This window comes from Coffea arabica, chromosome 4c (assembly GCF_036785885.1).
Source record: "Coffea arabica cultivar ET-39 chromosome 4c, Coffea Arabica ET-39 HiFi, whole genome shotgun sequence".
Lineage (NCBI taxonomy): Eukaryota > Viridiplantae > Streptophyta > Magnoliopsida > Gentianales > Rubiaceae > Coffea > Coffea arabica.
This window is the reverse complement of record NC_092316.1, coordinates 9,019,554-9,091,642: the sequence shown is the minus strand read 5'-3', so window position 1 is coordinate 9,091,642 and position 72,089 is coordinate 9,019,554. Positions and strand designations below refer to the sequence as shown.

At 35.7% G+C, this 72,089-nt stretch overlaps 3 protein-coding genes and 3 long non-coding RNA genes across 6 annotated transcripts in view; 4 read left to right on the top strand and 2 right to left on the bottom strand.

Moving 5' to 3' along the window:
• LOC113740371 (protein PLASTID TRANSCRIPTIONALLY ACTIVE 10) overlaps window positions 1-8,379 on the top strand; it is a 10,010-nt gene extending 1,631 nt beyond the window's left edge. The window contains exons 3-12 of the mRNA XM_027267981.2: window positions 97-126; window positions 1,389-1,462; window positions 1,931-2,012; window positions 3,069-3,142; window positions 3,317-3,383; window positions 3,902-3,994; window positions 5,014-5,190; window positions 5,267-5,317; window positions 5,990-6,141; window positions 7,535-8,379. Of these exons, the coding sequence (XP_027123782.1) occupies window positions 97-126; window positions 1,389-1,462; window positions 1,931-2,012; window positions 3,069-3,142; window positions 3,317-3,383; window positions 3,902-3,994; window positions 5,014-5,190; window positions 5,267-5,317; window positions 5,990-6,141; window positions 7,535-7,982 (1,248 nt within the window). The 3' untranslated portion in view covers window positions 7,983-8,379. The remainder of the gene's footprint in view (window positions 1-96; window positions 127-1,388; window positions 1,463-1,930; window positions 2,013-3,068; window positions 3,143-3,316; window positions 3,384-3,901; window positions 3,995-5,013; window positions 5,191-5,266; window positions 5,318-5,989; window positions 6,142-7,534) is intronic.
• A 15,137-nt stretch (window positions 8,380-23,516) lies between these two features.
• On the top strand, window positions 23,517-30,626 carry LOC113738358 (ABC transporter B family member 5-like). The gene is made up of 12 exons (XM_072044792.1): window positions 23,517-23,885; window positions 24,672-24,726; window positions 25,103-25,278; window positions 25,777-25,998; window positions 26,084-26,325; window positions 26,449-26,974; window positions 27,317-27,590; window positions 27,788-28,545; window positions 28,855-29,121; window positions 29,391-29,654; window positions 29,829-30,122; window positions 30,249-30,626. Exons 1-12 carry the CDS (start codon window positions 23,517-23,519, stop codon window positions 30,585-30,587), a joined length of 3,786 nt encoding a protein of 1,261 aa, XP_071900893.1. The 3' UTR covers window positions 30,588-30,626.
• A 10,809-nt stretch (window positions 30,627-41,435) lies between these two features.
• LOC140005237 (uncharacterized protein At1g03900-like) lies at window positions 41,436-43,682 on the top strand. The gene is made up of 2 exons (XM_072045914.1): window positions 41,436-41,720; window positions 43,351-43,682. Exons 1-2 carry the CDS (start codon window positions 41,487-41,489, stop codon window positions 43,441-43,443), a joined length of 327 nt encoding a protein of 108 aa, XP_071902015.1. The 5' UTR covers window positions 41,436-41,486; the 3' UTR covers window positions 43,444-43,682.
• LOC140005238 (uncharacterized) lies at window positions 42,360-44,245 on the bottom strand. The gene is made up of 3 exons (XR_011813004.1): window positions 44,107-44,245; window positions 43,811-43,884; window positions 42,360-43,692 (listed from the first exon to the last, which is right to left on the bottom strand). It is a non-coding gene; the product is annotated as an uncharacterized lncRNA (long non-coding RNA).
• A 7,909-nt stretch (window positions 44,246-52,154) lies between these two features.
• On the top strand, window positions 52,155-57,968 carry LOC140005239 (uncharacterized). The gene is made up of 3 exons (XR_011813005.1): window positions 52,155-53,306; window positions 53,972-54,146; window positions 57,773-57,968. It is a non-coding gene; the product is annotated as an uncharacterized lncRNA (long non-coding RNA).
• Window positions 57,969-59,611: 1,643 nt separating this feature from the next.
• LOC140004905 (uncharacterized) lies at window positions 59,612-61,433 on the bottom strand. The gene is made up of 3 exons (XR_011812719.1): window positions 61,294-61,433; window positions 60,245-60,398; window positions 59,612-60,065 (listed from the first exon to the last, which is right to left on the bottom strand). It is a non-coding gene; the product is annotated as an uncharacterized lncRNA (long non-coding RNA).
• Between the last annotated feature and the right edge of the window lie 10,656 nt (window positions 61,434-72,089).

Below are 72,089 nucleotides of genomic sequence, written 5' to 3'. Positions count from 1 at the left end.
GTTAATCTTTTTGTTTTTTGAGTTTTCTTATTTTACTTTTTGACTTTATCCTGGTGCCATGTATGGATGATACTTATAATTCTTTTGTTTTTGCAGTACGAGCTACCATTTTACTATCCAGGACAAGTAAGTTGCTTTTACGTCATGCATATTTGTCTTTTTCTTCGTTTATGAAACCAATACTTCTACTAACCTTAAGACTAAAATATTGGTCTATTTCTTTCTAATGGATACTTGGTGACTAAGAATAGTTAGTTGTAATTTGATATACAATTACTGATTGTATAAGTGGTGTTCACAATCTACAATCTTAGTGATTTTCTACAATTTCATACCTTAAGTCCTCATCTTATGAGCACCATTGGACTAAGCCATCTCATCAATTTTTCCAGTATGGACTAGTAGTACATTCTCTTGATCTCTTAGATTCAAAAGGATAAAATTAGTGATCCTTTTGACACAGACTGGGGCTTCTTGTGTGGTGAGCAGTAGGTAATCCTGCATTTTTGGGTCAAGAGCTTATTTACAGCTCAGAAACTGTTTAGGATTTCTGGTTGTAGTATCTCCAGACTCTTCCAAGTCTCTTCTGTTTTCCTTCCACAGCTGTGTTGGAAGAATGCCAATTACTGAACCAATGCTTCAATTTCTATCTTGAAGTTAATAGTCAAAAAAGCCAAGCTAGTAGTAATATTTGAAATTTGTGACAACATCTTAACTGAAGAGGAAGCTGATGCAGATAAGTTGGGGAGGTATATATCAAAGCTCTGCTGAAAAAATTTGGACTAGTATTGGCAATCTATTTTGTCATCAGAAATGATTAGATTAGAAGTCCAAATTCTGAAATCGTATGGTATTTTTCATTTTAAAGTATCTTTTTAATTAAATTAAAAGGTTAAATGGAGCACTTTTTTCTTGCATCTATCAAACTTGATATATATGAGTAAACATCTGATATGCGTAATGTTCATGCAACTAAAGTGTCAGCTAAATGACACTTCCATATAATCTTGTCGTACTTAGTTTCACATGTTAAATATGCAAGCCCTAAGCCAAGAAACTTTTTTGTGCCAACAACATTAGGTTTTTGTCCTCCAACATTTCGTACTCTGCAAGGCAATGTTCTAGCTTTTGTCATATTGAGCAAAGGAGGGAAATCAAACTTAACAAAAAAGAGAAATCTGTGCAAGTACTTTTCCTTGAATAATCCCATGCTTTTCTCAGATGCAAGTTGTCTATGAGCCAAAATAGCTTAGCAGGCTAGATGCACTTGCATTGCTGGCATACATGTTATAATCTCTTATTTACAGATGCCAAGAAGTTAGAGTCAGGGCACTTAAAAGAGCCCTGTTTTCTTTAGCTGCGATAGTTATTGGGAGTGTTTTTTGCAGATTTGTGCTGGAAAAGTGACTGGTGTGCATCTTTATCAAGGAGCGTTTGTTGACATTGGAGGTGTCCATGACGGGTGAGTGTTGTTTTTGGGCCATTGGCCAATTTATTGTGTTTGATGTGCATATTGTTTCATAATAAAATTCAACTGTCTATAGTTCTGCATTGATTATCTTGTGGGAAAAGAAGTACTTCTCCGGTGATGTACACTGTGCCTTGTGATTAAACCCATTAATTAGAAGATACCACCAACTGGAAATTGGAATTTTATGTTGACTAAGATTCTGGTCGCTAATAATGAAATGCTGCTTGATATTAGAAGACACATGCTCACAACTCTAATGGCATTTATGAGTTATGACCCCATAGGACATTCTGGGATTATGATATGTCATCATACAGCTAAGAGCAGTTGCAACTGAATACTTCCTGAAAGTTCAATGAAATTGAGAGATATATGGAGTTCTCATGGCAGACTTGTAAAAAATTGGTGTGCTAATGGTGGGAAATGCTTGCCAGATTTACATCTCCAAATGTGTTGCAGGTGGGTTCCTATCAAACGTAATGATTGGTTTTGGATCCGCCACCATATAAAAGTTGGTATGCATGTGACTGTTGAAATTCTGGTGAGTGATACTTGGTGCTCCTATTTATATCACTAGGTTTAAGGGCATTTACATTTTTGTGAGTGTTTTCCCCTTTCAGAGTCCTAGCATATGAAATTATTCATGGTGGTTCTTTATGGGTTCCATCAATAATGTATGATCAGATCTGGCTTCATAATTTTGTTTTCTACTAGAGTTTATTGTTTCCTTTCCTTTTCCCCTGCTGTTTAGATTATCATCTATTTTCATAGATATGTGCTTCACTTCCATATATGTACATAGGCTTATTTGGTTTGCCTCATAAGTTGGGAGTGGATTAGTGATATTTTCCCACTATTATTGTGTAAATTGGTTTCTGTTAATTTAATATAACCTAATGTTCATGCTGCATATTCTTGGATGAGAACTTTTGATGCCACACAGTAGGGGCCTTTGCTTAGCTGAGTACATGTTATGGGCCTTTATTCCATGCTTTATGGGTATCACATCACATCACTCACTTCAACTCATCCTACATCATAATTAGCTCTTCCTTTATGTGTTTTAAGCAAACTTTGTTGTGTGCCGGACCACTATTTTTGTCAATCACGCATCATCATCATGACCATCCTGGAGTGTCAAGAGCCTGCCTACAGAACATTGTACCTTTCATGGCCTTATAACGTCCTGTGGTTGAGGTTAGGAGTAACGACCTTGTCAGCACGTTTGTCTTTCTCGGGGACTAGTGTCCTCAAAATTCTCAAAGATATGCATATTCCTTGAGGACTCTTTTATTGATCATATTATCCTTGTGGTGTTTACAGCTTTGGTATTAAGGTCCTGGGACCACTATAAGGTCACCATGTAAGCTCCTTGCACATGACTCACTGATCATTTTCCTTAAATATCAATTTTACCTTATCTGGACAGAAGAACACAGAAATGAAAATTTTGGTTCTTTGTATTCTACTTGAAATGTCTTACAAGAACTCTTACTTCATGGATTTTACTTTCCCTTTCAAGTGATATCCTAGTAATATCTGAGCCATTTTAAATGACGGTGATCTCACTTTGAATAAAATTTTGCTTGTTTTGCAGGCAAAGAGAGATCCTTACCGATTCAGGTTCCCTATTGAGATGCGGTTTGTTGACCCTAATATAGACCATCTGATGTATGTTGGGGTGTATTTTTCTTTTTATATTTCATTCTTAGATTGCTTGATTTATTCTACTTAATTACGTTGCCTAGTTATTTTATTAATCTTCCCATGCCTGCTGGTAATCTTTGGTTGGTTATCCTAGTGCTCTGGCTGATTGATTTCATTCATTTGTCCTCTTGTTTTCAGCTTCAATATGTTTGATTTTCCACCAATATTTCACCGTGATGATGATACTAATCCAGATGAGTTGCGTGTGAGTACCATTTTAATTTCAGAAAAGTTGCATCTGATACCTCACGTGTATTTTATGATTAGCCTATCTCTATTTGCATAGATGCTTTAGCATATTTATCTCTAAATGCTAATTCAAGAAAGAAGACAATGAAAAAGACTTGAACCTGCCTTTGTGGCTCCTTTAAATAGCACCTTAATGTACATGGTTGACAGGAGGAGATGCTGAGCTTATTGTCAATAAAATTGTAGATGAACCTTGATATATTGATAATTTGTTGGCATTTATGGCCACATTTTTTTCCTTTGGTAGTTAAAAAATCAAATGAGCATGCACTTTTTGTGACATTCTTATAACAGCCTGGTTAGTAGTTTGATTTGGAAGATAGAAGTTATTTGTCATCTTGAAGCTTATTATCCCTTCTTCACAAATAAGCTTTGAGTTGTGTAGGTTGGGCCTGAAATATTTTAACTGTAGTGCAAACACTGGATATGGGTTTAATCTGATGCTTTTTAGTTGGTTGTCCATCCATTTTACAGCGGGATTGTGGAAGAGCTCCAATTCCTAGAAAAGATCCAGGCATCAAGGTGGAAGAGGAACCATTAATATCAAATCACCCTTATGTTGATCGAGTAAGTTTCAATTATCTCCAAAGCAGGCTTGTATTTTTCTTGCAGAGTATATGAAAGTTTTCATCTAGATTCTGGATTCCAATCTGCAAAGTTAAAAATAGCCTTTCATACAACATGTCTTACTTATGGGATCTGGGGGCATGTTGAGCTGAATGCATCGTGAATTTGTTTGACTTGTGCCATGCATCTGTAGATTAACTTGTAACTGAAACAAGATTAATTATCAGAAAAGGACAATATAGAAGAAATCAAAAAACTTTCTCTTGTAGGTGTTGAATTACCTTTGCTGTTGATTTCTATCTCAGAATTTTATTTAATTGGCGCAACATTTCCTCTGTTAATTTAACTGAGGTATACCATACAGGGTACATTAATTCAGATTTTTATGGTTACCAGATTTATAGTAGCATTTTATTTTGTTTCCTAGTGAATGAAGGTGCACAAAAGTTTCCAGCCTAGCTGAACAACTCCGCTTCACCATCTACTGCTATGCTAAAATAGTAATCCTGCTATTTTCTTGAACATTTATGCATTAGTCATTTATTAGCCGAGTCTTGAGTAACTCGTCTAAGTGATAAGCGTTGCTTCAGCATAAGTGCCTGAGCAGTGATGAGAATACAGTGGATAAAAAGTGGTCAAATGCTAAAAATATTACCTTCTTCAATTATGATCACATTTTTAACAAGTTCTGCATTTTCACTGTTTCTTTTTCCCTTTTTTATTTTGCTTTTTTCGTTTTTATTTTTATTTTTTCACATGGCTTTCAGGATCGATTGCTAAAGAAAGTTGGACTTGCATATAGTTTCTGACAAAAATCTCTTTTGCTCCATTTTTGCTTCCTGTTGTTCCACAAGGATGTTCACTGCAGACATTACTGATGAGTTAATCTTTTTCTCATTATCAGTGGAAATTAATCTTTTTCTTGCAGTCTTCACTTAGCATAAAATGCTGTTTGAACTTGTGCAAATGTGATATTTTTAACTTCTGCTCGAGTTGGTAATGCAATCATTTTGGTGCAGCTGTGGCAGATCCATAATGCGGAACAGATGATTTTGGATGATTTGGAGGCTAATCCTGAAAAGTATGAGGGCAAAAAGTTGGCAGAGTTAAGTGATGATGAAGATTATGATGAAGAACATAATGTTCAGTATGCCAAAGGTGTTTACAAGAAAAGTACACTACCATTAATGATTCTGGTAAGCCTTTATTCTGTATATTATAGCGGTCTGCTTGATTATGCATATTTTTGACCATGCTTGCACTGTGTTGCAGAAAACTAGTGTAAAAGATCTCGACTTAGAAGCAGCATTTGCTGAGCGTCAGGTTTGCCATAACATTGATTTCATGATTTATGTGCTTTGAATATCTGTATGTTGTTCTTAGGATTTTGGATGTGCTGTTTCAGTCTAAATCACTAATTGGGAAATTTGAACCATGTGCAAACATGTTCTCTCTGGACGTATATGCATTCATTGTGGATTTCTCAAAAGTCTTACTAAGGCATTGTCAACCATAATGGTTGACTGAAGATACTACTTTTTGGCCTATGGCCTCTAATACAAGACTGCTGAGACAACTTAGATATGAACTGGCTCCAGTTTGCTACTAAACAGATTTGGAGCAGGGTTTCTTTTTTCCTTTTTTCCAGGTGTACTTATGGAAACGTTACAGATCGATTTTCAGTTTGTTGTGTCCTGCTGTGTAGGTGATGCATATCATCTCTTTGATTTTCTCTCACTATGAAAAAGTAAAGGCACCTAATAGACAAACAATTTTTTATTGACCTCTTCTTATTTGCCTGCCTTCTTGTAAACAACTGATAACATCTCTTAATGTTCCTTAGTGCTTTTATCATCACCTGGTTGTTATACTAATCAATGTATAAGAACTTTGATGAGGTGGAATGTATTTCTACGAGGACTTTCTTTAATTAAATTTGTTTGATGAAGCAAAGGTTTTCCTTTCAAGATCTTTCTTATTTTTCTGTTGATGCAGCACCATAACAAATTGAGAAAGGAAGCACAAGAGAGGGGAAAAAAGTACAAAGTTACCAAGATGAGGAGAAATGCTGAAATGGATGAATATGACCTTATCCATTGGCGTCGATCATTTGAAGAAAGGGAGGCCCTGATTAGGGATATTAGCTGGTATATCCTTCTTTTCTTTTCCTTTGTAACTCCGACTCCCCAGAATCAATGATTCTGGAGTGCAAAATGTCAAACACATTAAAAGTATTAGTTTAACACTCAAAAGGGCATAGTTAGCACAAGTTATTTAACGGAGGTCAAATGAAACTCATCAGTCTGTCATTGAATTGAACTCGCAATTATGTTTTCACTTTTTATATAGCTTGTCAATTCCAACCAACCTTCCCTTTATTCAGATTTTTGGGAGATGATGATATTGTAGCGTATATACCAATTTGGAAAAGAAAATGATATTTACTTGAGTGCAGGTTGTTCTGTGAACGACTGTCTCTAGAATACATGAATATGCTGCTTGAAATATCCTTTTGTTTCTAATGTACCAAATACCCCATATTATTGTATTGCGCCCCTTAAGAGTCTAAAATATTTCAGCCTTGTCTGACTTGTTAATTCTTTAACTGCTTGCTTCTCCCAATTTGGGGATATTTTTTTAATAGTAATTACTTTTAGTTTAGCAACACATCTAACTACAATTGTCTTACTGACAATGAGGCATGACATGTAGCCATTAACCAACATTAGGTGGATTGGTAATATTTGTTGTCAATTACCTTTTCTTCTTTTTTTAATTCTTCCTGCTATTGGTTGTTAAGATCTTGGCACGTTGGAACTTGGTGCTGATAGGGAAAAAGCAATTTACTGAAAGACATACTTTTATTTCCTGTTGCTCACGAGGATTTTAACTGCTGTAGATTATGGCACTTTGGAAATTGGTGAGGATAGGAAAGAGCAATTTGCTGAGGCACATACTCTTATTTCCTGTTTTAACTTCTGGATATTTTGTCATCATCTTCTATTTGCTGACAATCATCCATTTAGTGCAATTTTTTATGATTCTCCTATAGTTCATACTTGTAGTCATCTACGACATCCTTCTTATGTTGTTTCTTATTTGTGGTCAAGATGTAAACTAAGAGTCATTTTGCATTGCTTTGAACTTGCTTATACGTGTTTGTAAAATAATTAGTAGTTAAGACATCCCCTTTTATTATCTACTGATGCTGCCCAAGAATACACATGAATACGGCCACTAACGAGCCCTGGAACACAAGTTTTTGGTTATTTATCAGTATCATCAGGATTTTCGTAGTTAAAGAGCCACTGTGCAAAATAGAATTGTTGTTTAGCTTGTTATAGCATAGATGCTACACAGACTATATTCTTTTTCCTTAACTTTGCAACATTTTCATCATCTGGAGAGGCTGGGACAAATTATTAGAAGCTATCCTCATTTCAATCTCCTATATCTTTTTTCTTTTTCATATACATCAGAATTAATGCTAGAAATACTTAACGTCTGCTGTTTTTGATACTTTGCTTTATGCTCTCACAGCCGTCAGGCCCTTGGGCTTCCGTTAGATGAGCCTGGGCGGTATGTGGACACCAGCTACTTTGGCAAGGATCAATATGATCCTGACAGCCCTCTGTATCGTTACGACTATTGGGGGGAACCAAAGAATTCAGAAAAAAGTAAGCAGGAGCGGATGAAAGATGCCCATAACAAATCTATTGTTGGCAAGGGTACAGTTTGGTATGAAATGTCTTATGAAGATGCAATTAAGCAGAAAATGCAGAGGGAAGCCGAAGGACACACACAGGAACAATTTGATGAAGAAGACATGGATGGAGATGGAGATGGTGACGATGAGGATGATGATGATGAAGATGATGATTTTGATTACAGCATCTTGTCTGGCCCCAGCGTGGAATTGTCTGAGCAGCCTCATGTTAATGGTACAGAATCATCCAGATTATCTGATGAAGGGATGTTTGAGAATTAGTGCAGCTGGTACTCCGCCCTGCCCTGTAGGAGTTCGGATTATGTTGTTTGTACAGTAATAGGAAAACAGAAGAGGAACCCCAGCAGTTCGGATGTACCTTTGTTCTCCCCAATATTGAATCAAGAAACATTCTCTACGGCATTGGGATGTATTTCTAGGTTTCTGGCAAGTCTTCTCACAAATGAAGACAGATTTTGTCCTGGATATGCTAGTGGCAATGCTGCCGGTTTGTGTCCAATACTGTCAAGATGAATAAATTCTGTTTTGTTTCTGACAGTCTCGACCTTCACAACTAGCACTCTAAAATTATTCTTTTGAAGAAGATAGGGCGATGTAATGATATTCCAGTTATACATGATGATGATCAGTCTACAAAACTTGCCTTTCATTTGCTCAATCATCAACTTAAAAATGTATATAATAGAGAAGAAAGATACAAAGAGTAGAAAAAAAAATTCAAAGGTTGCACTCGGCAGCAAGGCCTCACAAGCTCTTCTGGAAGTAATTTAGACAAGAGCGTGAAACCATTTTCTTAAAACTAATAGGGAAAATGATATGATATTTCACAAAAATATTCTTTTCATCCCTCACTTTTAAAATGAAACAAATTCGTCCTGACATTTAAAAATTAAAACTATTACATCTTTGAATCCAACTTTCAAAATTTGAATCAAAGTATCTAGTAATAAATTTCGGGAATAGAATTGATAGATCACTGGGTTAACTCCATCACATTCACATGGTATCTATTGAACCAAAAAAGGAAAAAAATTATAAAATTATAAAATAAAACGGCCGCTCTTTGTCTTAGAATAGTACGATTTTTTTTTTTGAATAAATCTTTTCATACACCGCTAATACATACACTTGCAAGTTTAGATGTATATCATACATATAAAGTTTGATATTTAAATTTAAATTGAATTAATGTGATAGGTATCTAGACCTGTTAGTGTATATAATAATAATAATATAGAAAAGATTAATTCTTCTTTTTTATGTAATAATTTTTTCTTTTTTATTTTTAGGTTCATTAAATTTCACGTAAATATCAAATTAAATTAATAAAATAATCTACCAATTATACCCTTGCAATTTGTAATTAGGTTGTTAGGTGGTTTGGTACATATTAAAAGTTGACTTCAATGATCAAATAACTTCAGTTTTTAAATGTTAATGACGAATTTGCTTCGTTTTAAAAGTGAAATAAGAAAAAAATATTTTTGTGAAATGTGAGAGATGAAACTGATCATTTTTTCATACTAGAGGAACAGGCTTAGTCTGTGCCCCTAAGTCTTCACAAGATCGCTACTAGATTTCAAGTGAAAGGGAAGAAGGAGGTAAGAGAACGGGTCAACAAGGGCAGAAAGGGAGGGAAAGGGGTGGCGGGGGAGGGGAAGGAAGAGGGAAGGGGTGGCAGCAGTGGTTATGTGTATTTGGTTTTTTCATTTTCTAAATTATATTTGAGATTACATGTATTTGGAATTGTTTTTGGAGGCAATTATTATCCTTCTTGCATTTATATATTTTCATTATTTAATCTTACCTATTCCCTCTTGTACTTATTTACTTTCCCTAATTAATCCCACCTCTTGTTACATCGGCTTGCCGGCAGAAAAATAATTTCGGATGGGAGAAATTGAAAAGGAAGCCGCACCAGCAAATGCGACGTTATCATTAGGGATGGCAACGGGGCGGGGGACCCCTCCCCCGTCCCCCGCCTCCAACTTACCCCGCCCCGCCTCGCCCCGCTTCCCCCGCGGAGCACCCGCGGGTTAATAAAATTTTTTCTTTGGGGTTAATAAAATTTTATTATAGTTAAATTTTAATAAATAATCAAGTATTAAAATATCAACATATCATCAAATTATTATTCATTGTAAATTTACAATTGAAATTCAAAAAAACAATCAAACAAAAGTTATTTGAATACAATCCAACATGATGAAATAAATACAATTAAAATAGTTAAGTTTTCACTTTTGGTACAAATACAATCACTAATTCATTATTGTGTTTGTGCTTTTTTTTGAGAAAAAATGTTATTCTATTAAGTGTAATTACAATTTTAGTATAAATGTATTAGTAAATTTAGTATAACTAATTAATAAATTCTATTAGTAGACATGTCTAATTATTCGTATAATTGATAATATTAATTATATTACATACACTAATATACATTATATAATACATTTAACTAATAATATCATTATCATAAATTTATAACTAATTAAATTACATATTATATATAATTATATATATATATTTATATATATAATTTTTTTTACAGGTGGCGGGGCGGGGGATGGGGCGGGGTATACTCCCCCGGCCCCCGCCCAGTTTCTAAACGAGGGGAAAAAATTTCCCCTCGCCCCCGCCCCACCCCCCACTCCAACCCTTGCCCCGAGAACCCCTCGAGGGCACCCGCCCCCATTGCCATCCCCAGTTATCATCGAATTCTCCCCAATAGGATCCGGTCGTTTAGAACGAAGGTGCCCGAGATCGAGCTCCACCTCTCTAAGCTTGGCAAAGGCCCCATCTGTTGGATAAATTGTAAAGGACTAGCAAATATTGTAACAAGAATTGGCTTCAAATCGTGATAGAAATCACTTTCCTTTAGACTTTATTTGTCCGGTATAACGTGCAATAACCTTGAACAAATATCCTTTAGGATAAGATGAAGTTTTGTTTGTCTTAAACTCTTGCACAAAGCAAGACAAACCCTTTGTGAACTAAGGAGTGCTTTTGAGAGAGTAAGGATAGTAGGAAAGTGATTTTCTGCAGCAAACCACTCTCTACTTGACCTCTTTATATAGGAAGATTGTTTGGAAAACAAAAGATCTCATTAAATACTTGTATGAATAAATTCAAAGTATTGTGTATGAATAGATTCAAAGTATTGTGTACACATTCATGCACTTTAATTCATGCATCTCATGATCATTTAGATCAAAACATGAATCTATCCTTTCATTCAATAATTCCCATATACATGAATACATTCATAAATGAATGTACTTTTTAGAAACATTCACTATACTATACATGTACCAAAAATTAATGAATATACATTAATTGCATGTATGTATATCATACAAATTTTGAAAAGTTTTCAACAATTCCCCGCCATTTTCAAAATTTAGAAAATGGATTTCTAAAAGGTCACCAAGTAATCTGACACTCATATGCATAAATAATGGTGTCTTTCGATTGAACCACTATCTTAGTGAAGGTTCTTCGAAATCAATCCTTCAAGATGGTAGACAAGTTTTGAACCACTTGGACATTGGACCAACCTCATAAACACATCACACACTGAGCAATGCACAACCATAAGTTCTTCAACGATACATTTTACGGCTTTGTATCACTATCCTTTCTTGAATGTTTACAAAGTAAAGTCCTTAATTTTGTGGTTTGCCGAAAACCAACATTCATATAGGCGACATCTTAGTGCCCCCGCCATAGATAGCACTTTTAAGATTCATTAAGAGTCCAATGACTCATCCTTACATTTGCACTGGCGAGAATAACATGCACTATTCAACATTGGGATGTCTAAACTTCACATAGTGCACCAACCACTAGAATGGTGTACTTTCACTCATTGAATTCAAGACTAGACGTTGTATCTAGCGTTGAATTGAGGTTCCACCATTAGTGATCAAGAATTTTGGACTTTAAACCCACCCCCTTGATGTCTTTGACACCAAATTTCTTGATAATCCTTTTGTCAAAGGATCACTTAAATTTTCATTTGATCTCACAAAGTCAATTGATATGACTCCATTTGTAATCAAATCTTTGACATAACTATGTCTCAAACCGATATGTCTTGATTTACCATTATACACTTGACTATAAGCTTTAGCAAGTGTAGCTGCACTATCACAATGGATTGAGATAGGCGACAAAGGTGTTGGCCATAATGGTATATCATAAAGTAAATTACGTAGCCATTCAGCTTCTTTACAGGCCGAAGCAAGTGCTACAAACTCTGCTGCCATTGTTGAATCGGTGATACAAGTCTGTTTCTTAGAACCCCAAGAAATTGCACTTCCACCAAGCATAAAGATCCAACCACTTGTCGACGAGTGATCATCTTTATTAGTGATCCAACTAGCATCTGAAAATCCTTCTAAAACTGAAGGATAACCAGTATAACATATACTATAGTCCTTAGTGACCTTTAAATACTTTAAAATTCTGGTTACACCTTGCCAATGTAACCTACTAGGATTGCTTGTATATCTGCTCAATATACCAACTGCATATACAATATCAGGTCTAGTACAAGTCATTGCATACATTAAACACCTTATAACCTTGGCATATTCCATTTGAGATTTTGGATCCCCCTCATTTTTCACAAAATTTATTTTGGGATCTAATGGTTTTGAGGTTGGAATACAATCACTTTGATTGAATTTGTTAAAAATCTTTTCAATATAATGTGTTTGAGACAATATTATATTGTTATCATGTTTGAAGATTCTCATACCAAAAATGACATCTGCCTCACCCATGTCTTTCATGTCAAATTTGCTTGAAAGCAAAGTTTTTGTGACTTCAACTTGTTCCAAGTCAGTCCCAAAAATCAACATGTCATCAACATATAAACAAATTATGACACCTTTGCCATCATCAAACTTGTTATAAATACATTTATCAGATTCATTTATTTTGAACCCACTAGCAAGAATAACTTGGTCAAATTTCTGATGCCATTGCTTCGGTGCTTGTTTTAGTCCATATAAAGACTTTACAAGTTTACACACCTTATGCTCTTGACTAGGTATCACAAACCTTTCGAGTTGCTCCATATATACTTCTTCATCCAAATCACCATTCAAGAATGCTGTTTTAACATTTATTTGGTGAATGACTAGATTTTGGATAGAATCTATAGCAAGTAGCACTCTAATTGTAGCAATTCTAGCTACTGGTGAATATGTGTCAAAATAGTCCACACCATACTTTTGTGTGAACCCTTTGGCAACCAACCTGGCCTTGAACTTATCAATAGTTCCGTCGATCTTCATTTTCTTCTTGAAGATCCACTTACAACCAATTGATTTTGAACCAGGTGGTAAGTCTACTAATTTCCAGGTTTTATTACCCATGATTGAGTCCATCTCATCATTAATAGCTTCCTTCCAAAAGGGAGCATCTTGTGAGTTCATTGTTTCTTCATAGGTCTTGGGATCAGCCTCAATATTGAAGCAATATGAGCTTTGGTTGCTCACTGTATCTCTAGTTCCTTCAACTAGATACATATAAAAGTCCGAATCGAAGTCTTTTGACTTTCTAGCTCTTTTGCTCCTTCTCAATTCAATGGTTTCATTTTCACCATCTTTTGTCAATTCACTTGATTTTGGAATAACATCTTTTATAGAGGTGAACCTATTCTCTTCAAAAATAGCATCTCTAGACTCAAGTATGGTATTAACCGAAATTGAATTATTAGGTTCAATTACCATGAACCTATATGTTTTGCTATTTTGTGCATATCCTAAGAATATACACTCCACACCTCTTTCTCCCAATTTTCTTTTTTGAGGTTCTGGGAGTTTTACAACAGCTCTACAACCCCAAACTTTTAAATAGTTTAGGTTGGACTTCCTTTTATTCCAAAATTTATAAGGGGTTATAGAATTCTTTTTATTAGGAACTCTATTTAGGATATGACAAGCCGTTATCAAGGCTTCACCCCAAAATCCTTGACTTAAACCAGATTTTGATAAAAGTGCATTAACCATTTCTGTCAATACACGATTTTTTCTTTCGGCTACACTATTTTGTTGTGGTGTGTAAGGAGCAGTCACCTCATGTTTTATCCCAACAGACTCAAAATAGGTAATATCATAATATTCCCCACCTCTATCTGTCCTTAGACATTTGATAAAGGATTCACAATGAAGTTCAACTTCTGATTTGTATGTCTTAAATTTTTGCAAAGCTTCACTTTTTGAGTGTAACAAGAAAACATGACAGTATCTACTATAATCATCAATAAAAGTCACAAAGTACTTTTTACCACTCAAAGTAGGAGTACCATGCAAATCACATACATCACTATGAATAAGATCCAAGATTTTATATGATCTTTCAATTTTAGAAAACGAATTTCTTGTGATTTTCGTTAGCATGCATGTTTTGCATTTTCCTTCAATCTTATCACAATATGGCAGCAAATCAAGTCTCATCATTTCATGCATTTTTTTGTAATTAACATGACCAATCCTATTATGCCACAATTCAAAAGAAGACTCAACCAAATACGCAGAAATAATATCACTCTTATTATTTCTAATAGCAAGTACATTCAATTTAAACATCCCATTGCAAAGATAACCCTTGCCTACAAACATACCACCTTTAGATAAAATAAATTTGTCAGACTCAAACACAAGTCTAAAGCCAAATTTATTTAACAGCCCAGCCGACACCAAGTTCTTCCTAACTTCCGGTACATAAAACACATTTGTCAAGGTTACAACATTTCCGGAAGTAAATTTTAATTCTACTTCTCCAATGTCTTGAACCGGAATTGTAGCAGAATTTTCCATGTAAACAACGGTGCTTTCATCCACTGGTTTCATGGACTTGAAGAACGTTCTATTGTTGCACACGTGTCGCGTAGCTCTAGAATCAACCCGCCAAGCAAAATCATTTTCAATCATATTGATTTCAGATATCATTGTTACAAGATTTTTGCTTGTGGTTTGGGAAGACTCTTGCTTCTTCTTCTTGTTTTGAAGAATCTTGCACTCGGACTTGTAGTGTCTCTCTTTCTTGCAATAGAAGCATTGTCCCTTCTTTCTTTTCTTGGATTGATTCTTGGGTTGTTGGCCCTTCTTGCTTCCTTGAGACTTTTCAGTTTGCCTCTCTTCAATCACATGCACTTTTGAAGTAGAATCTTTGTTCTCTTCAAGGATTTGACTATCCTTCTTTTCTTGCATGCGAATTTCCTTTTCTACTCGAAGAGATTTAGCAAGAATCTCAAGAGAGATATCATCTTTCTTATGTTTGAGGTCTCTTTTGAAATCTTTCCAAGAAGGTGGTAATTTATCTATTATAGAGCAAACAATAATGGTTTCATCCATGTGTAGATTGTGTTGTGTGAAGTGATTAAGAAGCCTATCAATCTCACTAAATTCCTCCATAATAGACTTATTATCTACCATTTTATAATTATTAAAAGACGAGACAAGAAACTTCTTACTTGTAGTATCTTCTTGCATGTACTTGGACTCCAATTGATCCCAAAGTTCCTTGGCGGTAGCAATTGAATGGTAGACATCGAACAGGTTGTCACTCATGGTATTGAGGATGTGACCACGGCATATTTCATCGTCGTTCTCCCATTTCTGACGGTTTCGGATGTCTTCAAGAGTTTCTTCATCGGGATTGATCAATGGTTTTGGTGTGGTCAAAACATAGACCACTTTGAGTGCAGTGAGAAGGAAACGAACACGTTTTTGCCAACGAACGAAATTCCTTCCATCAAACCTCTCGAGCTTGACAATATTGGATGCCAAATCTTTCAAGGTACCAGCCATTGTAGAGTACAAGTAAAGCCTAAAGATTGTTGGGTAAATTGTAAAGGACTAGGAAATATTGTAACAAGAATTGGCTTCAAATCGTGATAGAAATCACTTTCCTTTAGGCTTTATTTGTCCGGTATAACGTGCAATAACCTTGGACAAATATCCTTTAGAATAAGATGAAGTTTTGTTTGTCTTAAACTCTTGCACAAAGCAAGACAAACGCTTTGTGAACTAAGGAGTGCTTTTGAGAGAGTAATGATAGTAGGAAAGTGATTTTCTGCAGCAAACCACTCTCTACTTGACCTCTTTATATAGGAAGATTGTTTGGAAAACAAAAGATCTCATTAAACACTTGTATGAATAGATTCAAAGTATTGTGTATGAATAGATTCAAAGTATTGTGTACACATTCATGCACTTTAATTCATGCATCGCATGATCATTTAGATCAAAACATGAATCTATCCTTTCATTCAATAATTCCCATATACATGAATACATTCATAAATGAATGTACTTTTTAGAAACATTCACAATAATATACATGTACCAAAAATTAATGAATATACATTAATTGCATGTATGTACATCATACAAATTTTGAAAAGTTTCCAACACCATCGACGTCTTCAAGTCCAGCCTCGGTGGGTGGGACCAAGACCAGTTGGAGGTCCGCGATATTCTGGACAAATACGGGTTCAAATCCGTCCATGCTTTCACTCCTGGGTCAGGTCGCGGAGCCGCGATCCGATTTAATCCCAGAAATGGCAGATCTTTGGTCTTACAAAGATGGCTCCGTTATTTACCAGTTGCATTTATAACCGTTTTGATAGTATTTGGTATCAAGGAGGCCCCGCCAGATTGGGCAAGGAAGTTGAACCTTTCAGGTGGTCGTATTCCCCCATGGATCCTTGCTTGCGTGGTTATTGTGTTCACCCGCATGAGAAGGAGAACTGGGGATTTTCTGGAAAAAACGTGGCAGATGAATTGAAGCTTTCATGAGTTTAGGCAAATTTTATTGGCGTGAAATTTTGCAGTTCTTAAACATTTCCATGTTCCAGCTAGTACAAACCATCACATGGCGCTGTGTTTGGATTGCATTTTCCATGGAAAAATTACTGTAATAATTTGATGTATGCGAGTGAAAAAGGTAATAGAGAAATGTGATCACGGAAATCAAAGCAATTTTCCGATAAAAAATGACAATCCAAACAGAAAATACAGAGAATCTTCCCCTGTTGCACTCATATACATATAAATAACTAGTTTGGGTACTTCCAAAAATCTTATGCCTTGTTTGGATTACTGTTTTCCGCCGAAAAATGGTATTGTTTTCCGTGAACATATATTTCCAACAATATAACACTTAAATATATCATAACGGGAGTCTTATATATCTACTCATTTATATAAAGTATATTTTTGGTTTGGTGGAATAGCTGAGTCACTCCCCCTTCTTTATGATTTGTGATACCCATCCTACAAAAGCAATAAACAAACAAATCTATTCAATCTGCGAAAAAAGAGGGGGAAGGATAAAGAAACAAATCTATTCAATGAGCAAAATATCTACTCATTTATATAATCTATTTTTGGTTTGGTGGGATAGCTTATTCATTCCCCCTTTTTTTTTTATTTATGATATCCATCCTACAAAACCAATAAAGAAACAAATCTATTCAATTTGCCAAAAAAGAGAGGGAGGGATAAAGAAACAAATCTATTCAATGAGCAAAAAAAAAAAAAAAAAGAGAGGGAGGGATTCGACCCTCGATAGTTCTTTGTTCAAAACTAATATCGGTTTGCAAGACCGAAGCTAATAGACACGCAACCATCTCTCCAAGAGACAATTTTATTTTATTTATTCCTTTGAATAGAGCATGACCGTGTGGTAGATTCCCACCAAAGGTCTTTTTGCAGATAGCGGGAATCTACTATCGATTTGTATATATGAGTCAACATGCCCATTTGTGAAATCAAAAAATTTCCTTTTCCTTAGACCCCATGTACATATGAAGTGTAAAATAGATAGTAATTAGTTATATAGAATCAATGGATTCATGTCAAACGAAAATCTCTCAATGACATATTTTATTAAAACTTTTTTGCTGATAGAGGGATCAAATGGTAGATATTTCACCAAGCATTTGATACACCTCTATATTTGGATGTTTTCCCTTGTTAGTTTTGCTCTTACTCAAAAATTAACACGCCTTGAGGCATCCGTTAGCCAAATCCTTGAGAAAAATCATAGTATCTCAAATTTTAAGCTATAACACCATAGGAAAAAAAGCACTAGATATCCGATTTCTTGCCCTTTATTATCCAATTTTATTTTCATGCATTGCACATAATCAAAGAATTTGAATTTGTACCTATATAAGTCGTGATGCTGTACAACTAGAAACAAAACATTTAACAAAATTTGAATTTCTACCTATATAAGTCGCGTACTGTACAACTAGAAACAAAAAATTCAACTCTTAGAACTGGATGTTGATGAACATGAACATATGATTTGTGGGCTTTCATAGGGAAAGCCTAAAGGGATGCAGCTTCTCAATGTGAACAATCAAAAACATGTTTCTTTACAATCCGTCTATATGTTTTACATGGAAAAGATGACTAATTTATTAAATTTAAAGCAATTCAAACTCATTCTATAAAGTAAATTAGAATGAAAAGCTTTTTTAACCTGCAGTCAATGAAGAATACAGATTGTGATAATGAACTCACAGCAAATGGTCGCTTACAATTTGAAGACTTTTTCTTTTTCCCTGTTACAAAACAGATTATATTTTACACATTTCTATCTCAGTATTTGAATTTTATAAAGAGTTATAGTTTTGATTTGTTGATTTTTTTTTTAATTGTGCTGGAAAAGCTCTGCTCAGAGATAATACATACTGTGAGAGAGCATGCCACAGAACAGAATGCAAAAGTTGAATTTTAATAGATAAGGTTGAATGAGCATGAAAGACTGGGGAATACAAGTATAATCAAACTACTTGTGATGAGAACAAGAAAATCCAGAGTCACATTCAAGTCCATGAAAATTTCGTTTACTTAAGGCTGATCATGCTTTAAGTGTTGGCCTAATGCAAGTTAATTGGAGTTCATATCATCTAGCATCAGAGTTGGTTGACAAAAACCAAGTTATATCCCTTTTTCTTTTTGTGTTTTTCCGTGTCAATTTTCTATCTTTTCAAATCTGGTTCTAGGGCAACCAAAAAAAAAAAAAATCGATAATGTTCATAGTACTGTACTAGTACTGTTCATTGTCTCTATTCATCTGAATAAAAAAAAATTTCAGAATATATTTTCTTGTTTGTTCCTTCGTTTTTTTCATGTCAATCCATGGTTAATTATAGAAGAGTCGCTAGGGTTTATTTCTTGTATCGTCTTGGGCTTTGTTGTTTGTTTCTGGTCGAACCTTTTGGTGTTTTTTTTTTTTTTTGTTTCTTCACGTTTTCTGGCGTTCAAGCGTGTCAATTTGGTTATTTAATTTCTTGTTTCAGTTACAAAAGAAAAAATTCTGCCGGTATCTTGTTGTGAAGGAATTCATGAAACAAGTTAGGGTTTCTATCTAAATTTTGTTAGTTGTAACTTGTGTATTGCTATACATACCTAGTTCTTGAATTTCTTGAATCAAATTCTGACTTTTCTTGAAGTTTTTTGGACTAAACAAAGGATATTGGAATGATTCTTAGAAATTCCTGAAATTTCTTGAAAACAAATCTTGGGTTTCTTGAAACAACCTTGAAGAATCTTGAATTCTTGATCACCAATCCTGGATTCTTGAATTCTTGAAGGTTAAAACTTGTGGCTGCCAATTTTGAAACAAATAAAATTCGAACAGCCATGACCATTCTTGAACTTTGATTGAAAAAAAAAAAAAAAAAAACTGACCAGCTTGATTGACTCTTGTCCGATACAAAGCTGCAGAAAAAAATTCCATCGAAGTTAGTCCTTATTTCATCGAAGTTCTTGGCTGTTGTTATTGACCAGAATTTGATTAATAAACTTGTTGCTCCAGCCACAAGTTTTTATCATTAAAACACTTCAAAACAAGTGTTAATTGTGTTTTTGGAAGCTTAAAACTCAGCTGGACAAGAATTAAAAGCAGCCGCTACTAGTTTTCTAATCACAAACGGATTTCAATTTCAGCTTTCCAATTTCGGTTCTTGTTGACCTAAAACCTTTTGGAAACAGCTTTTGGGAGGTTTTAAATCCTTGTTTAACTAGGAAAAAAACCACTGGGCCAATGGCACAGTGGCCACGAGGGAGGGACTCAAGTCCTTCCTTGAGTTATAGGTGAGGATTCAAACTTCACCTGCAGCGAAAAAAATTTAAGAATTGTGCCATAGCATTTCCTTGGTCTAGTTGAGTCTGTATACCCACTAGCTCCTAAAACAGCCTCCTTAGGCTCTCCCTCCCCCCTAGATTAGGATAGAGTAGATTATACAAATATATCGTTGCTAACAAAAAAGAAAAAAGTTTAACTAGGAAAAAGGTGGGGAAAATTCGTCCAAAAAAAAAAAAAGCTGCTACTATTCCAAAACAGTCTTGGATTTCTTCCTTGTTTGTTAAGGTCTAGTCAACTTAGGATTCTGTCTTCTTAGCTGTTAAAACCAAATTAATTCAGCCATTAAATCAGTTCTTTGAGTCATTATTTCCAGCATTATTTCAGAGTTTTTGAGTCCAAATTTCGTGTCTTATTCAAACCTGTCCAAGCTTGAAGTTTTCATCCTTTCATTCTTGTAGCATTGAGTCTTGTCTTGTTCGTTTGGTAAACTGTCCAGCGTGCTTCCATCTTATTTCATGCTTTATTTAAGTGTCCAATTGAGTCCATTTGAGTCTATTTTGTGTCCATTTAATCGGTCACTCATCCTACCACACTCGTGAGAATTTGATTGGTAAGTTGATTGCAACACTTGAAGGAAGTCTAATTTCTTCAAGGAGCTGATCAAGGGGTCTTAAGAATAGTTGGTGAGATTAATAGAGTGCTATGTGATAAACACGAGTATTGAATGCATAGACGTGAGCTTGTGTGTGGTGAGGAATTCTTTCCTTTTGTTTTTTGCTAACCATCTTTGCAGATTTCACTCTAAGATGTCTAACCAAGATTGGAAGAGTTTAGATGCAGTTTTAGACACAATGAGGAAAGAATTTGATCAGATTTTAGATGGAGTTTTCGCGCCTCTTCATAGACGGCTTGATCGAATAGAGAAGAGGAAAGCCAAGAGAAAGGGTTCCATGTAATCTAACTGGGATAAAATGTCAAATCATGAGTTTCATACCCTCAAAGAGGAAATGAATCGTGATCGTGCACCAAGAGGTTATGAAAGATATCAATGCACGGGTGATGAGTATGAGGAAGAACAAAGGTGGTCGCAACATGTGCCTAGAAAAAGGTCATCCTCTACCAAACGAGTTTCACTTGAGGGGTCTAAGAAGTCTTGAAGTAGGTTACAGCATGGTGAGCAAAATGAAGAAAGACGACTTCCTTGGAGGGAGTAGAAGATTTAATCACATTCTTCCAAGTCTCAACCTTGGGTAGAGCCACATAAGGAGGAGTCTCTGTGGGAGACTTATCAACGTCTTCTATGGGAGACGCAAATGAAGGAGACTGTTACATGCAATGCTCAAGCATCTCTTAAAGGGGATTTTGTTGAGGCCATTACTGGTGAAGAGTCTTCATGCATCAAGCATGAACAAAAGGAGTTCAAATTCCATCTACACTAGCTACTAGTCAAGCATTAGTTGAAGAGGAAATGTGTGAGAATTGGGAGGTAAAAATTGAGGGAAGCACAAAGGAGAAAGTGAATGAAAAATCAAATGAGTTGAGCAAGAAAGAGGAAGAACAGAAGGGAGGTGAGCTGATTTTGAGTGCCAACAAAAATGAGAGTGAGGGGACTTATTGCTTTCCTAATGACCTTAACTATGCTTTGTTTAGTGTCTCTTCTTTTGTACAGGTTGAGCAAGGAGCCATCACCACGCAAATGAAGGAGACTGTTACATGCAATGCTCAAGCATCTCTTAAAGGGGATTTTGTTGAGGCCATTACTGGTGAAGAGTCTTCATGCATCAAGCATGAACAAAAGGAGTTCAAATTCCATCTACACTAGCTACTAGTCAAGCATTAGTTGAAGAGGAAATGTGTGAGAATTGGGAGGTAAAAATTGAGGGAAGCACAAAGGAGAAAGTGAATGAAAAATCAAATGAGTTGAGCAAGAAAGAGGAAGAACAGAAGGGAGGTGAGATGATTTTGAGTGCCAACAAAAATGAGAGTGAGGGGACTTATTGCTTTCCTAATGACCTTAACTATGCTTTGTTTAGTGTCTCTTCTTTTGTACAGGTTGAGCAAGGAGCCATCACCTTCATCTTTAATTGTTCAATGTCTAAATCCATTGGCAAGTTCAAGAGTTTCCATGGAGTGTGTACTTTGAGTGTTGTCACTCATTGTTATCAACTCATGATACACTTCAAGACTGGTCTACTTGTTGTGCATCATAATGAAGTGGCGACGGTAGTAGATGCACTCCAATCACGAAGTTTTAAAGCTGTTCGACTATTTCCAATTTCACCTCACGAAGTGCATTCAAATCTGATGCATACTTTAGTGCTTGTTGCTGTCAGTTTTGAGAGTTTTTTTCTAGCAGAAGATTGTGATTTTTCAAACCTATTCCAGCCTCCAAATTTTGGTGTTCAATTATTCCTTTTGTCTACTTCAAGTATTGTTAGGCCGTATGATTCATATGAAGTGGATTTCAACTTTTTGCTGCCTCATATGTTGGACAACATGGATATTTGTGTCAAGCAAGATCCGAAAGATATTCCTAACTTGCTGATTTATGCTTCTAACAATATGCAAAAAGTTTGGTTCATTGCTCCATTTGTCTCCGTGAGTCTCTTTCGATTACGAGCGCAACATGCATTGTGGCTATCTTTCCTAAGAGGGTTTCTCCTTGTTGTCTTTGAACATGGCACTTGGCTTGATTATGGCTTCGTGAAGCTAGTAGAGGTTCCTAAAGTCTTTGATCCCAGTGGAATGTATGGTGTTCATGCTGTGTTCCATCCTTTTCCATTCAAATTTGAGGACAAATCTTTCTCAAGAGAAGGGGAATGATGAGAACAAGAAGATCTAGAGTCACATTCAAGTCCACGAAAATTTCGTTTACTTAAGGCTGATGACGCTTTGAGTGTTGGCCTAATGCAAGTTAGTTGGGGTTCATATCAACTTGTTAAATATAAATGGCACCGGAAAGAATGCAAAAATTCAGGAGTTTTAGAAGATGAGGTTGAATGCGGATGATAGATTAGGGAGGTTGAATGAGGATGACAGACTAGGGAATACGAGTATAATCAAACTACTTGTTGAATATATAAATGGGCAAAAATGATTTGCTCACGAAAGTAAAGGATTTTTTCCAGCACACCTAAATTTCAACTCATCATGTAAATTATTGCACCCCTGCATTTAGATATTTTCTCCAATTAACTAAGAGCCGATGCCTCCGCATTAGCCAAACTGATAAACAATTGGCACGTAAATTTCTTTTAATAACCATGAGGAGGACTGAGGACATTGCCATTTTACGAAGAAAAGGGAAAAAAAATCTTTAACTCGAAATAGTAATTGGTGCATAAATTTATGAATAATGATGAGGAGGATACTACAATATCAAAAATGGATAACATCTTAATCATTGCCTCCACTGAAGGGATTCTGTAATTAATGTCAGAAAAAAAAGAAATTAAATAAAAAGTCTCAATATTTCCCACTGTTTAAGGTTTTAAGGGAGGCTTAAGTTCGAAGTATCATATTCCTTCAAATTCCAAAAATCCACTTCGCTTCTCTGTATGTGCATTCTCCTAAAATATTCTCGTATTTCACTTCAATTTCCATTTTTCTTCCTAGCTAGGAGATTATTAACATCAGATTATCAGAAAGACACAAGAGATACCTGCACAAACCACAATGAGCCATCATGATGATTCTGAAGCCAATCCTGAAGCATTGCCAGCGCAGGAAGGATCAAGAAAAGACGAAAAGGCCAGTGAAGAAATTACCGAGACTTCACCAAAAGTCATTCTAGATGCAAATTTTGAACCATTGTCAGCACAAAAAGGATCAGAAAAGGCCAATACTCAGCCTTCAAAAGTCATTCCTTACTATAAACTCTATTCATGTGCAGACACAATTGATATCATCCTCATCATCATTGGAACTGTTGCTGCTATTGTTGATGGCCTCCTTCTGGTATACAGAATTCGTTTCTGGGGCCAGACCATTGATTTCACAAGTGACCTCCATGCAAAGCCTGAGAAGTTTCATCAAGTCATTGAGGTTGTATATGTTTCCTTGATTTTTTTTATTCATCTTGTGCTTAACCTGATATTCATGTGGCCGAAATAGATAGTGGCTTCGTTGTTGAGTATATTATAATTTGTATAGACCTTAGAGTAATAATACATATACCATTATTATAGTTCCTGATTATTTTATACTAGACTCCACAAGAATTTCTATATGAAAAGACAACACAAATCTGTTTTGCTTGTTTGTGCTCGTGCCGTGACCAATTTTAGGAAATGAGATTATGATGATGAGAACTGAATTAATGGCAGCAGATAAAAACTATTAAGGGTTGGATTTGGATCCCAATCATTGATACTAAAACATCTTTATAGGTAGTGGAGGAGCACGTTTGAGAGTCAGAATTTTAGTTGTTCTTGATCCCTCAACATATATTTCGATAGGTAAACAGGAATTTTAACTTTTCAACTAATGTTGAATTTCTTCCTCAGACAACTCTGTCTGTTATATTCATCCTTTGGCATTTTTATTCTGAGGTAGGGAGGTGGAGACAAATACCTTTCTATCATGCACCAATGCTTGTTTTGTTTCTTCTTTCCGTTATTTGCAAAATTGGCCATATATCCATTGAGATGTATTCTCCTGTATTATCACAAAAAACGTGATCTAAAGCTCTGGTGCGAATACGAGTGAGTAATTCGGGTTTCTTAACGAAGCTAATATTTTTGTTTCAAATCATGAAAAAAGCAATGCACTAATTAAGTTCAACAGGTCTTATATGATGTTACTGATGCTCATTTTTCTGTATTTTGTTAGGTTGTAAAAAAGCTACTCTACATGGGAATTGCTGCCACAGTAGCTTCTTTCATCAGTAAGTCTTGTCCTTGTTTTCATTCTACTCTAACATTGTTCAAAGCAAAGCTTCAAAAACTTTTGCACACATTTTTATATGTGGGGTACGTTTTAATCGGCTGACTCAAAAACTTAGGGAATAAAAGTATAGCCTCCTAGGAAGATGATAGAGCCAAAATCTTTTACGTTTAAGGATCAGTTAGTAAAACTAACAAAGAATGCACTGTCAAGGCTGCTTCTCAGTTTGCCCTTGTGAAGCTATGAAGGCTGCTTCTCAGTTTATTTAATCTGTATATCATGCACAACTGGCGCTTTATCTAATTTTATGTTGATTAATTATCATTGTGTTATGAACATAATACCTAAAATAATAATCCGTTAATGGTCTTTAATAGGAGGAATCTGCTGGGCTGTCTCTGCAGAAAGACAAGTATCAAATCTGCGTTACTCCTACTTAAGAAGCCTCCTCAGACAAGATATTACATTCTTTGATGAAGAAATAAAAACAGGACAAGTTATTGGTAACATGTCAAGAGATATCGGCAGAACTGATGCAGCCATAGGTTACCGGGTTCGTTTTTAGCCTACTAGCGTTTGCCAAAAACTGGTTTTCCTGCTAAGCTGTAGCCTTTTTTCTTTTTTTTTTTTTTGGGTGTTCAATATAAAAAAGCACACTTTTCTCAACTCTAAAAGCACTGAAGCAAGAGAAAAGTTAGGCATGTGATATGTCAGTAATTGCTTGGAAGTCAGAGACTCGTATTAATCCTAGTTGTATTTATAAACACTGTAAATTGGAAATCTTGAATCTGAATGTGCTTTGGTTCTACTTTGCTCTATAGTACGTTAAGTTAGCATTGCTAAATTAAAAAAACTATCAACCACATTAATTACCAGCTAATAAAAACCTCACGGGTGGTTGAGAAGCAAAACTCTACTCAATAACTTGTAGTACTTTTTATCTTCTTGTTATTATAAGTTCCTGTTTACCACTTCTAAATCCACCTTCAGAATATAATTTTTCTAAAAATGTATCAAACTAAGTCTGGAAATGCTCCGTTGCCTTTAACAGGTGGGCTTGTTCATAAAACTCATGGCAACATTCATAGGAGGGATGATCATGGCATTCAGCCAAGCATGGCAAATGGCTGCAGTTATGTGCTGGACAATTCTGCCAATCACTTTGTTTGGCCATTTTGGCATTAAGATTTTGATTAGAGAGTGTGTAAATGAAGGGGTAGCTTATGCTAAAGGAGACTCGGTTGTTCTGGAGGCATTGGCTTCTATAAGAACGGTATCTCACACGTTTCTACTAGATTCCAGTCGAATTGTATTTGACTGTGGATATGTGGTGCCTAGATTGTTCTGTCCATTTCCAGGTTATATCACTGAATGGCGAGAGACAAACTATGAGCAAGTACGAGAAAACTCTAGAAGAGGTTCAAAGATCACTGACACGAGCTGGCATTGCTGCAGGGGGGAGTATTATCTATTTGATAGATTTCATAGAGTATTGCGGTTTCTCTTTAATTATATGGTATGGCTCACGTTTTGTCCTGGACGATCGTTACTCGAGAGGTGATCTGATCACAGTAGCAACATACATAAATTCTGGAACGACGTTAGTAATCTTTTTGTGGATCTTTGCATTATATTTGTTAACCACTAAGCAAAATTTCCTCTAAATGATGCTTCTATTTAATCAAATGAGAATATTGTTCACTAAAATTTTCTTGTGAAACAGTTGTCTGGTAAATGCAATTGGGAATTTTTCAGCATTCCCTCGAGGACGGGTTGCAGCATCAAACATCTTCCGTATAATCAATAGAGAGTCCAGGATAGATGCATTCGATTCCCACGGGAAGACTCTAGATCATGTTGAAGGAGAAATTGAATTTAGAAATGTTTCTTTTAGATATCCATCAAGAAGGAATATTGAAGTTCTTTCTAATTTCTCATTAACCATAACCCATGGCTCAAAAACTGCTTTAGTAGGAAAGAGTGGATGTGGGAAGTCAACAGTGGTTAGTCTAATACAACGGTACTATGATCCTGATTCTGGTGGCATTTTCATAGATGGCTTTGATTTGAAGGAATTAAGACTAGAACATTTAAGAAAGAAGATTGGACTTGTCAGCCAGGAACCAGTACTTTTTACTCTGTCCATCAAGGACAACATTACATTTGGAAGGGACGATGTGACAGAAGAAGAAATAAGAGCTGCCATAGCACTTGCCAATGCTGAAAAGTTTCTCAAAGAGTTGCCTCAGGTTGGTTTTACTCTTTAACATTAGAACCTTCATACAGCTTAAAAATAATAGACCTTCTCTTCTCGACTCCAGCGTAAAGTTTGTGCAAACTAAAAAGCATGGTTTTCTTTCTCAATTCTAACTTGTAAGACATTTCTGCATTTGATTGATTTTCAATGATAAGAATATAATGCTTATGCTAACACCGCTTTTCATCTCATTTTGTTGGTTAAGAAAGGATTAAGCATGCATGATCTAATTCCCTATATGTCTAGTCAACCAAATATATTGATGTCGTACTAGATGTTGAAACTACCACATCAAGAATCCATGCTTTATCTATTCACAAGCCTAAATATGCAGGGACTTGACACAATGGTTGGTGAAAATGGAGTTCAGCTTTCAGGAGGACAGAAACAAAGAATCGCCATAGCTCGAGCTGTTCTGAAGAACCCACGCATAATCCTTCTGGATGAAGCGACTAGTGCATTGGATTTAGAGTCACAACAGATAGTCGTAGATTCATTAAACAAGATTTCTGTTGGCAGAACAACCTTGCTTATAACTCATCGCATGAGTACCGTAGCAAATGCAAATAAGATTTTTGTTCTTGAACGTGGGTCCATTGTTGAAGAAGGTAAGTCCTAGAGGACAGCTGAATAGAGAAGCATAAGGTAGTAGATTAAATGTGGTTGACTAAATGTAGTTGAAAATTTTTAGTTAGTTAATTTTCACTAAAATAAGGCAAGAAACTAAGAAAATTGGTGATTTTTCATTCACGTCGTTGCGTTTTATACCAGCTCAATATGTTTTGCTTGTTGGTTTGTGCCTTAGGTACATACTCCGAACTTATGGATCAAAATGGTCCATTTTGTCAACTGATTCAGATGCAGAATATCAGAGAAGAATCCAATAAACAAAACTCAATTGGTCCTTTCTCTATGAGCAAAAGGGCATCTTTGAGAAAATCTTCGGGAGATGTTTTTCCATCATCGGAAATATCATACCCATCAAAGAAGACCATTATTAAGTTTTGGAGATTTGTAAGATTGAAACAGGTTTTTTTTCTGTTTCTTGGTCTCGTTGCAACTATAACCAAGGCCTTGATACCTATAATTTTTGGTGTTATTATTGCCTACGTGATTGGAGCATTCAATCTGGAAGCTGGAAGGCTTCAAAAGGAAATCAAATTTTGGTGCATAATCATTGCAGTGGTTGCTCTAATATCACCGGTGGCAGCAGTTAGTCAGAAATATATCCTAATTCAGGCTAGTTGTTGGTTATTGAGGGCAGTAAATCCCCTATGTTTCAACAAGATTGTGCACATGGAAGTTGATTGGTTTGATCATGTGGATAACTCAAGTGGAGCACTTAGCTCTAGATTGTCCACAATTGCGGAAACACTAACCAAATTTATTAGGGACGCAGCTCCACAGGTTGTTCAGCATGCAGTTACAGTAATTGCTGGTCTTGTTGTGGTTTTATCTGGATCGTGGCAGCTAGCTGTTCTTAGCTTAGCATTTATACCTCTAGTTCTTTTCAACGGATGGTTAGAACTTAAATTCAATGGAAACTCCAGTAAAATAATCAAGGTATGTCTCATCATTTTAATCCATTAAATCCTTAGAAATGAAGGTACCAATAGGGATGACTCATATGGACATTTTCATCACAATATAGAGTTCTTCTCTTAAAAATGTCTTGGATTATTGCTAGATTATTTGTGAAAAGAGCTTCTATTGCATATTTGAAAGATCCTGATAATTTTTCTTTACTGACATTTGATTATCTAATCTAATGATCCACTCCTCGATTTTGCTTCATTTGCTATATCATTTAGAGAAGATGTCCATTTTTAACTTTGATGTCTCACCTAATAGCTATGCTTTTCTTGGTGGCAGGTTCTCTATGAGGAAGCAGGACAAGTTACAAAAGATGCAGTTGAGCATATCAGGACTGTTGCATCATTTAGTGCTGACAAACAGGTGCTGCAATTATTCAAGATCAAATGTGAAGGCCCCTTGAAGAAGAGAATCAAATGTGCTTATGCTGGAGGAGCTTCATATGGGTTATCATCCTTCCTTTTGTATTTCATCTATGGAGCAACTTTTTATGTTGGGGCCACTCTTATAAGGGATGGAAGAGCAACTAGTACTACTTTTTATCTTGTATGTATCCCACATTTGGACATAACATATTTTTTGCGAATGTCAGAGTTTAACAACAGCGATTAGTTTCAGAATAATTTAGCTTTCTGACATAGAAAAGAAATCGACATGCAAGTGAAAGGAATGTTAGTAAGACAAAAAGAAATAATGCTATCAAACTTAACAGTAAAAGCTTACAGCTGAAGTTTTGCTTCCATGGGTTTTATTTCCCTGCTCGAAGCTTCGTCCACATTGTGCCTGTCTGACCTTTGAATTTTGTCCCTTTGCAGGCACTTTTTGCACTGACAGATGAAGTACTAAATGTCACCAACTGGCTAGGACTCTTAAGAGAGTTCAACGTTGTCAAGCCCTGTTTGAGATCTGTCTCTTCTATTCTCAATCTTGAATCAAAGCTAGATTCATCATTGGATACAGGCTTGACCATTGAGAGCCTAAAAGGAAGTTTAGAATTCCAGCATGTAAACTTCAGTTATTCATCAAGGCCACACATTCAAGTGCTTAACGATTTTTGCTTGTCTATTCCTGCAGGCAAGGTAAGAGATTAGTTAAAGTGACTGGTATTATTATAGATTCACAAACTGAAAAAAAAAAAAAAAAAAAGAAACTAGAAGGCAAGATCTTAGTGTGGTAAATAAATAAGATGCATGCAGTCCCTTTTTATGTTACTGACTTGAGATTTTTTTTTTTCACTATGTCTCATGTCTTAGACTGCAGCACTCTTGGGAGAAAGTGGTTCTGGAAAATCCACTATAATTTCTTTGCTTCAGAGATTTTACAACTTTAACGGTGGCCTAATTCTGATTGATGATATTGAGATTCAGAAGCTAAACATAAATTGGTTGAGGAAGCAAATGGCTTTGGTGTCTCAGGAACCAGCTTTATTTGATGACACAATCAAGGCCAACATCACTTTTGGATTGGACCGTGATGTATCTGAAGCTGAGATTATATCTGCAGCCAGCCTAGCAAATGCTCATCACTTCATAAGTAACCTGCCACAGGTAATTTCTTGGAGCTAGTTGTGAGTAAAAACCTGCAGGATGGACATGCTATTTTCTTAAATTTACGACTACTTTGTACTCTGATTTGATTGCTCAACTTTGTGAATTTGCACCAAATTTCTGTAGGGTTATGACACCGAAGTTGGACAACGCGGGGTGAAATTATCTGGCGGACAAAAGCAAAGGATTGCAATAGCACGCGCAATAGTGAGGAGACCAAAAATCCTGCTGCTGGATGAGCCAACCAGTGCACTTGATTTATCATCTGAACAAGTTGTTCAAGAGGCACTTAATGAGGTCATGGTGAATCGAACGACAATAGTGGCAGCTCATCGATTATCAACAATTAAGCATGCAGACATTATAGCAGTTATGAGGCATGGAGTCATTGCAGAACTTGGAACTCATGAATCTCTGCTAAAGTCACAAAATGGCATATATGCGTCTCTAGTAGCACTAAGCTAGCAAGAACACAAATTCGACCGTTATTACAGACTCTGCCGGTGCTGATTCTGAGTTTGTGAATGACGTTACTTTTATTGTAAGGTAAATAATTAAATGCAATAGAGTTTTGACTCCTCCTCCTGTTGATGAACTATAGTACTCTTTTTCCAAGTGACTGTTCTCTTATGCATCTTCAACTTGAGGCTGTTTTAACAGTCAATCCATTCATTCTTGATTATAGGATGAGTTGCTTACTGGTTCAGGATTATCCTATTCCACCTCTAAAGTAACTATTGTAATGAAAACTTGAAAGGTAACTGTTTGCTAATACAGTAAGCAAATACAAATGCACTTAGAGGTGCACTTGTACTCGATCTTTGTTGGAAGTTGCTGCAGGCACTGGAGATGGAGATGATACCAATAACAGGAAAAAGAAAGGAAGGTATTGTAGCTTTGCTGAAACCAACACACCAGCTGATCCTCTATAGGTGCCGGGTGATGCATATACATCCAGCTTTTGCTTGAAAGATTTTGCTTGGCTGTGTTTGGGATTAGCTTCTGGAACATGGTCTGCATGCTTTTAACTGCAAATTTCTGTAGCACGATTATTATAATTGTACGTTTGTTCTTCATGAATTCCTGATATTCATTCTGGATCTAGTCCATAGACCATAGACTGTTTCTCTGCAAGCCATTACTATTGCATTTTTTTACTTGAGGCAAATACAAAAACTTGAGATTCTAGTAACTTCAGGCATCGTCTGTCATGAGAACCTGTAAATGTAATTCTAATCCAGCTAGACAATGTCTGATCATTGATCCGTTCACAAAGTTAAATGATCTTCCTGAATGGGATCCTCAGAAATGCACTCAAGAAAATGCAGAGCAGCACCAAGAGTCAAAGCCAAAAATGACAACAGACAAAATTGTGTTTAGAAAAGCAACATCATTGGATAACAGACACAGATATAAGAGAAGTTCACAACAGTTCGTCGCTCACCGCAACTTCCAAACCAGGTTCATTACGCAAGTTCCACGGGAAGTTCTAGACTTTCTTTATGAAATTTCTTTGAAAACATTTGCATCATTGGGTGGACGATTTTGAAGCTCTTAAATGCTCCAACTCCAACTCGTTTTATGGCATAAAAGCTGATTCAGAGTACAAAAAATGATATTTAGCTATTACCTCAAAAGGAATTGTAGTCTTACATTTTGGGACTTCTGGCATCATCTACATTTGTGCTACAATAAATAAAAAGCTTCTACAACGCAGTTTGCATTCTTCTGAAGGAGATTGAAAGGCTTTTCCAGCAAAGAAAGCATCTCAAACATTTTTGCACTGCGCAAATGGACAATGGCGGCCCTAGCAATCACTGAGAATTAAGAAGCATCAAATACAGTAATTTTTTGAATAAAATTTCTGCTAAAAATGCAACACTGTTCAGTGCCACCTCCAGGTTCTGGCATGTTGAGTAAATTAATCATATCGAGGAACACAATATCAAAATGGCATGAAACCAGCAGGAAATTAATGAAGAGTCAAAATAGTACCGGTTACTTAGTCTCAAGAAAATAAAATAGCAATTGTTATAGAAACTAAAAGCAAAAAAAAATAGCGTGTACTTTTTTCATGTGTCCTAAGTTGTTTGCATGTCTATTAGATGGTCTTATACATGCCCGATTTTCTTTCAATGTCAGTATGCATCAAGACACAGATCCTCAACATGCCCCAATTTCAGGTCAATATTCACCACTAAAACTGACTCAAAATTGGTGCAAATGCATTACAAATTCGACTTCTTGCCCTGCTAAAGGCAACGGTATGTTCCGTTGCCTGCAATTAAATTCCTTGTAAATTGCTTTGCAACATAAACTAGCTCACCAGTCAAATGAATTTCCAGCTTAGTATTCACCCACTTCGCCAGGAAATTTGTTGTTTGTACTGTAATGGGGACAAATAACTTGAGAAAGAGATAACTGATTGCATCCCATTTTCTCTCTTGTTAGAAGGCAGTAGTATAAGCATGTTCAACTTTCTCTGTTTGGATTGTCGGCCACCAACAAAAGCTGTAATTTATTGAGAATAGAACGTCCTCTGTTAAGTACTCCGACAAAGAATTCTATGTTCCCAGTAGACATTAACTTTCTTCTTCTTCTCACGATCTTGGTAGTATATCTTAATTAATTGATTGCTTCCTCCCCAAGAGGCCTCTGCAAAAGCCAGTTGTCCCTCCAAAATCTTATCTTCAAGCCATTTCCGAGCCTCCAGCTGCATCCTTTGTCAAGTAATTTACTCCCTCTCTGCAATACTTCTCCATGTGATGCCCCTGGTTTCTTTCGGAACTCCACTTTGTCTTGTTCTTGTGCATATTTGTTCTTCAATACCTCGCCCACAGATAGTCTATTAAGCGCTAAAAACTGATGCCTCTGGATTAAGTACTTCAATATTTCATGCCTCTGGATTTTTTTTTTTTTTTGTTTTTGTTTTCGCATCATATTAAATGCTACAAGCTGAGAATATATGATAAGAAAGAAAGACAATAAAGAATTTTTTCCTATAATAATGCATGTGTTAAAGTAAATTAGAAACTTTAGGGTAATGCGGTGAAATTTGGGAAGATCCTTGGCTACCAAAATCTTATGGGTTTAAACCTTCCCTTTCTAAATTTGGGAAGAACTACCTCCAAAAGTAAAATGTTCTGCTTGGAGGTTGTGCTGGAATAGCCTCCCAACAGGGGTGAACTTAAAGAAAAGAATGGAGCCTAATTCATCGTGCCCCTGGTGTAGTGAACTGAAGGAAGATGATTGGCATATTATTTTTGCACATCAATTTGTGGATGATATTTGGGAGCTGGCAGACCTGAGTACGGATATTAGTTAGAGAGATTAAAGCCTCAGGCATGAAAGAATTGACGGGGATAATTTTAGAATTTGTTAATGGGATCGAGATTCAAATGATAATAATGAATCTATGGCATGCCAGAAACAAGTTAATGTTTGAAGGAATTATCACGAGAGCAGCGGTAGTAGTGAACTAAGTCAGAACACATTTATTAGATTTAAGGCAAGCCAAGGCATCATCAAATAGGGGTATGGCTACTCAAGTTTTGACCAGAAAATGGAAGCACTCCTGAAAGAGCCCTATTGAAGATTACTGCGGATGCTGCTTGGACTGAAGAAAAGACAGTAAGTGGAATAGTAGTCAGGAATGGAGGAGGACGGATTATGGCGGCAATTGCTGAAGGAATTGCGAATGAAGTAGGCGTAGAAGCTTTCGTGCGGGAAAGTGACAGAAGAATCGATGGCAAGGAACTGGATTGGACATTTGGTCAGGAACCTAGTTGAAGGATTCCATAAATGTAAATGTGATTCATATCCGTAGAACTGGGAATGTCCCAACTCATTTGCTCGCTAATAATTTTCCACCCGCTATTGTAAAAGCTGCTAAAAGTGATATGCATCAGTGAAAGTCTTCTTTGCTCCAAAAAACAAATAATAATAATAATAATAACAAAGAGAAAATTTTTAGTCAAACTTTTATTTTATTGATAATTAAAATTGATACTAAGTCTGCCCAAAGCCCCCAATGTACAATATACGAAGGGTTAGCACTATATGGTGTGTTGACACACATTTGTTGATTTTTTGAACTCCCTATCCTACTCTTCCTACTAAGAGTATTTACATTTCCTCACATATAAAACTAATGGGTTTAAAGGTAATTTGGGGAATTATTTACTTCCCCGCTCTCCTAATTTTAAGCAGTTCACATAAAAATATTATGTTAATAATTATCAAAAATTAAAATTAACTAGCAGATAAATAACTAAATACCAAACAAAAAATTTCACAATAGATTTTTATTTTTTTATATTCCTTTAAAAAAATTTCATTAGTGTGAAGCCTTTTTTGCTTGAAAAATGTTTATATAGATGATCATAATTACAATTACTTGCACACGCATAGAGTATGCCTTAAAACACGAGTTTCTTAACAGGTTCATGGCTTTTTTATGTGATATGTTGACTTTGTCCTTAGATAATTCTTGAGAATGTAAAATGTGTTTTTTTTTTTTAATAGTGTAAGTGGAATAGATCAAATCCGAAACCTCTCACTTACACTCTCTCCTTCCAAACCACCCATTCCATGCCTTTCCCTTGGAAAATGTGCTTAACTCAAATGTTTGCAATAATGCTTCTTAGTTTTAAAATTTTAAAATATTTAGTATCTTTGGGTTGAACACATGTTTCACATAGTATCCACCTCTCTAAGATCTTGTTATTTTGGATTGAACACAGGTTTCACACTTCTTATTCACATTATCACTAAATAAAATTAAACCATTTTTACACATATGTTGCAGCACTTTGTGATTAATATATTCTAATACACCATGCCACAAAGAATAAGAAGAATCAACAAAGTAAAGAGAAGCATTATCAATTTCATTGATATTCAACTTAAACATGCCATTGCAAGAGTAGCCTTTTCCAACAAATACACCAATCTTGCACAATATTACTTTGTTGGCCTCTAGTATAGCTCTCAACCCTTTCTTATTAAGAACATCAGCAGAGACAAGATTTTTTACAATATTCGAAACATGAAGGACATTATGAGAACTAATTTATTGCCGGAAGTGAATTGGATATTTACACAACCTTTGCCATGAACTTTGGTCCTTACACCATTTGTCATTACCACTTAATGTCCTTTAAGAATTTCATAATCTTTGAATTGACTCTTGTCATTACACACATGAATGGCTACACCAAAATCCTACTACCAATCCTTGAAAGAATTAGGTGTGGTCATGTTCACGTCAACCACTATACCAAGTGACATCATAACAATGATTTCTGAAATTTCATCAACAAAATTTGCAGTTAAAGCACCACTAGTTTTTTGTTTCTTGTCATACCTACATTCAGATTTGTAATGGTCTCTCTTGCCACAATTATAGCAATTTCTATTTTTCTTTTTATTGTTCTTAGAATTAGTATTTTCAGGTTTCTTCCTTTTAAAATTGAAAAACTTTCTTTCATTCACAAAATTCACCTTAGACTCATCTTCCACTTTCACTTTTGATTCACCATTCACATCTTTCTTTTGAAGATTTCTAGTATCTTCTTCAATCCTTAGATGTTTCAAAACACTATTTAAAGTCAAAATTTCAAAAGTATAGGGTAATTTCTTTTGGTAATCATTGCAACTTGTAGGCAAATTGGCAATAATATCCCCCACTTAAAAAACTTCGGAAATTTCAACACTTAAATCTTTGAGTTTCGAAACAATCACTTGCAAATTGTCAATTTAATCAAGAAGTGAGGAATTATCTATAAATTTAAACTCAGTATTTTTTGATAAAAAAACTTATCTGAGCCTTGCTTTTGGTTGACATAACGACGCTCAAGGGTCGCCTAAATCTTTTTTGGTGACTTGACCTTTGTGAATAAATCATAGAGATTATCTGACAAAGTATTGAGTATGTGACCTCTACACACTACTTCATCTTCTTCACGCTTTTCCCTTTGTTGCTACAAAGCCTCAAAATCGTCATCTTTTGGAGGAGGAATTTCTGGTAGGTCCGAGTTCAACACTTATGCCACCTTCAAGGCTATAAAGAATAAGATCATCTTATCCTTCCACCTATTAAAATTGGTACCGGTTCCATATAAGTGGTCCAACTTGACAAAGTCTTGATTCATCACCTTGATAATAGATTCTTGAGCAGACTTCATACTAACCTTAAATAACACCTTAAGATTGTTGGAGAAAATGGAGATTACAAGTATATGAAACCTACTACCAAGCTATTACAAGAATAATTTCAAGAATTTGACTAAACTAATTTTGAAAAATTCAAGAGTGTTTCCAAGGCGTGTGATCACTCTTCGTAAGGCGTTTTTTGCCCTTAAGTTGAGATGGCAAATTAACTCGAGGATACAATGGAAATGAAAACTAGCCTATTATAAGTTTAAACTTAGTTTTCATAAGAAAGGGATGCAAGAAGTTGATTCTGCAAATCTAAAATACCTTAAGCACAAGTTGCCACAAGAGAGGTTAGACTACCTCTATTTATAGACAAAATAAGAGAAAAAGTACATGAACCTCACTTAATTCATGAATATGGTACACCAAATTCATGAATTGAGTAGTTCCATAAATGAACTAATGAATTTAAGAAGATACATCAATGTATCTTCACTTCATATTCATTTATGAATCTAGTACACCAAGTATATGAATTGAGTGGTTCCATAAATGAACTTGAGAAGATACACCAATGTACCAATGAATCTTGTAGGAAATTCATGAATCAAACTTTTAGACATAAATTGAAAGATCATGTCACAAGTCATAATCAATTTTCATACTACAAACTAATATCCAACAAACCTTGCCTCCTATTATTTGTCACAATATGTGATTTTATCAAATTCATACGCGTGCGTAGTGCACCAATTTGATCCGATGGTGGTTCATTCACGTCGGCTCCCCTATAGACCCAATTGGGCCTCCCCTTAGATTAGGTTAGAATAGGAGTAGGAGTAGAAATACAATATATAAGATAAATGATGAATGACAAAAAAAAAAAAAAAGTAATTTTCTCTCCCATAAAATATTCTTCCAAATCTTTTTGAGTTGAAAGATGGGTGTAAATTCTGGGAAGGAAAAAAGAGGCTTAAGGATCCGAGTAAGGAATCATTGAAACATCATACAAACAAAAAAGAAAGGGAAAGGTTTTAAAAAAATTGTCATACAAAATAATTATGACGGAATTGTTTGATTGTTAGTGTATATATATATGGAGTTTGCCTTGTTAGAATATTACTTTGTTCTCAAGGTAACGACGAGATGAGAATAAGAAAACTTGATATGCAATAGGTAGTTTTTTAGCAAACAGTTTTCCCGCAAAGAAATTAATTAAATCCTCATGTACTCGTACTAATATGTGTGACTCACCTACGCCCCCTCTCCCCTTTTTAAGATACTACTAAAAATACGTGGTTGTGTTTGAATTGCATTTTCCGTCATTTTTCATGGAAAAATTACTGTAGCGATTTGATATATGTGAGGGAAAAAGGTGATAGGAAAATGTGATCACGGAAAACGATAATATTTTCCGACGAAAACCTTCAATCCAAGCAAGGCCAGATCAGTACCTTCTCCTCTATAAATTCGGATGACGATGTTATATAATTAAGTGTTTTGTATTTTATATAAAATTGAGTTTCATTTGAGGGCTAACTATCTAATCTAGAAAAATCTGTGATATAGGCAACTGAAGACAGCATTGTGGGATAATTTAGTAATACCTCATTAAATACTAAAGGTTTTTATAATTTTGATTTGTCAGCTTCATGATATATAATATTTGGATATGTTCATTTTTGTTGACTAATTCTTTCGAATGCATTAAGTCATGAACTGACATTTTTTCGAACTTTTCCTTTTTTTTTTTTTTGGAGACTTTAAACAATTTTAATCTTTAACTCTCATAAATAAATATTGATACCGTCGTGTTGTTTAACGTTATTGTACACTTATAATATCATTGCATTTAAACAATAATATCACAGTTATTGTTATACAAAACAATGTATTTAAGCAAGAAAAATGAATTAAGACGTTAAGCATGAGAGAGAATTTACAAATATTAGTAACATAAATTTCTAAAAGGGCATTAACGTAAATAATCAGTTAGTTTTTATTAAAGACAGTTTTGTTCCAATTGGACTATCTCGTATATCAACATCAGCTATTTCAAAATATTCCAGAAATTAAACATGAGCATATAAGAGAGATGAATTTTATATAATCAAATCTATAGTCAAAACTCGTCTGGTAACTTGAATAAGGTTACTTATTGAGGAAATGTATATAGTTACTTACAACACGCATGATTCATTCAGGGACCAATTGGCAATAAGGCATATCATAATTTAAAATTAACACAAATAAACATATTCAACAGATATGAACAATTGCTGATCTAGGCCACATACATGTAATGCAAAAACGGACAAATCATTGATGCAATAAGCAAGGAATCAATCTAATTAACCACATATATAGACTCAGTGCGAAGCGTCTTCAAAATAGTACAACGGTTTGTACCGCTCAATTAGTATTAGACGGACTAGACTGGCATAAGTATTGAGCTGAAGGTCCAACCAATTATTGCGGCTGAAAAGTCTGAAATTGTGGAGATAAATAAGTATAAAGTAATAATAAATTGGTAAAATAGAAATTGAAGGAAAAGTTTATTTACCGACAACCTGATTAACAAGTAGACACATCACGTAAAAGTAAAGTTAGGCTGTCATCTCTGGAGAAGAAATTGAGTGGGAAGAAACAAAAAGTAAACCTGACTTACTTTTCATGAAACGAAAAGTAAAGTTGAGTGGGAAGAACTGGCAAGTCCATCTCCGGAGAAATTACACTCCCATCGCAATAAGACACCCAAGGTCAATTACACTCTTATTTTCAATTGCAAATGAATTAAATAGGTTTAATAGCTCTATTCTACTCACAGGCCATTGGAATTGTAAGCATTAAGAGTAACTTTGGCATGAGACAATTGGTGCATGCATGACTAATTTTCTATTTCAGTTTTGTTGAATGTGCAAATGGCGTTTTGAATTAGTTGTGACTTGTAGGCTAAGAAGCCAGATTCGAGTACAGAGTGCAGTTATTACTTCACAGAAAAGTTATGTTCAGAGTATTACCTCAATAATTTTTACTTTTCTTGCCATCTACAGATTGTTTGATTATTGTTAAGAATTCAACGTGTGTTTTTATACTATCATTATGCTTTTAAAAGAATTTTGAAAGTGGGCACTAGATTGTTAACTTCCGTAGGACTAATAGTTAAGCTGGTATCTGTTCGTCTATGTTACGATTTTTTACTGCACTGTTTACTGATTTTGGGATTGGATAGGCTATTGAAACCTGTTGAGTGATAGTTAGACTTGCCACTTTTTTTCCATGGTAGAATTTGTGCTGCATTCTCATCCTATGCTTACTTGTCCAATTGAGATGAAAATGATGAAGAGGAATGGTCTTAATTAGCTCTTGAAATTGATCCACTATGTGTTACTTTAGAATTCTGACAGAGCAGTTATTGGGCATATTTTGCAGTGTTATTTTGGCCTAATTTTGGCTGGTAACGGTGCTAAGTACTGAGATTTAACTCATATCTCACATTCGTATGAATTATAGGTGATCAGCATTAAAAATGATCTCGCGGGGTAGATTTCCAGAAGACTTGTCGTCCCAGGGCGTGACCACGCCTTGGAAGGTGGACGAAACCGAAAGACGGACCGTGGTCCATGTGGACCAGGCACATGGGATCAAAACTCCAAAAGGGAAATGGCTTTTGTAGAATCAATTGCACCAGACGTTTCCTTCTTTGACTCTTCTTGGACGGCGGCTATAAAAAGAAAAGGACAAAACAAGATTGAGCATCATCTACTTTTTAGCCTTAGCCTTTAAATTCTCTCTTTCTACCTTTTTTGGGAGAGACGCTTTCTCCTATTCTTTTTCTTTTACTTTTGTTCGCCTGCGGCTAGCGGCCAGGCATTGAATATTCTCACGGATTGCATCTGGGCTCCGTAGAACGGAGACCCTTTTTACTTTTTGCTTTTGACTCTTCTAAATTTCGTGAGATTCCTCTTGTGCTTTTTCAATTTTTCGGCAATCAATTGAATGTATTCAATTAAATTACGCGGGATTGACACGATGAGGAGCGGCTAATTTCCTCCTCTACCCAAAGGGTGACGCAAGGGCGCGGTCCATAATATCTGTGAGATCTAATCGAATCTTCATTATTTCTTCCAATTTATTGCTATTCGTGTGTTTCCTGAATTAATTGTTCATGGGTATTTTATTAATTGAATATCAACGGCCGGGTATTTGATTTAATTTAATAGCCTACTGCCACGTTAATTAAATAGAATCCGTAATTGTTCATTTAGTTGACACCCCGTGGCAACCACCATAATTGGTTTTATGATGGGGAAATGCAAGATCTAATTTAAATAAACCCTCTTAGCGTGTTTATTGGTTAGGGTTGGGTTCTTCTAGCTTTAATGCAATTGGATAATTAAACTCCTATGGTCGTACCTAGGGTTGTTATCGGGTTAGGGAAGCAGTCAATGGTCGTACCTTGACTGTCGAAAAGGTAAGGAAGAACTGGTTGTCAGAGCTTATTGATAACTATAACCAACCTAGTGATGGATGGGTGAAATATCTTTGCATCGATGAGCATTTATTTGGAACGTGCCTGAGCAGTTAATCCTTTGGGTAGACCTTTATTAATTGCTATTTTTAGTGACTTGTGCTTTGTGAGTTGGTTTTGAATTTAGTTCGCTTTGTTTTTATTTTACTTTTATTTTATTTATTCCTCTCCCATTGAAAATCCCCCAATTTTGCTCTGCTGATTTGGAAAGAAATAATTTCCTACCTGCTCCCTGTGGAATCGACCCTACTTGCCATTGTACGCAAAATTAGTATTTTTATAGACAAACCCGGTATATCGGATCAAGCAAACTCTTCGGGAACAGGGTGAATCAAGTAACCCATTGCACACCTAGGGTCCCTGCTCCAGTACTTGGATTTGTTCTATAATTATTTAATTGAAGTGGTAATTAGGACTTTTTAGTAATTATTATTGCACAGGTTCGGCACCTGTCAAATTCATTGTGTTTCTTTGTTAGGTTTTTCTAGCAGCCTCGGATTTTATGTGCAAGTTTTGCATTCTGTTCGTTTATTACCTTCTGATATTACTGGGGAAATTTTAGTTATTGTGTTGACGTTTTCTTTTTTCCTATGGATAGCAGTTTTCTTTTTATTTTTCAGGAAGGTGAAACTATCCAAATTAATGTGAAAAACAAACCTTCTAGTGGAACAACGGGCATGCTTTCAGCTGCAGGATTGTCAAGTGGACATCCTGGAACTGTAAAGGCCAAAACTCTAAACCTAGCACCACCCCGCAGGGGAAGAGTGAGGATTAGGTCTCCTCTCCTACCCCCTCCCAATGATTCTGCAGCTACTAGGATGACTTCGGGAAGCCATAATACTACTCTCAAGGGGCCTAAGGAAGTTGCTAGACATTCTACTGATCCACTGGCAGATTTGTCACAACCTGAGGTACCCATTCTCCTTTCTGTTACATTTCGGAACTTCATTTATCCTTGTATGCAATTTAAACAGCAGAAGTTTGTATACCAAGAGGCTTTGTTATTAGAGGTGAGTAGAGGACTTAATTGCAACAGACTAAAATCAATTGGCTGAGATCTGCCAACTTTCGGAAACTCCCATCAAGAAGGAAAGATCATTGATCATCACGTGATTGGAATAAAGGAGGACTCATCTGAGTCCCTTTTAAAGGACAATTCTTCTTGTGTTTAAGGACGGGGTTGGTAGTTTAAACTTGAGGCTTTCATAAATTTCTACTTTGTCCAGCTTTTTGTAAGAGGTGGTCAACCTTTTTATTTAACCTTCATTTAGATCCATGAATTGGGCTGATCATGTAAAGCATCCTTTCTAAATTATCTTAACTGGATAAATTTAGTTACCCACTGTTTGTTTTCTTGTAATATTCTCTGATCTGCAGTGTAGATATGGTACTCAGGTGTAGCTTTCCAAGTTAAGAATTTTAGTGATACAACTGGTATTTACCTGATCTTGTGGTTTTGGGGAAGTGGAGGTAAGGTAGGGTCATCCTTTTCAGGGGGTCATGTAACTGACTTCTTTGCAAAATGGTTTTGATTGGGAATATAATTCATATTTGGAAGCAAAATCTGCAGCAAAAAATTTCCACCAGCCTTTTGCTAAATTACCTTTACTTCAATGGCATTTAGAAAGACAAACTCATCTCGCTTGATTAGAGATTCATAAATATAGGAATCATCAACATCTTGCTTGATAAATATGAAGCTTTCTCATGGGTGTGCTACCTTTTTGTGTGATGTATGTAGACATAAAATACTTAGCTACTGTTTTACCCAATGTCTTTTATCTGGAAGTGTTTTTGACTTTACATGGGTGGCATTCTATCTCCAACCTGTGTAAATGGGGGCTTGGTCGTTTTAAGTGGTTTGTGCGGAGATACAGTGCTTGTCTCTCTGAGTTACAAGGAATTGATATGGGTCTTTGGACTGTCGTATCCGTAAAAAGACTAGAAATAGCTCCCAACCATCTAGCTGAACTTTTGGGTTTGAGAAGAGGACTAAGGATAGCTAGCTGCAGATCATAATTGCCACAAACTGGAATTGAAAGTTGATTCTATTAATATTTTAAATCTTGTAAACCAATATGATACTGTTATTTACAACGTGCTATGGTTAAATCTAATTGTAGGTATGGAATGGAAGCATGTATTATGCTGTGAAGCAAATCGGATAGTGTACTATTTAGCTGATGCTAACAATAGGATGTCTTCATTATGACGCTTTGCGGAAAAATCACTATGTGGGGATTTTATTCTCATTTTGTATCTCGATATGATTGTATATTATTTTAAAATTCCTTTTATGCAAAAAAAAAAAAATTGATTTTGTCACTTAGTTACCAAGCTAAAAATTTAGCTTATTTTTACTACTTCATAAAATTACAAAAACATAACTGTACTGCTGCAAAAATATTGATACACATTTATATAACTACTAGTTTTTTAAGCCTCGCGCGTTGCCCCAATTTTGTGTTACTCTAATGTAATTGATAGTAGGTAGTTTGGTGTTAACGATTTGTGTTGTCAAAATGTGATGGACTGTGTCAGGTTTCCGTGTGCGGTGGCAGGATTGACGTTGTTTGTGTTGCATGGGTGCCATATATTTGCATTGAAGTTGACACTTGGCAGTTTGGGCTGTAGTTGTGTGGCAACTATTTGCCTTTTTTTGTGTATCAGAGTGGAGGTTCTTGCTGGAAATCGCGTGTAGTAGTAAGAATTTGAGAAGGTGCACTTACCGCTGCATCTGCGAAGATATATTTCTGATATGGAGTGCCAGTGTCTTTGCCATAACGGATAGGGCTCTTTTCTATAATAACAAGCTTTGCAAACCTGTTTCTGTTCGTATCTGTTAGCTCAGGAATGAGAATGCATTTGGTTTCTATGCTTGATCTGAAATTTTCATGGTTCATAAAAAGCAAAACTGATAAAATATCGCATATTGTAATTTGTAGATTTCTAGATAGGTCAAGTAAATAACTGACTTAAGGACTATAAAATCATGAGATACCTGGCAGTAGTCATTGCAAGTGTTTTCGCAATGCTTATCAATAACAGATCGTAGTAAGTTGCTTATTTTGAAGTCTGGAAGATATTAAGCAGAATTTCATATAAATGGCAGTGAGATGAAGAAAATAACGAGAAATCAAATGTTCATGGTAGATGTTTTTATATTTTATATATAAGCATTAGCTTGAAATATACTTCTGATGCAAGATAGATTGATGAAAAGTGAAATCAGATAAGAGTTGACAGAACGAAAGTTGGAGATGGAGAAGTATAAGGGAATAAGAATAAAAAACTTACCTTGCAGGTAAAAAAGAAGACTGCCGTGAACTGAAGGATATGAGGGAGGCTTCGCATGGGATAGTGGCTTTCTAATATGCTGTTAAGCGCACACACACACACATATATATATATATCGATATATCTATAGAGATAATAGCAAGGTTATTTCATGCATAAGTGCACCGCGCAGAAACAAGAAATGACATAATGCTGGAATTATAGAGATGTGTGCTCTGAGAAGAGAAGGTTACACGTAGCTTATCAATTACGTGCGTCACACGCAAGCAGCAACACAGGTGTTGGTAATACGAGCAAGTGGAACGTGTGATGTATTATGAGTATGACTAAAGCAGAGTTTTGTAGTGCTTCTAACAATTATTCGTCTATATTATATACCTGTTTTGTTTGATGGAGTTGAATTGTGTCTTGAGTGCGCTGAAGAGAAGCTTCCGAAAGCAACGAGAGTGATTGATAGCAGAGTCCGGTATTCTCTTTGTTGAAGTTAGTACTGGTTTTTGCTTGTTTCTCAGAGGGTGTATAAATTTCTGATAAGCGTGGGACTGGTTGGAAAATGGATGTCAGGTCAACAGGCATATTGGTGCTTCCGTGTTTGAATTGCGCTAAGTCTTTCATGGATATCTTTGAATACTTTGTTCCAAAGTCGTATAAAGAAATTACTTTGTACTTGATTGTTTGAATTATATTTAGCCGCATTAGTCTGTTCTGTACGTAAGCCAGGAGACAGTTTTGATTGATTAAAAATAAAATTCAATGCAGTGCAGGAAAATATTAGGAATTTAATATGCCACCAGACAGGCCTGGGAATTCGAGGGAAGAGTGAATATTTAACTTCATGGAACGTAAAAATAAAAGTTTCTTTCTTGTTGCAGTAATTAGATTCTTTAACTGAATCAAGAGATACAGTGATCAGATTTGTTAATACAAAAATTGAGAATCTGGCCTTTTCTAATGTAAAAATAAATATTTCTATGCTGTCTTGGTGATCAGATTGTGCAATATTTATACGTTTTTGCTTAACAGATGCCAAGCTGTCTTGTTTTTCTGTGAAGTCTGAATTTAAGTGAGATACCGATTGAATTTTTTTTTTCATGCCCGACAATTTTGATCTCCTCACTTAGAAGAAGGCAATCATATTGCTGGTTCAGAGCTCAAAAGGAAGCATTGATTGTTCATAATATCAGTATATCAGAAAACTGTTTGTCTGTTGCTTGATTAAAAGAAAGGTTATAGATAACATCTCGGAAATTGCTGCATTAAACTAATTGGAATCGTGACATCAGATGGAGCTGCTGGATGATATAAAGAAAAAAGAAAACGTGGGATGGGGAAAGAATCTAGAGGTCTCTCGCACTCTCAGGTGGCTATCAATAAGTTTAATTTAGGGATTGACCGTACTGGAAATTCTTTTTTAACTATTTTAGAACAATGGGTAGCTGATTAAAACACAAGAATTGTGTTCATCTTCGAAGATGGTGCTGCGAAGGATTAGCAGTAGGTCTGATCTATGACGACATACAAAGTAGTAGTTTGGACGAAGTGTTTCACAAGAATACAAGTTCTGCAATTATCCTCTTTTGAAAGCAAAGGTTCAATATAGTCATCAGAGCTGCGTTTTCGTACTTGGATAACGTGGAAGAGCTACCTATTGTCTTGCGTTTAACACGATCATTTAACAGTCTGATTTGATTCAGATATGCATTGATGCCTCTCGCATTGGAACTGTTAGGATCGGGTCAGGAAATAGACAAACTCAAGTTAGCATAAAGTAGGCGGTATAACCGACCATATAATAGATAGGCGGTAGATACCAACCATATAATAATTAGGCGGTAAAACCGACCATATAAAAACGGATAACAAAGCAAATAAAAGACACAAAAGATTTACGTGGTTCGGTCAAATTGACCTACGTCCACGGGCGAGGGAGGAGCAATATTTCTACTATGAAGAAGAAATACAAAAGCCGTAGGAAAGTGGTTCCTAGGCCAATAGACACTTACAAAAAGGTTTAGGAAAAATTCCTAAACTCAAAACAAGAGAGCCTAAAATATTTAACTGAATGGGCTAGATGACTCAAGAAACTAATAGCCCATATAACTCTCTTGAGTGGTGCAAATGTCTTCACCACCAAGGCCATATATTTATAGGCCCTGATGAGCCGTCTTCCTCTGGCTTTGTCCGATGTGGGACAAACGCCACATTCAACAAATCTCCACCTTGGCGTGGTCCCAACATCGACAAATCTTCTCCACCTTCGCTACATAAGCCCCAATGGGCCGAAATCACGAACAATGAACACCAACCAAATCCAAGCACTGCTTGAACTTGTAAAGTGAAAGAGGTTTTGTAAACATATCGGTTGGATTGTCCTTAGTATTGATTTTCTGAATAAGGACCTTTCCTTCAGCAATGATATCCCGAATGAAATGATATTTCACATCAATGTGTTTCGTCCTCTCATGATACATCTGATCTTTAGTCAATTGTATGGCACTTTGACTATCACAGTGAATATCAGTAACACCTTGATATAGACTTAACTCGCTAAATAAACTCTTCAACCACAAGACTTCTTTGATTGCCTCGGTCACAGCCATATATTCTGCTTCTGTAGTAGACAAAGCTACGACAGGTTGTAGAGTAGCTTTCCAACTAACAGCACAACCGCCAATGCAAAATACATAGCCTGAAAGTGATCTTCTCCTGTCAAGATCTTCAACGTAGTCTGAGTCTACAAAACCAACCAAAGTATTATTATTTCTTCCAAACTCCAAACATGCATTTGAAGTACCTCGCAAGTATCTGAAAATCCACTTCACAGCCTGCCAATGTGTTTTACCAGGGCAAGACATATATCTGCTAACAACACTGACTGCTTGTGCAATATCTGGACGAGTACAAACCATTGCATACATAATACTGCCGACTGCACTGGAATAAGGAACCCGTGCCATATAATCTTCCTCTTCATCTGATTTTGGTGATTGAGCAGCAGATAGCCGAAAATGGCTAGCAAGAGGAGTAGATACTGGTTTAGCATCTTTCATGCCAAAACGCTCCAAAACTTTCTCAAGGTAATTTTTCTGGGTCAAAAATAACTTCCCTACTCCTCGATCTCGATTGATATCCATGCCAAGAATTTTCTTAGCTGCTCCTAAATCTTTCATTTCAAATTCACTATTTAACTGCAGTTTCAAAGTGTGAATTTCTGACAAATTCTTGGCAGCAATGAGCATGTCATCAACATATAACAATAAGTAAATGAAAGAACCATCATTTAACTTCCGGAAGTAAACACAACTATCATACATGCTCCTCAAATAACCATGACCCAACATAAAGGAATCAAACCTTTTATACCATTGTCTTAGAGACTGCTTCAATCCATATAAGGATTTCTTCAACAAGCAAACATGGTCTTCCTTACCTTCAATTTCAAAACCCTGGGGTTGTCTCATATAAATTTGTTCTTCAAGTTCGCCATGCAAAAACGCTGTCTTAACATCAAGCTGCTCTAACTCCAAATCATACATGGCAACTAAAGCAAGCAAAACACGAATAGAGCTATGTTTAACAACAGGTGAGAATATATCATTAAAATCAACACCTTGTACCTGACTATAACCCTTTGCAACTAATCGTGCTTTATACCTTGCATCTTCAACCCCTGGAATACCTTCCTTTTTCTTGAAGACCCACTTGCAACCAACAATTTTCTTAGCTGACGGTGGCTTTACAAGAACCCAAGTTTCATTCTGATGAAGAGATTCAATTTCTTCATTCATTGCAATCAACCACTTTGCAGAATCATCACAAGAAACTGCTTCTGAATAGGTAGAAGGCTCACCAGCTGCATCAGTTTCTTCTGCAACAGATAAAGCATATGCAACTAAATTTGCATATCTTTGTGGTGGTCGAATATCTCTCCTTTGTCTATCTCTGGCTATGGAATACTCCTCTTCTTCTGAACTATCTTCAATAGTAGATTCAAGTGCATCTACTGGCACTTGCTGAATAGAAGATTTGGATTGAGAAGGACCAGAACTGCCAATATCAAGCTCTACCTGCTTCTGTGTACTATCAGTAGTACAAGGACTAGAAGACTCCTTCTTGGAAGATAACATAGACAATTCATCAAAAGTAACATCTCTACTGATTACAAATTTTGGGGATTTGGGATCAGGATACCATAATCTGTATCCTTTCACCCCAGAAGCATATCCAAGAAAGATGCACTTTTTAGCCCTAGGCTCCAATTTTCCATCATTCACGTGCATGTATGCTGGACACCCAAAAACTTTTAAATTGGAGTAATCAGCAGGAGTACCTGACCAAACTTCCTCAGGAGTTTTGAAATCAAAAGATACAGAAGGAGAACGGTTGACAATATAACAGGCCATATTGATCGCCTCTGCCCAAAAGTCGTTTGTCAACCCTGCATTTGAGATCATACATCTTGCTCTCTCCAAAAGCGTTCTGTTCATACGTTCGGCCACACCATTTTGTTGAGGCGTCATCCTGACGGTGTGATGCCGAACAATTCCTTCATTTTTGCAAAATTCATTAAATTCACCTCCACAAAATTTCATGCCATTATCTGTTCTCAATCGCTTAACATGTTTTCCTGTTTGTTTCTCAATAAAAACTTTCCATTGCTTGAAAGTTAGGAAAACATCATTTTTGTGCTTAAGAAAATAGACCCAAACTTTCCTTGAATAATCATCAATGAAAGTCAACATGTACCTGGTACCACCTTTAGAAGGAGCACGAGAAGGACCCCATAGATCTGAATGAATGTAATCAAGAGTACCTTTTGTCTTGTGAATTGCTGGTGAACTGAAGCTGACTCTTTTCTGCTTCCCAAAAATACAATGTTCACAGAATTCCAATGGACCGGTACTTTGTCCACAAAGAAGTCCTCTTTTGCTCAGTATGCCCAAGCCTTTTTCGCTCATGTGCCCCAAACGCATATGCCATAATTTGGTGATGTCAGTATCTGACAAAGATGATGTTGAAACAGCAGCAGCACCTGTCACAGTAGATCCCTGCAAAATATACAAAGTACCAGATCTGTGTGCCTTCATAACAACAAGAGCTCCTCGAGTGATTTTAAGAACTCCGTCTCCACCTGAATACCTGCACCCGATAGACTCAAGAGTGCCCAAAGAGATGAGATTTTTCTTCAAATCTGGAACATGTCTATCTAACATTTGTGAGCGTCCTCACAATACCATCGTACATTTTAATCCGGATTGTGCCTTTGCCAACAACTTTACAAACAGCGTTGTTGCCCATTAAAATAACTCCACCTTCAGTTGATTCATATGTTGAAAACCAGTCCTTATTGGGACACATATGATATGAACAACCCGAATCTAAAATCCACTCATTGTTAGACCTAAAATTATTTTCCGTTGCACAGAAAATAGTTCCATCATTCTCATCAACGGCAATACTAGCCTCAGTGGTTTCACTCCTTTTCTCCTTTAGCTTTTCTTTATTTTTCAATTTAAAGCAATCAGAAATAATATGGCCCTTCTTTTTACAATAGTTGCACACCACATTTTTATGTCTGGATTTAGATCTACTTCTATTTTCTGTGTTTCTCCTTTCAGATCTACCCCGAACAAACAAGCCATCAGCTTGACTCCCACTAGTTTCCCCAGTAATATCCCTATTTATCTGCTCTTTAGATTTTAATACAGATTTAATTTTCCGATACGAAATTGTTTCCTTTCCATATATCATAGTATCACGAAAATGTTTAAAGGACTGAGGAAGGGAACATAAAAGTAATAGGGCCTGATCTTCATCATCAATTTTCGAATCTATATTCTCCAAATCCATAATAATGGAATCAAATTTATCAAGATGGAAGAGTATAGATGTACCTTCAGACATCCGAAGCATGTACAAACTCTGCTTCAAATATAGCCGATTCTCGACTGTCTTCTTCATATACAAGGCTTTCAATTTATCCCACATTGCCTTGGCCGAAGTCTCCGTTGCTACCTCACGCAATACCTCATCGGAGAGATTTAGGATAACACTGGATCTTGCCTTCTTATCCATCTCAGCAAAATTTGCATCTGTCACATCTTCTGGCTTTTTCTCAATTCCTTGAATTGCCAAATCAACTCCGTCTTGAACAAGAATGGCCTCCATCTTGAGCTGTCACATGCCGAAGTTGACATTCCTGTCGAATTTCTCGACAACCGTCTTTGTTATCGTCATTGTTACCACAAAATCTGTAATTTGAAATTTGTCTCAAAAAACTGGCCAAACAAATATGCAAGTCTCGTGAGCGGGCCCCACAGGGTGAGTGGACCCCACGAGATAAGCGGGCCCACGGGGATGAACGGACCCCACAAGGTGAGCGGGCCCCACGGATAAACGGACCCCACAGGATGAGTGGGCCCCACAGGATGGACGGATCCCACCAGATGAACCTGTCTTGCAAAATATAACAACCAGCTCTGATACCAGTTTGTTAGGATCGGGCCAGGAAATAGACAAACTCAAGTTAGCACAAAGTAGGCGGTATAACCGACCATATAATAGATAGGCGGTAGATACCAGCCATATAATAATTAGGCGGTAAAATCGACCATATAAAGACGGATAACAAAGCAAATAAAAGACACAAAAGATTTACGTGGTTCGGTCAAATTGACCTACGTCCACGGGCGAGGGAGGAGCAATATTTCTACTATGAAAAAGAAATACAAAAGCCGTAGGAAAGTAGTTCCTAGGCCAATAGGCACTTACAAAAGGTTTAGGAAAAATTCCTAAACTCAAAACAAGAGAGCCTAAAATATTTAATTGAATGGGCTAGATGACTCAAGAAGCTAATAGCTCATATAACTCTCTTGAGTGGTGCAAATGTCTTCACCACCAAGGCCATATATTTATAGGCCCTGATGAGCCGTCTTCCTCTGGCTTTGTCCGATGTGGGACAAACGCCACATTCAACAGGAACTATCTTCACATTCTTGTAGAACAGGGGAATATGTTTTCTAAACACTGGGAGGAAAAGATTGAAACCAGTAATATATCTCATTCTAGGGATATATAATAACCTTTCAGCTGTCACAATATGGCCAGCCTGTTTTTGTTGAAATTCTAAACTTTTTTGTTTTTTCTTCACAATTACTACTAAATGCTGTGTGGGAAATAACGTGACCGGTTAAAGTTTTAAGATAAGTCTAAACATCTGGCTCACAAGATTTTTCTAGCGAAAGTTTTTCGTCCCAACCTTTCAACATCTTCATTAGGTTATCTAATATTCTCAATTTAGCATTAATCAGTAAGTCATGATAACAATTAAGTAGAATTATCAGGCATGGTTATCTAACATTTTCAATGTAGTCTTAATTACTAAATAATGCCTAAAATTATAAAATGGTTTTATCATTTTCCATTGTTTGCTATATTGGATGAGCTCTTAAACATATTTAAAAACTATTTTTAGAATAATGTAAAAATAAATTAATTTTTTTTGTATAGTCAATAGCCTTTTTTTTTCATTAATAGGTCTGGATGCGTGACATATAATTGTTATTTAAATTTATCCTACTATGAGTTTGGTTCATACATAAGAATGAAGAAAGCAAAAATGGTTTATTCGGAGAAGACATCATTAATTGAAAATAAGTCTCGGACTTTTAATATCGAATGGTTCCAGCTTGCAAGGATAAATATACATATTTTCTTATTTTTTTTCTTTCTTTCCCTTTTTTGGTTGAACTAATTCCTTGGTTAGGGAAAGCAGTTTTTTCAACTAAAACGAAAGGCATTGCCGCTTATACCACAATACCAATAACAGGATAGGGAAATGGTGCCCCAAACCTTACCCTGGCTTTTGAAGGTTCCGTCCATTAGTTCGATGATTTTTCTTCGCCTTAAATTAAAGGCTTGTTCAATCAATCTCATAGATTCTTATGGCTCGTCCTATAGGAAAGGGGATATAGCATAACCATAGAGAAGTAAAGGTGCGATAAATAAGCTTTTTCTGAGCGTATAGTCCTTAATGCGCAACAAGGGAGCAAGAAAACAGATGCGCCTTGCTAAGCCAGAAAGGGGCTGCGCTTCTTTGTTCGCTAGGCTTTCGTGCTAGTAGCTTATGAGTCAGATGCCTCTTCTATTCTTTTCCCTGGTGCAGCTGGGCCAGCCCTTAGTTCTTGTTGGCGTGTCCTGAAGATCTTTGCAACAAAAGGAAGTTCCAAAGCCAGGCCACACGGACAGCATCGAAGTTCCAAAGCCATGCAGACAGCTGATAGCAACAAACTTACATTTCCAACAAAGCCACCACCACTGAATGGCAAAAGACCAAACTGCCCCTCAAGCTCACACAAATTACGCTATAACCGGCCCATTTTCACTGTAGCAATAGAACTCCCACCTTTAGTATAGTAAAGATTCATATTTATTAACATCTGAATTTGAATAACCGGGCATTTGTCGGCAAGAATGAAAATTACACCGCGTGATGCGCGGTGCTCTCCTCCTCCTGGTATCTACAAAAAAGGAATAGATTCGACATGCAGTAAAACCGAATGGGTTCTCGACCTAGCCCAACTTGATGCCATGATTACTGGGCCGGATTGGGTTTGATAATTATGATCTAAACAACCGCGAGGATTTTGAGTGCTATGTCAGATCCCTCAACCTAAACATATAGTGTAAGCGATGGATACGGGGCAGGGACGGTCCTCTGAGGACCGTCCCTGAGCGGTCCTCTCACAAAAAAAAATGAGAGGACTGCAATGGGCCACGTATAATGGGAGCAACAGCAAAGGAAAACGACGTTGTTTTAGTGAGTGAGTAGGAAAAAAAATAAAAAAACATTTGAGGGGCTAACGGGCTCCGTTAAAATACCTCAGCTGTTCCGTTCCAAAAATTCCCGCTCAAATTAATGAGGCACGACTCTTCATCTGAAATTTTCAAATGAAATAGAATTTTGGTCTCCCTCCAAAAACATATCTTGTGAACATTCATTCACAATTCCAGAGTATCAGCAAAATAATATCCCTACCCCAAATTGGGAAGTTTCAGATGAGAGGTTTTTGGAGAAAGTGTATAGTGTTGCAGAAGTAACTGTTGCGGGACAAAAATTTTTCATGAAGGCTGCAACAAGACGGAAGTTGGTGAGATCTAAAGCAGAGATAGACTCAATCGAATTGGACTAAACCCCAAAGGTAAGAATATTGCAAACTCATTGCACTATTTGGTTTGTTTTGCGACAGAAGAGGGATGAATTTACTTGCATGATTTTGTTTGTACAACTCGTTTAAGACAGTGTGACATGAATAATGAAATTGAAATTCTGGCGAAAACTCCTAAACAAGGAAATCATATGGGTAGCATAAATTAGATACATTGAGAGCCAACTTAAAGAACGTATGCACAGGGAACTTATGCATGCCAAGTGTTTGTAAATTTGACTCAATTGATGAATTAAAGTTCTCACCTTTTAAAATCTGGTTGCATAGTATACATATATCTTGGCTAAAAGAGATTGAGTGGGGTGGCTTGCGTAGCAAAAACTATCAGGGTAGTTGATAAGTACATGTCTATCAAAATTTATAACTGCATGGCGAGAAATTTAAATAACTTAGTTGTTTCTTTGAATTTGCAATTGGGTGTTGGTTCATCGGTAATGTTGTCTACATGGCACATAATATGATATTAAAATTGCTATACAGATGGTTAGTAATTATGTTGACTTCATCGTAGTGTGTATGTGTTGAAATGGGCCAAACGTGTACATAATTAATGACTTATGTGCAATCTTTTTGTTGATGGAATGAGTAAGTGCAATGGTTCACATTGTGATGACTGATGTACACGTGGTAATTGACAGAAAATGCAGTTGTTGATAGCAACAAGTTGACAGAGGATGGGATTCCTAAAACAGGAATGGGGTTTGATGCAGAAGATGAGGCTTATAAATTTTACACATATGGTTTTGTCATGAGCTTCAACATCCAAAAAGACTACTTGAACAAGGACTAGGATGGCTTGACAACATCAAGAAGGTACACTTGTTGTAAGGTATCCCATAATACTTGTGTATGCTTACATGGTCATAAATTTATAGAAGTTAGCTTATTGTTTAAATTTGTAATTAATTATTGGCCCTTACATACTATCACGTACATAAACATAATGTGAAAATGAATTTGGGTTAATATCAGAAACCTCCCTTGAGGTTTCTTCTAATCACATCTAGCACCCCCCATATTTTTGAAATCACACTTAGCACCCCTGGAATGACAACTTTGGTTTCTTGTCAGCCCCTCTATTTGAAAATGGTAGTAAAAAATGAATTGTAGGAGAGAGACTTTATTTTTGTTCCACTTTTACCCAAAGCCCAAAATGATTAGTGAATTTTAGAAGATAAAAATAGAAATAAATAGGCATATGATATTAATTTAGAAGCTGAGGGTGTAAAAGTGTAATAAAAAGAATGTTATAACTAATTATCAGAGATTTTGGCGATATAGAGATGCATAACTAATTATGGACCTGGGGCCAGAACGGTTGCACTCCGGAAGCTTGTGTGCATTTTGCACACGGTGTAACATCATTTGTACACGTTGTAACACTAGAATAACAGCGAGTAATTATACTACCTTTAACAGCAGTAACCGTCCCTGCCCCTTCTCCACTAATTACATAGTCCATGATACTACATTGGATCAGTCTAGTAACATGATACGTAAGCCTTATATTGCAATCCAATTCTGAACAAAAAACACCATCTACAACTAGTTGTTTAGATGGTGAGGATTGCAATGCACAAAACTATACACAAGTAGTTCTAAGATTAGTCAAACAGCACCATAAGTGGCAGGAAATATAAATCAGATGCACATTGCACCACTTATCAACAAATTGTCCACAAAAGCTAACATTGCTTCAGTATTGCTGGGAGCTAAGAAGACTAGTACCTAAACTACTTCAGATACCACAAGCAAGGATTGCGGGGAACCTTTAGCACTCTCAAAACATCATAGAGAAACTGCTGGTTATAGTGTTAGAGGCCACTATTGCAGCAGTATTAATGCTAACAGAAGTTTCGGCTTGAGATCCACCATTTAGAGTAGCTTGAGCATTTGGTACAAATGGAATTATACCTTGCTTGTTTACAGCAGCATTGGTTTTCATTGAAGACCTTCCTCTCTGCATCAGAAAAGAACAAATTTAAACTTTTTTGCTGCAAAACTTTAAATTACTCCAGTAGTGCACTAGTTCTGAATTTTGCAGCAGCAATGTATGACATTATAATGCTTACCCTCTTAGTAGAAGTGCTTGTGCTAGCCTGCAAATTAACTTGCACATTGACAGCTACATCTTGTTGGCAAAAACTTGGATTACTCCCCTGACTTGAAACAACCACTGGCACATTTCCTTGTACCTGATCCTAGATCACAGAAGACATGATAAACAAGTTAATAATATGTGCAACGTATATACTTTGGTACATGATCAGATGATCAGATTGAATTTAATTACCCAAAGCACAGCCCCTGCCAATCCCGTGTTAGCTATGCCTCTACCAGGCTTTCCTCTCCTTAGAGCACCCTGCAATGTAACAACTTCAAAATTGAGCATATAATTATCTAGCTCCCACAAGTTAGCTAATATTTTGTGATTATCAGGACAAATTTGGTCCCTTTTACATGTATACATAGTCAAGTAACTAACACCTAACGTGATGTATATTTTTGTAAACTGATTATACCTCATAAATCACCCTGTGTAAAGTACTCACAGATAAGCAAGAACTACTCATACAAGTAAAATTACATATCTACTATAGGGAGATGCACAAATTGATCAAAGGGCTAAATAACCATTCGAAATTTATGCGTATACATGCACTACCTTTTATAGATATACACAGTCAAGTAACTAACATCTAACATAATGTACATTTTTGTAAACTGATCGTACATCATACATCACCCCTTGTAAAGTACTCATAAATAAGCAAGGACTACTCATACAAGCAAAATTACACATCTACTATAGGGAGATGCATAAATTGATCAAAGGGCTAAATAACCATTCCAAATTATGCGTACCATTACACTACCTTTTATAGATATACATAATCAAGTAACTAAGATCTAACATAGTGTACATATTTGTAAACTGATTGTACCTCATAAATCACCCAGTGTAAGGTGTTTATAGGCAAATTGTGCGCCAAAACAATGGCATTTTTGTTATTTTCTGGTTTCCAATAATTTTTCTTATTCATTATTTTTTTCCAGCATTTCCCCGTTTAAAACTTTGCCTGGTGTTGGTGGTTTTTGGGTAATTTCTCACCTTTTGATTAGGACAACCTGTCACATCCTATTGTCAGGGGTGCTAAGTGTGATTTCAAAAATATGGGGGGTACTAGATGTGATTAGAAGAAACCTCAGGGGAGGTTTCTGATATTAACCCAATGAATTTACTATATAGTTGTTCGCTGGTTATATAGAATCGATATAAGCGTACAAATTGGGATCTAATATGTTATACCCTGCATGCAATTGTTAATACATTATATCTTGTTCAATTTATTTTACAGCATACCAAGGATAAATACAGCTTCTTTTCACAAATTAATGGATATCAATCAAAGGTGGTAGAGCAAAGAAGTTAGATTGGATAATTAGATAGTTTTTTTTTTATTTTGCCAAACTCATAACACTCATTAGAATATATTTACACTTAGTTCTTAGTGCATTATCACATGTTCAATCTATTTTATATTGTACTAGGGGAAAGAAAGGTTAAATTGCTAATTTTAGATTTTGTTTATTGATATTGCTAATTTGCAGTTATTTGTCCACATGTATATCGCAACCACATGCATAGTGCAATGGTATGCATACATTTGGAATGATTATTGGTGCTTTAATCCACCTGTGCATCTCTTTGCAGGCTACAGTGGGTGTGTAATTATATTTGTATGACTAATACTAATTTGTCTATAAGCAAATTACATGGGATGATCTATCAGTACAATCAGTTTACAAAAATATACATCATATTAGATGTTAGTTACTTGACTGTGTATATCTATGAAAGGTAGTGCAATGGTATGCATAACTTTGGAATGGTTATTAGCCATTTGATCAACTTGTGCATCTCTCTACAATTGATGCATAATTTTACTTGTATGAGTAATACTAGCTTGTCTGTGAGTATCTTATACGGGGTGATCTATGAGGTACAATCAGTTTATAAAAATGTACATCATGTTAGGTGTTTGTTACTTGACTATGTATATCTGCAACAGTGAGATTAGATATAGTGCAATAAAAAGTAGCCACCTGAGTTGGAATGTATTTTAGAAACTTTGGTATAATGCTATTAGTATTTTTTTGTGAAGTGTACACGTTGTTAGTAGGTACGGAGTAGTGCTATATGTTATGTATGCTTACATGGTCATAAATTTATAAAAAGTTAGTCTATTATTTAAATTTGTAATTGGTTGTTAACTCTTACACATTGTCACGTACATATACATAATGTAAGAATGAATTTACCATATAATTGTTTGCTGGTTACATAGAGTTCATATAAGCATACAAATTGGGGTTTGATTAGCTATACCGTGTATGTAATTGTTAACACATTATATCTTTTTCTCCTTATTTTGTAGCATGTGAAGGGCAAAGATAGCTTCTTTGACAAATCAATGGATTTCAATCAATGCTGGTGGAGCAAAGAAATTATATTGGATAATTAGATAGTTTCATTATGCTAGACTCATAACACTCACTAGAATGTACTTACATTTAGTTCTTAATGCATTATCACATGTTCAATCTATTTTACAATGTACTAGAGGAAAAAAAGTTAAATTGCTAATTTTAGATTCTATTTATCAGTATTGTACATCTAGTTAGTATTTAAGTAGTATTTGTTGTTAATTTTTTTTATTGTTAGCTCGATTTGTTTTACAATATATCCAAAGTAGTAACTTCGATTCTATGAATTGGTAAAAAAAAATTTCTATTGCTAATTAGTAACATCCCGATGTTGTACCCCATGTTAGTATTTATTGACTTTTTGTTGCTATCATCTTACAAACGGTTTAGTCCATTTTATGATATGTTTTAGGAAATAAAAATTTTTGTTTTACAAATTGGTGAAAACTAGTTACATTTAGTTATTTATAAGTTACATACATGTTGATTAAACACAAATTTAACTAGTCATATACCACTATTATGGAAATAGTAGCTTTAGGTAAAATTTTAGTTGTCAATATATTATAATCTCAAAAAGTAGTAATTGCCCATCAGTAAATTTGTTACACTCAATCATAGTGTCACTCGTTTCTGTTTTTATCAAACCCCAAACTAAAAACCTTAAAAACGTGGTTGGAATATCAATTTTGGCATACTTCTATCATTTAATTGATCTTTGAACAAATATCCTTAAGTTTATTAACTGTGATGCATATAAAAATAAACCAAATGAATACTCTAGTTATAACATTATGGACAACAATTCTAATGGATATATACAATGCTTCAAACAAATCTACAAATTGAACAAAAATCTACGATGATTACAATGATATCTACAAGGATTCTTACCTATCACTACATAACATTTTGTATAAATCGAAATTGAAAATTACAAATATTGTGCTAACAAAAATCTATAAAAATAAATTAAAAGAGTTATACAATGCTGTTAACTGAGTTTCACTTGCTCCATTTCTTCTTCTCAAGTTGATTTCTTCTTTTTCTTTCTAATTATAAATGGTGGGATTGGTTCTGCAAGGTCAATAGTTCCCACTTTTTATATTTCTTCCTTTTCATTTGGATTCTTTTTTATCCTTTTCCGTGCCATCTTGCCACTGCTCATGCAAATTGTAAAGGCTATTTACTTTGTTCAATACATATCAGTTTGACTATTAGTGATAGATGACTAATTAAATTTTTATTCAATCAGCGTGTATGTAACTTATAAGTAACTAAGGGTCCGTTTGGTTGGATCAAAATGGAAAATATTTTCCTAGGGACAAGGGAAAATATTTTCCATTGAAGTCATTTTCCTGAAAAATCACTTCTTTCTCCATAATTTTCCAGTGTTTGGTTATTAAGTGAAAATATTTTTCAAATTCCTTTTTTCATAATTTTCCAATGTTTGGTTTATCAATGAAAATATTTTCTAATATGTTTGTTGATATGTTGCAAATATTTTTCTACTCTTAAAACTTTCATTTCGTTAGAAGTTAATTTTAGTTTCTATCCATTATAATCATATTATCATTTCTATAAAATATTTATTCATATTACACCATGAATTCTTAAATGGAATTATTAATGATACTAATGAATTGGTTGGGAAAGAAGAGTTAAAAACCAAACAAAAACCTAGCTGAACACTATTCTTTATTGGTATAGTATCATGTCATTATGTTGTTCCTTTGAAAAGGGAGAAGAACCTAAATGCAGAGAATCCTATATTGGAATATAAACCAAGATTTCAGCTCCAGAATCAAAAATCTTATTCATGGTACAGAGTTAGAACCATTGGTACATACAAGCACCCTAATCAAGCCTAGAGTGATTCAAATCCCTGCTTTAAATGTTGTTGGCCTCAGTTGGATCAAAAATCTGGAACAATTCAATACATACAAAGGCAAATATAAGCCAAAATATAAAATATTGCTCAACAAAAAGGAAAATCACATCTCCAAATGGAAAATGGTCCCAAAAATATCAGTTGCCTAGGTAGTAAATCATGGATACAAAAGGAAACATCTATACAACACGTCACCAATGTTCATGTGAACGTTTTACAGGAAAAAATTTAGTGACCAGAGCTTTGAACAAATCCAGTTGGCCTGCACCTACAAATTCCCAAGGCCAAGGCAAGTGGCAAGGTACTCAGTCAGCCCTCCTTTTTTCCACTTGTAGATCACCTCCAAGGTGATGCTGAAACACAACAGGAAAAATAAATATCTTAATACGTGATAGGATCTAGTTCTTTCTTAACTAACTGATGCTTTCTTTTTATTTTAACCTGCCACATGCGTTGATAACTTAGCAATGACACAATGGACATTGTGAATAGCCAGTAAATAAACCCTCAACAAGGATTTATAATGACTTACCTTACTATCTATGTGACATACATATGGGCATGTTGGACAAAAGAATCTGGCAGGGCGGTCCATATGCGGCAATTCATACTGCAATAACATCCCACTAGTCCGGCAAAATTCCATTGCAGTCTCTTTTAGGATAATCCACTATTTATGTATGTCTCTACAAAATTAAAACAAGGGGAAAAAAGCATCAGAGTAACATAATATTAGCACACAAACTTAATCTTCACTTGATTGTTTCATTCACAATTTAAAATAAATAAGTAATACATATGCAAGATGCGCAAAAATGAAGCACTAACACAGTGGCCATAAAGAAAGGAAAACAGAAGTATCTAGATGGTTAGAAAAGAAAACAAACTCTTTGATTTGACTCAAAATGATGAGCATTTCATTACTTTCTATTGTTTACCTTTCGACACACACGCTCTCTCCTTTCTCTTCTTTCTTCTCCCTAATCCCAGAAGAGTATATGCGCAACTGAATGAATATTTAAGATACTAGAGAACCTCACCTTGCGAACGTCTTAACAACTTAACCTTTACCCCAATCCCAAAACATAAATCCTAAAATTTAAATTCTCTAGACAAGAAATCCCAACATTCAGTATTCATATCGCTCAGAGAAATCAATAACAGCCATATACATTTAACAACAAATTTCTCAATAGAAAGACAAAATCAAACTTTAAGGACACCAATTGATTGATAATTTACAAAAAAAACTACTGAAGTTTCTTAATCTATCAATCAATTGATACAAAAACAATCATGCAAGCTCAAGCCCTTACCTCAATAAGAATCGTCAGAAAATGGGAGTGGAGCAATAAATTTTACCAGAATTCCTAGAGCTTCATATAATTATAGAAAAAGAAAACTGAAATTTAAAAAAAAATCCAAATTCCTCTGTGAAACTAGTGCCACAATTCTCAAGAATTATAGCAACAAAATTAAAAAAAAATCGATAGAATCCTAGATTGGAACAACCGATTTTATCAGATTTTTTTGGAAAAAATAAAAAGATATTCAAGACAAAGCCCTAAATAAGAATCTCACCCAAGGCACCTTGCCAGAGTTGGAGATGGCTGCCATCAGAAATGATCATATTGTTGGTGATTTCTGAGTCTCTCCAATCTTCATTGCCTACTCTCTGTATCTTTAGCGCAAAGTCTTTGTTTGTTTTTGTTAGAATGTGGGTAGGGAGCTCTATTGTGAAGTGCAAGAGCCGCTCGTTTTAATGAAGGAAAATAACTTTAGTAAGTCAAAAGATGAAGTTATTTTCCACCAAGTGAAGTAAAATATATTCCCCGCATAAATCTTTTTCCAAGATAAAATGATTACCAAACACAGGAAAATTTGGAAAACATTTTCAGGAAAACATTTTACATTCAAACAAACACACCCCAAATGTAACTAATTTTCACCAATTTGTGAAATAAAAATCTTTATTTCCTTAAACATATCGTAAAATAGGCTAAACATACCTAATGTCTTTGCTTCACCAGTATTGATTGATATCCATTAATTTGTCAAAAGACGCTATCTTTGCCCATGACATGCTGCAAAATAAGGTGAATACGATATAATGTGTTAACAATTATATACAGAGTATAGCTAATCAAACCCCAATTTGTATGCCTATATGAACTCTATGTAACCAATTAACAACTATATATTAAATTCATTCTTACATTACGTGTATGCATGTGACAGTGTGTAAGGGCTAACAACCAATTACAAATTTAAACGATGGACTAACTTCTGTAAATTTATGACCATGTAAGCGTACATAACATATAGCACTACTCCATATCCACTAACAACGTGTACCCTCAACAGAGAAATTTTAATATCAACTATACCAAAGTTTGTATAATACATTCCAACTCATGTAATTACTTTTTTCTGCATTATATCTAATCTCTCTTTTATATATATACATAGTCAAGTAACTAACACCTAACATGATGTACATTTTTGTAAACTGATTGTATCTCGTAGATCACCTTGTGTAAGATACTCACAGACAAACAAAGATTATTCATACAAGTAAAATTACACATCTACTATAGGAAGATGCACAAATTGATCAAATGGCTAAATAACTGCTTCAAATTTATGTATACAATTGCACTACCTTTTATAGATATACGCATTGAAGTAACTAACATCTAACATAATGTACATTTTTGTAAATTGATTGTACCTTATAGATCACCCTGTGTAAGGTGTTTATAAGCAAATTAGTATTATTCACCTAGATAAAATTACACGCGCACTGCAGCCTGCAAGGAGATGCACAAGTGGGTCAAAACATCAATAACCATTCCAAATGTATGCATACCATTGCACTATGCATATTGCTGTGATGACTAATTGCAATATGCATGTGAACAAATAACTGTATATTTAACAATTTCTATGCATCGTATTGATGAATAACATATTGTACATTCTGATAAATATGGTGTACATCACACACCTTATCTAGGCTAATAACCATTTCAAAGTTATAGATACCATTGCATTACCTTTCACAGATATACACAGTCAAGTAACTAATACCTAACATGATGTATATTTTTATAAACTGATTGTACCTTTTAGATTACCCAGTATAAGGTACTTATAGGCAAATTAGTATTACTCATACAAGTAATATACACATCTACTGCAGCTTGTAAGGAGATGCCTAAGTTGGTCGAAACACCAATAACATTTCCAAAGGTATGCATACCATTGTACTATCTTTTATAGATATACACATTTAAATAACTAATACCTAAGATGATGTACATTTTCGTAAACTAATTGTATTTATACATCACACTGTATAAAGTGTTTACAGACAAATCAGTACTACTCATACAAGTAAAAAAATTTACTAAAAATCAGTACAAGTTGTTGCTGCAACGGCTAATTGCAATATGCATATGGACAACTAACCGCATATTCAAAAATTTGTACACATTGTATTTGGTCGGTTAAATGGTGTACATTATTTCAATCAGATTGTACATTCACTAAGTATGCATGTACTGGCCATTCATTGAAGTAAACTATCTATCTAATTTAATGCACTCTCATAAGCACTAATTGTCAATTTCATAGACAATTGGAACAAATAACCATCTAATAAAAACATCTGATATAAATGTTATTAATGACTAACATGCTATACGTTCCAATAAACATGGTGTACATCACATACGTCGTCTAGGCAAAATCTTACAAGTTATCAAAATTTTCGCCATACTTTAAAAGCAATTACAAGTAGTAAAATTTATACCGTGCAACAAGTTACACCATACTTTAAAAGCAATTACGAGTAGGCAAATATCATTGTAATCATGTTATGGGATACCTTGCAACAAGTGTACCTTCTTGATGTTGTCAAGCCATCCTAATCCTTGTTTAGTTAGACTTTTCGGATGCTGAAATCTATGACAAAATCATATATGTGAGTGATGGTCATATAGTGTCACAATTGTGCACAATAGGTTTCCGATAATATACATGTTGTTAGATGACAGTTACGGTTTATAGTCATAAATGTACGCATTGTGAGTCAGGCATTGCAGTGTTGTACTCCCTATTTCATTAGTGTAACTCGCTTTACTTAACTTTTATCTTTGTCTACTGTGATGTAAGCGTCCATACACGGTCGGTAATACAGTTTAAACTATACGGTGTCACTGCTATTCTGTAACAAGAATAAAAAAAAAAGCAAGTAACAATTACCTTCACACTCTCCCTGTTATTTTATATACCTATAAATATTTTAAGTCATTTAATTCGTCTATTGAGTCAAATTTACAAACATTTGGCATGCATAAGTTCCCTGTGCATACGTTCTTTAAGTTGGCTCTCAATGTATCTAATTTATGCTACCTATATGATTTCCTTGTTTAGGAGTTTTCGCCAGAATTTCAATTTCATTATTCATGTCACATTGTCTTAAAACGAGTTGTACAAACAAAATCATGCAAGTAAATTCATCCCCCTTCTGTCGTAAAACAAGCCAAATAGTGCAATGAGTTTGCAATATTCTTACCTTTGGGGTTTAGTCCAATCAGATATAATGTATTAACAATTGCATGCAGGGTATAACATATTAGATCCCAATTTGTACGCTTATATCGATTCTATATAACCAGCGAACAACTGTATAGTAAATTCATTGGGTTAATATCAGAAACCTCCCTTGAGGTTTCTTCTAATCACATCTAGTACCCCCCATGTTTTTGAAATCACACTTAGCACCCCTGACAATAGGATGTGACAGGTTGTCCTAATCAAAAGGTGAGAAATTACCCAAAAACCACCAACACCAGGCAAAGTTTTAAACGGGGAAATGCTGGAAAAAAATAATGAATAAGAAAAATTATTGGAAACCAGAAAATAACAAAAATGCCATTGTTTTGGCGCACAATTTGCCTATAAACACCTTACACGGGGTGATTTATGAGGTACAATCAGTTTACAAATATGTACACTATGTTAGATCTTAGTTACTTGATTATGTATATCTATAAAAGGTAGTGTAATGGTACGCATAATTTGGAATGGTTATTTAGCCCTTTGATCAATTTATGCATCTCCCTATAGTAGATGTGTAATTTTGCTTGTATGAGTAGTCCTTGCTTATTTATGAGTACTTTACAAGGGGTGATGTATGATGTACGATCAGTTTACAAAAATGTACATTATGTTAGATGTTAGTTACTTGACTGTGTATATCTATAAAAGGTAGTGCATGTATACGCATAAATTTCGAATGGTTATTTAGCCCTTTGATCAATTTGTGCATCTCCCTATAGTAGATATGTAATTTTACTTGTATGAGTAGTTCTTGCTTATCTGTGAGTACTTTACACAGGGTGATTTATGAGGTACAATCAGTTTACAAAAATATACATCACGTTAGGTGTTAGTTACTTGACTATGTATACATGTAAAAGGGACCAAATTTGTCCTGATAATCACAAAATATTAGCTAACTTGTGGGAGCTAGATAATTATATGCTCAATTTTGAAGTTGTTACATTGCAGGGTGCTCTAAGGAGAGGAAAGCCTGGTAGAGGCATAGCTAACACGGGATTGGCAGGGGCTGTGCTTTGGGTAATTAAGTTCAATCTGATCATCTGATTATGTACCAAAGTATATACGTTGCACATATTATTAACTTGTTTATCATGTCTTCTGTGATCTAGGATCAGGTACAAGGAAATGTGCCAGTGGTTGTTTCAAGTCAGGGGAGTAATCCAAGTTTTCGCCAACAAGATGTAGCTGTCAATGTGCAAGTTAATTTGCAGGCTAGCACAAGCACTTCTACTAAGAGGGTAAGCATTATAATGTCATACATTGCTGCTGCAAAATTCAGAACTAGTGCACTACTGGAGTAATTTAAAGTTTTGCAGCAAAAAAGTTTAAATTTGTTCTTTTCTGATGCAGAGAAGAAGGTCTTCAATGAAAACCAATGCTGCTGTAAACAATCAAGGTATAATTCCCTTTGTACCAAATGCTCAAGCTACTCTAAATGGTGGATCTCAAGCCGAAACTTCTGTTAGCATTAATACTGCTGCAATAGTGGCCTCTAACACTATAACCAGCAGTTTCTCTATGATGTTTTGAGAGTGCTAAAGGTTCCCCGCAATCCTTGCTTGTGGTATCTGAAGTAGTTTAGGTACTAGTCTTCTTAGCTCCCAGCAATACTGAAGCAATGTTAGCTTTTGTGGACAATTTGTTGATAAGTGGTGCAATGTGCATCTGATTTATATTTCCTGCCACTTATGGTGCTGTTTGACTAATCTTAGAACTACTTTTGTATAGTTTTGTGCATTGCAATCCTCACCATCTAAACAACTAGTTGTAGATGGTGTTTTTGTTCAGAATTGGATTGCAATATAAGGCTTACGTATCATGTTACTAGACTGATCCAATGTAGTATCATGGACTATGTAATTAGTGGAGAAGGGGCAGGGACGGTTACTGCTGTTAAAGGTAGTATAATTACTCGCTGTTATTCTAGTGTTACAACGTGTACAAATGATGTTACACCGTGTGCAAAATGCACACAAGCTTCCGGAGTGCAACCGTTCCGGCCCCAGGTCCATAATTAGTTATGCATCTCTATATCGCCAAAATCTCTGATAATTAGTTATAACATTCTTTTTATTACACTTTTACACCCTCAGCTTCTAAATTAATATCATATGCCTATTTATTTCTATTTTTATCTTCTAAAATTCACTAATCATTTTGGGCTTTGGGTAAAAGTGGAACCAAAATAAAGTCTCTCTCCTACAATTCATTTTTTACTACCATTTTCAAATAGAGGGGCTGACAAGAAACCAAAGTTGTCATTCCAGGGATGCTAAGTGTGATTTCAAAAATATGAGGGGTGCTAAATGTGATTAGAAGAAACCTCAAGGGAGGTTTCTGATATTAACCCAAATTCATTTTCACATTATGTGTATGTACGTGATAGTATGTAAGGGCCAATAATTAATTGCAAATTTAAACAATAAGCTAACTTCTATAAATTTATGACCATGTAAGCATACACAAGTATTATGGGATACCTTACAACAAGTGTACCTTCTTGATGTTGTCAAGCCATCCTAGTCCTTGTTCAAGTAGTCTTTTTGGATGTTGAAGCTCATGACAAAACCATATGTGTAAAATTTATAAGCCTCATCTTCTGCATCAAACCCCATTCCTGTTTTAGGAATCCCATCCTCTGTCAACTTGTTGCTATCAACAACTGCATTTTCTGTCAATTACCACGTGTACATCAGTCATCACAATGTGAACCATTGCACTTACTCATTCCATCAACAAAAAGATTGCACATAAGTCATTAATTATGTACACGTTTGGCCCATTTCAACACATACACACTACGATGAAGTCAACATAATTACTAACCATCTGTATAGCAATTTTAATATCATATTATGTGCCATGTAGACAACATTACCGATGAACCAACACCCAATTGCAAATTCAAAGAAACAACTAAGTTATGTAAATTTCTCGCCATGCGGTTATAAATTTTGATAGACATGTACTTATCAACTACCCTGATAGTTTTTGCTACGCAAGCCACCCCACTCAATCTCTTTTAGCCAAGATATATGTATACTATGCAACCAGATTTTAAAAGGTGAGAACTTTAATTCATCAATTGAGTCAAATTTACAAACACTTGGCATGCATAAGTTCCCTGTGCATACGTTCTTTAAGTTGGCTCTCAATGTATCTAATTTATGCTACCCATATGATTTCCTTGTTTAGGAGTTTTCGCCAGAATTTCAATTTCATTATTCATGTCACACTGTCTTAAACGAGTTGTACAAACAAAATCATGCAAGTAAATTCATCCCTCTTCTGTCGCAAAACAAACCAAATAGTGCAATGAGTTTGCAATATTCTTACCTTTGGGGTTTAGTCCAATTCGATTGAGTCTATCTCTGCTTTAGATCTCACCAACTTCCGTCTTGTTGCAGCCTTCATGAAAAATTTTTGTCCCGCAACAGTTACTTCTGCAACACTATACACTTTCTCCAAAAACCTCTCATCTGAAACTTCCCAATTTGGGGTAGGGATATTATTTTGCTGATACTCTGGAATTGTGAATGAATGTTCACAAGATATGTTTTTGGAGGGAGACCAAAATTCTATTTCATTTGAAAATTTCAGATGAAGAGTCGTGCCTCATTAATTTGAGCGGGAATTTCTGGAACGGAACAGCTGAGGTATTTTAACGGAGCCCGTTAGCCCCTCAAATGTTTTTTTATTTTTTTTCCTACTCACTCACTAAAAAAACGTCGTTTTCCTTTGCTGTTGCTCCCATTATACGTGGCCCATTGCAGTCCTCTCATTTTTTTTTGTGAGAGGACCGCTCAGGGCCCTGCCCCGTATCCGTAAGCGATCGAAATATCAAGCAAGATGAGTAATTGTCTAATTGAGTAGTAATAATAATGGTTATTCAGAACAACCAGAGAAGCCCGTTTAGAGCAAACAAGGATAGAGAAATTTGAAGCCTAATTAAAGAGTGTTTTGGTGATTCCCATTGTCAAACTCAAAGCTAAAAGATAATAAGATCATATTATAGTTATAGACTACAGCCAAATGTATTCTGTGGATGCTAACTATTAAGTAAGATCAGATTATTAGATTGTTCAATCTTCGTTAGTTATCAGTTATTAGTACTCTAATATATGTACATACATAACATATTATTATTGTTACTATTTTGAAAAATCGAACGGTAATCAAAATTCAGAAATCTAATTTTAGAATCCGTTCACCAATCATTTTACCACTATTAGACTTTGGACATAGATTGGTTTTACCAAAAATCCAATTTACACATATCCGATTTAAATCGGTTTGGTTTTTTTTTTTCTTCCTGTTTTCAAAAATAAGAACACCCCAACTTTTAGGTACATAATATAAAAAATTAGTGTCACAAACTTATTAAATATATGCAGTAGGGATTGGTTCGCGTAGTTTTGGTCATAAAGATGGGAATCATAGGTTTGTTTTAACATTTATAAAACATTGTGCAATTGAAACGAAAGGTCCATGACAGTGACTCCGCCAAAAACTGCGCAAGGATTCACCATGAGCTCAAAAGTTCCCAAATAGGAAACGCACCCCGTCCCAACTAGGGCTACAAACGAGTCGAGTCGAGTTTTGGATTTATCGAGTCGAACTCGACTTAATAACAAGTAGGCTCGAGTTCGAGCTCGAGTTCGACAAGCCAAGAAAATTGAATTCGAGCTCGACTCGACTAAGAAAAAGCCAGGCTCAGGCTCGACTCCATAAGACTCGCGAGCTGTTGCTCGATTTCTGGCTCACGAACTGCTCGAATTGCCAGCTGGTAACATAGCTCGAATTTCTGACTCATGAGCAGCTCGTTAGTTCGAGTTTCTAGAAATTATTCTAATAAAAAATAAATAATTATTTTTTCTTAATAAATAATAAAATATTAGGGATATATATGTAATTTTACTATTAAAATAAAAAATAAAATAAAAAATACATATACTCAACGAGCTTAATATTTTGATCTCGAGTTCGAGCTCGAATTGGCCAGCTCGAGTTCGATATTAATTGATCGAGTTGAGTTTTGACTCGACCCGCTCGTAGAGCTGTTAATCGAACCGGGCAGCTCGCGAGCCGAGCTCGACCCGGCTCGATTAGAGCTCGGCTCGGCTCGTTAACAGAGAGAAACGAGCCGAGCTCGAGCTCTAATAGGTACTCGTTTAATAAACGAGCCGAGCAGGGCTCGGCTCGTTTAATCTCGGTAGGCTCGAAAAATAAGGGCATTTTCGTCATTTCCACGTGTATGTGGTAAATGGTAATCTATTCAAAGGGTCCGTCTGTCTGTAGCCCTAATTCATTCTTTCCTCAATTGGTCTTTCGTTTTCTCCTCCTATAGCCGTCACCCGACTTACCCCGCAGCCTCCATTCTCACACCACCGCACGCCGCATCCCTCAACCTCCATTCTCACGCCGGTGACGCCGCATCCCTCAGCCTCCATTCTCACCACCAGCCATCCCTAATTTTTTGATTTCCCCTTTCTGTCATCTATTTTCCCATTCCACAGCCGCAGCCGCCATTCTCACGCCGCCGCACCCCGTAGCCTCCATTCGCACGCCGCACCCCGTAGCCTCCAGTCTCACGCCGCCGCACCCCGTAGCCTCCATTTCTGTCATCTCTTTCCCGTTCCACAGCCGCAGCCACCATACGGAGCAACGCCATACGGAGCCATTTCGGTAGAGCCAGCCACCAGGGCCCTCTACCATACCCCGATTCACTGCATTCTGGTAAGTAGCCTTGATGGTTTTTTATCGTAGCCTTGATGTTTTGATAATTATTTGCTGTGGTTGAAATTAGTGACATCTTGATACTTTAAAGTACTCTTCGTGCAAAAGTTTTAGTGAATTGCAGGTACTAAGTGACTTTGTTGTGTATCAGCAAACCTTTTTATGTTATATTATGAGAGACATACTGCTTAGGCTTCTCTGGTGTTATGCTAATATACAGATGCAGCTTAATAGTGCATGAGTAATTGCAAGAGAGTCTGAAATTCTTTGAATTGGGGGAGTAACTTTGGATAGGATCTCTGAAAATACAAAAATGCTAACCCCTAACATGAGTAGGATAATTTTGAAGTCATGTAAAACAGGTACTGTTATTGTTCAGTCATGTAATAACAGATGTAGTCATGTAAGAACAGGTACTGTTATTGTTCAGTCATGTAAAAACGGATGCATGCAATCTGTTTTTGTAGTCATCAACTTACATACCACTGGTACTGGTATTTTGTGTGAATTTCATTTTATACTTGAATTTTGTGATCCTCTGGTACGTAGGTTTAGTATGCAACTTTAAAGTGCATGTAACTGAATTCTGTCATCCTTGGGAAGAAGCTGTTGGACAATCTTTGCTTATGGTCCTAACAGATATGGTGTGGCATCAAGAGGTCCAATCTAAGATCAGCAATAGTATGCGTTGCTGTTTTGGGAGATGGTTCCATGTTGGCAGGCCCTGGCACAGGTTTTTATGTTCATAGAACCATTTGTAAATGATTGACAAATTGAGAGGAATCCAAATGCCTTGTTTACGAGTATTGAAAATCATTAATTTGGTTGAAGTGCGTACACAACTTTGAGGTTGATTTCGTTGGATTTTTCATGAGAGTTCCTGTTTTCCTGGTCAACTTATCATTAGTTCTATATGGTTTGCCTGTGCAGCTTAAGCTCCTGTGATTGTATGACTGTCCCATAAGTAGGGTCTATTTGTTGGATGGTTGCAATATATAATATTTGATCTTTATTAGTCTCTAGCATTATGATTTTTTTCACAATTTTTGAAGTTTTTTATTTTATTTTATTTTTTGTATGTAAATCTGTTTTATATCCCATTCTCTTCACTGGAGCTTTCCTTAAACCTTTTCGAATTCTTTTTGGTACAATGCTATAGAAAATTAACTGTTGCATCATATTTGTTTCAGTGGTTGATTCCCCTAATTTGCAAGTTCGTAACTAATGGTGATGATTTAGTTGATTTAATGGTTAAGTCTGCAGTTGTGATAAAATTAGCTTGAAGTGCAGACTTTCTTAGCATTATTTTTTTTAGCTTGAAGTGGGCATTATTTTTTGAAATCTGTTTTATTACTTTTGTACCTTATTTCTTAGAAATGTTATTCTAAATTTCTGTTTTAACTAATCAGATTCTGTATTGGTTATTAAATGTTTTTGATTAAGGAATGTACAGCTCTCCATTCAACTCATTTCAAGGTTCATCATCAAGTCCTACGATGGAGCAAAATAATGAAGACGTGGAACAATTGAATTACAACGAAGAAAGAGCTGATGAGATGAGTGAAGAAGAAATAGAAATAATAGAAGATGATGACAATGAAGGAGGACAGCAAGTAGATGGAGATGGAGGAGCTGGTCCTTTTGAGAAAAAGCAAAGGAAGAAGAAATCCAGCATATGGGATGATATGACTGAAGTAGTGCTAGAGGTGTGGACATGTGGTAATCTGATCTGGTTTGGATTACTGGAGGCTGTTGATATCGTAATGTGGCAGTTTATATAATTTTTCATGTTGTAATGTGGACATTTTGGTGTGGACGTGGTAATCTGACATGGTTTGCTGAAGTTTTAACTTCTTGTATTGTCATTTGGTGTAGTTTTAACTTCTTGCTGCAGTTTAAACTTCTTGTAATTTGATGTGGTTTGGACATTGTAATCCCCCTGTGGACATTTTGTTTCTCCATTTGATGGTTTTTGCTGTAGTTTTAACTTTAGACTCTGCCTTGTATTGTGA

Coding starts and splice junctions, on each gene's coding strand:
- LOC140005237 (XM_072045914.1), top strand. CDS start 41,487: ATGCTTTCAGCTGCAGGATTGTCAAGTGGACATCCTGGAACTGTAAAG. Junction 41,721..43,350: donor CAGATTTGTCACAACCTGAG/GTACCCATTCTC, acceptor GGACTGTGTCAG/GTTTCCGTGTGCGGTGGCAG.
- LOC113738358 (XM_072044792.1), top strand. CDS start 23,517: ATGAGCCATCATGATGATTCTGAAGCCAATCCTGAAGCATTGCCAGCG. Junction 27,591..27,787: donor TGGGTCCATTGTTGAAGAAG/GTAAGTCCTAGA, acceptor TTTGTGCCTTAG/GTACATACTCCGAACTTATG. Junction 30,123..30,248: donor TCATAAGTAACCTGCCACAG/GTAATTTCTTGG, acceptor AAATTTCTGTAG/GGTTATGACACCGAAGTTGG.